We start from the raw sequence: 72,089 nt of genomic DNA, 5'->3' as shown, positions 1-72,089 counted from the left end.
CGGAGACTCTGGCAGCTCTGAGCAGGTGGGAGCACCTGCAGGGAGGAGACGGAGAGACAGCCTGGTGCGGGAAGCTGCCATCGGAGAGCTGGTGCGTGGAAGAGGCATCGGATAGACCGGACCATGGAGGCGAACTGGAGGTCTCGAGCACCGAGCCTGCACAACCCTACATGGCTGGATACTCTGCGTAGCCAGGCCAGTGCGGCGAGGTGGAATAGACCGCATTGGGCTGTGCTGGCGAACCGGGGACACCATGCGTAGGGCTGGTGCCATGTACCCCGGCCCGAGGAGACGCCCTGGAGACCAGATGTGTGGAGCCGGCTTCATGGCATCTGGCTCGATGCCCACTCTAGCCCAGCCGATATGAGGCGCTGCGATGTAAGGCACCGGGCTGTGCCTGCGCACCGGAGACACCATGCGCCTCACGACATAACGCGATGCCTGCCCGGTCCACCTCTCTCCACAGTAAGCACGGGGAGTTGGCGCAGGTCTCCTACTCCCCGTGTGCCGCCCCCAATACATTTTTGGGGCTGCCTCTCGTCCCAGTCGTGCTGCCGTGCTGCCTCCTCATACCAATGCCGCTCAGCTTTCGTTGCCTCCAGCTCTGCCTTGGGGCGGCGATATTCCCCACCCTGTGCCCAGGGACCTTCTCCGTTCAAAATCTCCTCCCATGTCCAGGAGTCTTGAGAATTCTGCCGCTGCCCGTTACCACGCTGCTTGGTCCTTGGTTGGTGGGTGATTTTGTAACGGCTGTTGGAAGGAGAGGACCAAAATGCAGCGTGGTATGTGATCATGATGATATTTATTTAAACACTAAACAAAATAACAAAAAGAAAGAAACGAAACCGAAACAGTTCTGTAAGGTGACGAAACACACTAGACAGAAAATAACCATCCACAAAACAACTAACGACACCTGCCTCTGATTGAGAACCATACCAGGCCAAACACAAAAACACAACATAGAAAAACGAACATAGACTACCCACCCAACTCACGCCCTGACCATACTAAAACAAAGACATAACAAAAGAACTAAGGTCAGAATGTGACACCTGTTTTGACGTTTTGCCTATTTATTAGTTCATCGGAGGGTGTATAAAGATTTTTTTTATAAGCGTCAGGATATGTGTCCTGCTCCTTGAAAGGGACATTTCTAGCCTTTCGCTCAGTGCAGATTTTGCCTGTAACCCATGGCTTCTGGTTAGTATTTGTACGTACGGTCACTGTGGGGACTATGTGTTATGCAGGTGAATGAGGACCCAAAAGCGACTTGGCGAAAACAGAGTCTTTAATCCAGTAAAGTAAAAATACAATCATAAAGCACAATTTCCACTCGTAATGACGAGAACAGACTGGAGACTCGATCTTGAACTGCAGGTTGCCTCGGGAAGGCACTTGAACGTAGCAGACTCAACACCTGCTCACCACGCAGCATCTGAGGGAAACACGACACGACAGGGCGATACACAGACACAGCACGGTGAACAATAGACAAGGATCCGACAGGGCAGAAACGGAAAACAAGGGGAGAAATAGGGACTCTAATCAGGGGGAAAGATAGGGAACAGGTGTGGGAAGACTAAATGATTGATTAGGGGAATAGGAACAGCTGGGAGCAGGAACGGAGCGATAGAGAGAAGAGAGAGAGGGAGGAAGAGAGAAAGAGGGGAACGAACCTAAAAAGACCAGCAGGGGGAAAACGAACAGAGGGAAAAGCAAAATGACAAGACAAAATAAGACAAAATGTCGTTGATGCACTTATTAATGAAGCCAGTGACTGACGTGGTAAACTCCTCAATGCCATCGGATGAATCTCGGTATATATTCCAATCTGTGCTAGCGAAACAATTCCGTAGCTTAGCATCCGCTTCATCGGACAACATATTGAGCGCATCACTGGCACTTCCTGTTTAAGATTTTGCTTGGGGATGGAGTTATGGTCAGAGGGCGACGGAGAGTACAGAAGATCTGTTCACAAAATGAGTCGTTTCTCTTTGAGAAATTGTGTGTGTGTGTGTGAGTTATAAATGTGCTTTCACAGTAGGGGGTATGATGACATGTGGGCTCCAACACACCCACAGGCACACCTCCAAAGGCAATACTGTCCTTTCATTTACGATTTATACAAAGGAGTGTCTACTGTATTCTACTGTATAAGCCACCTGTCTGCACTATACTATTGGAATAGTTGGTGTTGGAGAGATGATGACTAGGGTGGAGTGTGTACCCTGTCACCTCGCCTGTGCTCTTCCTACCAGATTCACACAGCCCAGTGTGTCTGATGATGTTATTACTGAAATGTTTCTTCTGGGGAGAAGCTGTGAGACGGACAGCTGTGGTCTAATCCAGTATGTCCTGCTGGACAGACCCTCTCAGTCCTCTGGTTCATAGCCAACTGAGCTCACAAAACCAAAGGAATTCAGTAAGACTTGCTGACACAGATGAAAGTATATCCCTAACAGGCCTTGTTTCTGGAGCAGTTTGACCTAACAGGCCTTGTTTTCAGAGCAGTTTGACCTAACAGGCCTTGTTTCCGGAGCAGTTTGACCTAACAGGCCTTGTTTTCAGAGCAGTTTGACCTAACAGGCCTTGTTTCCGGAGCAGTTTGACCTAACAGGCCTTGTTTTCAGAGCAGTTTGACCTAACAGGCCTTGTTTCTAGAGCAGTTTGACCTAACAGGCCTTGTTTCCGAAGCAGTTTGACCTAATAGCAACATGTGTATAATGTAGTATGCCTATGTTGTAGCTAGTACATGTTATTCAGTTTGTTTTGCATGCTGTTAAAGATGATCAAATATTAATCTCAACAGCATAAATAAATGCTATAGTATTGTTTGTCTATTACTCTAAAATCCCTTTACATTTTCTAACTAACACTTTACTGTTTTAACATTGGAGCTGGTGTTGTAATGGTTAACCCAGAAGTTTCTGGAATGCAACCGATGAGTATCCCAGGGTTTCCTGTTTTTCCAATGGAAGTCTCCTAAAGATGAGGTCAAGGCTTTGCTAATGTAGAGATCTATTAATCTAAAGCAAAAGCTGATAGCTAGGGGAGTCAGCTCTCTCCTGGCTTCGTGATATATGCCCTCTCGGGGGAGATATAGCAAACACAGAACGCCACTAGGACCCTCGCTCCCTGTGTCACTGATAAAGATTTCAGATGCTCTATCCATTCAGGAGTTGGAGAGCACATACCTTCAAAGGGGCAGAGCTAATGGACTGAGGGATAGATCAATAACCTCAAGGTTAGAAAAGCAATGAGCTTGACATAACCTGTGTGGAGGGGAAAAACACATGTTTCTAAAGAGGAGGAACACAACTAAAGCACACAGATTAGTTAGGATTAGTCAAATAAACAACGTGTGTTGGTGTGTGCTGATGACAGTGTCTGACTCATCCAGGGCAGAGTATGTGCATTGTCAGGACTGCTTTTGTTCCGGTCTCCACTGGAATTAGGCCCTCTTCTGAAGTCAGTGAGGCTACCTAATCTGATCCAGGGCTGCATCCACATTCATTCCTGACACTGGAGCTGCTTTGGCTTTGTGCTCACTGGACTTCTTAATGGGCAGGCCTACGGGTTCAGGGGCATGTTGTCTCTGCCCAACTCTTATTTTCCACCGCTGTACAGCGGGAGGGCTGTGTGAATGCATTCATTCAGGAGAAATAACGTGACCCAGAGAAGGTTTTGTGAGGGGATGCAAATGCACGGTCTCGTTCTGAGGGCATGGAGACTATGAGCGGAAGGGTCACATGCTGAAAGCCAATACACATGAATAACCAAACCACTGTCCGTGCCACAATAGCCTTTGTGGTCGGCCCTCATGCATTAAATGCAAGTCACTCACCTGGATCTAATGTCAATCATGGTGTTTCATTGACAACACATTGCATCATGTATGGGCCAAGGAAAGAACCCTATACCACATTTCAAAGAGGTTCTCTCTAACCGTGAAACATTTCATAGTATTAATAACTCAGAATGGACAAGCCATGTAGAGAACAATTGCAGTTATCACCCATTCTCTCTGGATTGTTGTTGCGATGCAACTTCTTTTTGAATTATGTAACAAGAGCGTTGGATAAAAAATACTGTAGCGTTTGTATGTGCTTCTTACCAAGACCCTACCATCAGTTGTTTTAGTAACTATTTTTTACGAACTAAAGCATGAAACAGATTGTCTTTTTAACACAGAACATGCTTTGTTCTGAATCCGTTCTGTCCTTCTTTTACAATGTGCAGGTCAATGTCAACGGTATATATATAGCACATTACAAGTGGATTGGATTATACAGTATGCTGTCTGTGCAGAAGTGAAACAGACAGTGACACAGACACAGCTGGCCTCGATCACCAAATGTAGGTGCCATGCTTTAAAGACAGTTTGAATTATGGGAGTGTGGCCCTGGCGGACCTGTAAATTAAACAACTTTAGTTTATTCTAGCCTTCTTTCCGGCCTCCCGCAAATCAAGAGACATGCGCCTCCACACAGCCGTGGTCCCTGGCAGGAAGTAGACCAGCCGGGGGAGCTGAGCCGACCTGCCCTTGCCCTGCTCTGGGCCAAACACACTGGGCCTCTCCTCTGGTGCCTGGAGGTGTGGGCGTGTGGGAGGGTTCCACAGCTCACAAGGCACCACTCACTTACCCTTGAGCAAAATAACAGACATACTGTACACACCAACTGTACACTTAATGCAAAAATAAAAAACACACACACAGACACACAACTCAGCAGAGATTCCTCGCTGAAATCTTTTGAAAAAATACCAAGGTACATTTTGCCAGAGGTGGGACCTCAAGTCTTGGCACTCAAGTCTTAGCACTCAAGTCCCAATCACCCAAGTCAAGTCCCAAGTCAAGACAGGTAAGTCTGAGTCAAGTCCGAGTCAAGTCTCAAGTCAAGACCGTCAAGTATCAAGTCAAGTCTCAAGTCCTACATTTTGAGTTTCGAGTCCTAAACAAGTCATAAGGTGCTCTTCACCAAATGTAATACCATTTCATATTTTTAACAAGAGTAATAGTATATTACATTTACACAAATCATGAATGCTTTTAAAAATATCTATATATTTATTATTTATTACTTTCCAAATAAACATTATATTTCTATGGAATTACATGGGTAGCTATGAGAAAGAGACCCCCCCATAGTGATCGACTATCGAGGATCGCTATGGGATGCAATTAGGCGATGTAGGCTTGTACACAATCGCACAACCTTAACATACACACACACACGCATGCACCCACGCACGCATGCACCCACGCACCCACGCACGCACGCACGCACGCACGCACACACACACACACACACACACACACACACACACACACACACACACACACACACACACACACACACACACACACACACACACACACACACACACACACACACACACACAAACTCTCTCACTCTCTGTTTGGTTACAGTAGCAACAGCAGTTTTAGGAACAGCAGTAACATCAGGCAGGATTTAGGCTGCCAGCTGCCTAGCCAGTTGTAGCTCAATCTTGGATGCAATGATCACGTTCCTGACTGTGTGGAGGCTCATTGATTTAACGTTACGTTAGCCTACATCATACACCAGTAAAGTACGACTTACCGTTCTTGTGCAGCTTCAAATGTCGAACAAAGTTGGAAATTGTTGCCCCTCCGTCTGTCATTTTCTTCCTGCATGTTTTGAAAATTGCAATATGTATTATGTTGATACAGCGTTGTCTTTATATCCCAAAATAATCATTTTGGGTATCATCTTTCCAAGGGCTCCATCTGAATTCACCCGCCGACGTTCCTCTGCACTGGCACTCACAACTTTTTCTCAGCTGGCACAATTTGATTGGCTGCTGTCCTATTCAAACTGTAATCCATTAAATGAAGAGTTGATGCGCTGCACACGATAGCATTATAGCATCATTTTTTAAATGAAATCCTCGAGTCATAAGTCCAAGTTAAGTCACGAGTCATTGGTGTTATAGTCAAGGTCGAGTTGCAAGTCATCAAATTTGTGACTTCAGTCTGACTCGAGTCCAAGTCATGTCATCCAAGACACCTCTGCATTTTGCAGAACTTGTGGTGGATGGACAATACATGCTCTTTCAGTTCTGCCCACACATTTTCTGTAGGATTGAGGTCAGGGCTTTGTGATGGACAGTCCAATACTTTGACTTCATTGTCATTAAGGCATTTTGCCACAACTTTGGAAGTATGCTTGGGGTCATTGTCCATTTGGAAGACCCATTTGCGATGAAGCTTTAACTTCCTATCTGATGTCTTGAGATGTTGATTCAATATATCCACATAATTTTACTTCCTCATGATGCCATCTATTTTGTGAAGTGCACCAGTCCCTCCTGCATCAAAGCACCCCCACAATATGATGCTGCCACCCACACGCTTCACGGTTGGGATGGTGTTCTTCTGCTTGCAAGCATCCCCCTTTTCCTTCCAAACATAACGATGGTCATTATGGCCAAACAGTTCTAATTTTGTTTCATCAGACCAGAGGACATTTCAACAAAAATTACGATCTTTGTCCACATGTGCAGTTGCAAACCGTAGTCTAGCCCTTTTTATGGCGGTTTTGGAGCAGTGGCTTCTTTGTTGCTGAGCGGCCTTTCAGGTTATGTCGATATAGGACTCGTTTTACTCTGGTTATAGATGCTTTTGTACCTCCAGCATCTTCACAAGGTCCTTCGTTGTTGTTCTGGGATTGATTTGCACTTTCGCTCCAAAGTACGTTAATCTCTATCTCTATTGCTGAGTGGTATGACGGCTGCGTGGTCCCATGGTGTTTATACTTGCGTACTATTGTTTGTACAGATGAACGTGGTACCTTCAGGCGTTTGGAAATTGCTCCCAAGGATGATCCAGACCTGTGGAGGTCTACAATTTTTTTCTGAGGCCTGGTCTGATTTCTTTTGATTTGCCTATGATGTCAACCAAAGAGGCACTGAGTTTGAAGGTAGGCCTTGAAATACATGCACACGTACACCTCCAATTGACTCAAATGATGTAAATTAGCCTATCATAAGCATTTAAAGCCATGACATCATTTTCTGGAATTTTAAAAGCTGTTTAAAGGCACAGTCAACTTAGTGTATGTAAACTTCTGACCCACTGGAATTGTGATACAGTGTCTGTCTGTAAACAATTGTTGGAAACATTACTTGTGTCATGCACAAAGTAGATGTCCTAACCGACTTGCCAAAACTATCGTTTGTTTACAAGAAATGTGTGGAGTGGTTGAAAAATGAGGTTTAATGACTCCAACCTAAGTGTATGTAATCTTCAAACTTCAACTGTGCATAGAGCAAAATGTTGCATCCTTTTAAAAATCTTTAATTTGTCCCAAATACAGTGTGCCCTCCTTTACACTCTTGAAGAGAGTATTCCCATGACTTCAGAGAAAGTAGTGAGAACAGCCTTTGTTCTGAGTTGGGTTATTTGAGGTTTTCAGGGAGATCAAACACAACAGACTTCCAACAAAGTGCTGGCAGCCTCTCTTTGTGTTTCTGAAGTCTGCTCCCAAATGACTCCTACATCCTCATTATTTCTACCCTCTAATTAAGCAGCAGTGCTACCATCTAACTACTGTACAAAATTACAATGATGTGTATGGAGACAGGCTTAATTTAGACCAAAAGCTAAAAGGTTTCAGACATGACTGTGTGTGCGTGTGTGTGTGCTTGTGTGTGGTATGCTGATCATTCCCTCAAGCTCCACACTGTTGGTAAAACATATGTTTTATTCAACATAGACCAAGTTCACAGAAACAGAAGGTGTGATACTTCACCTCTGGATTACTGAGGAAAGACGATGGAATCATTTTGATTGACACATTCTATTGTTTAGAGCATTAAATGACATTGGTTGTAATGCAAAGAAAACGGTTTACTATTCCTTTTTAGCTTTTTATTGTAGGTCAGGTACTAGAACCTGTTTCAATATACATCTTTATTTTGCATTCAAGCCTCAGTTTTGGATGTATTATTTGTGCGGGTCTCCAACTGTTCCAGGTAATATAACTTTACATGTTTCAGGTGAGTGTTTTGTAAATGAAACAGTCCAGTGAACAGTCCAACAGGAAAACCACAACTGTCGTGACAAGATAAACCCATCCCTTCCTAAGTTCACTTCATGATACCACGTCCAGCTATCATCCACACACAATGCTGCCCAGGGAACCAGGGCCAGGGAACCACGACTAGGGAGCCAGGGCAAGGGAGCCAGGGCAAGGGAGCCAGGGCCAGGGAACCACGACTAGGGAGCCAGGGCCAGGGAACCACGACTAGGGAGCCAGGGCAAGGGAGCCAGGGCCAGGGAACCACGACTAGGGAGCCAGGGCCAGGGAACCACGACTAGGGAGCCAGGGCCAGGGAACCACGACTAGGGAGCCAGGGCCAGGGAACCACGACTAGGGAGCCAGGGCCAGGGAACCACGACTAGGGAGCCAGGGCCAGGGAGCCAGGTCCAGGGAGCCAGGGCCAGGGAACCACGACTAGGGAGCCAGGGCCAGGGAACCACGACTAGGGAGCCAGGGAGCCAGGGCCAGGGAACCACGACTAGGGAGCCAGGGAGCCAGGGAACCACGACTAGGGAGCCAGGGAGCCAGGGCCAGGGAACCACGACTAGGGAGCCAGGGCCAGGGAACCACGACTAGGGAGCCAGGGAGCCAGGTCCAGGGAACCACGACTAGGGAGCCAGGGCCAGGGAACCACGACTAGGGAGCCAGGGAGCCAGGGCCAGGGAACCACGACTAGGGAGCCAGGGCCAGGGAGCCAGGTCCAGGGAGCCAGGGCCAGGGAGCCAGGTCCAGGGAACCACGACTAGGGAGCCAGGGCCAGGGAGCCAGGTCCAGGGAGCCAGGTCCAGGGAACCACGACTAGGGAGCCAGGGAGCCAGGGCCAGGGAACCACGACTAGGGAGCCAGGGCCAGGGAGCCAGGACCAGGGAGCCAGGGCCAGGGAGCCAGGTCCAGGGAACCACGACTAGGGAGCCAGGTCCAGGGAGCCAGGTCCAGGGAACCAGGGCCAGGGAACCACGACTAGGGAGCCAGGGCCAGGGAGCCAGGTCCAGGGAGCCAGGTCCAGGGAACCACGACTAGGGAGCCAGGGCCAGGGAGCCAGGTCCAGGGAACCACGACTAGGGAGCCAGGGCCAGGGAGCCAGGTCCAGGGAGCCAGGTCCAGGGAGCCAGGGCCAGGGAGCCAGGGCCAGGTCCAGGGAACCACGACTACGGAGCCAGGGAGCGAGGGGAGGAGAAACAAACAAACAGACAGACACTTGTCCCACTTGTTGTTGATTCTTCACAAAAAAATACAGTTTTATATCTTTATGTTTGAAGCCTGAAATGTGGCAAAAGGTCGCAAAGTTCAAGGGGACCGAATACTTTCACAAGGCACTGTACATACATTTAATTTTTTCTTTATTTTACTAGGCAAGTCAGTTAAGAACAAATTCTTATTTTCAATGACGGCCTAGGAACAGTGGGTCAACTGCCTGTTCAGGGGCAGAACGACAGATTTGTACCTTGTCAGCTTGGGGGTGTGAACTTGCAACCTTCCGGTTACTAGTCCAACGCTCTAACCACTAGGCTACCCTGCTGCTGCCGCCACACACACACACACACACACACACACACACACACACACACACACACACACACACACACACACACACACACACACACACACACACACACACACACACACACACACACACACACACACACACACACACACACACACACACACACACACACACACACACACACACACACACACACACACACACACACACATGCAGGCCACCTCCAAATGTTTTCTTAGATTGTTTGTATAAGAGACAGGTAACCATCTGGAATAATGGTACTGTGCTGTCTGCATATGCCATAATGTTGTGTTTCATTGAAGAGAATATAACGATGTCAAGGATTATTTCACGGCTGTCTGATCGTGACGGTGGAAGGGAGAGACAAAGATAGACTGTGGCTGGGCTAGAGTTGACTGGTCCTATCGAAATTACATAGAGTACTTACATAAAACATAGTGGTTAGTGCAAAGAGAATGTTAAAAAATATTTCTGATAAAACAGACATGGTGCATAAAACACAAACATACTGTTCAGTATACTGTAAAACCAGTTTTTCCGCAGTTACTGTAATTTGCCTCCTTTTGAAATCTATATGCAAAATGTTCCCACCAGCGGGATATCATCAAGGTCATACTAATTACAGTTCTCATCCGAACTCATTGAAAATGCAGTTGGAACACAGTGAAAACCAACCAACAACATCGGTTGTCTATTTTCAGATTTAGAGGCAGAATACAAAGCTGTGTGTGGTTGGAAAGGTTGACAGGTTGACTTTACTCAATAGTGTCCTATTTCCCGCTTTATTCTAAATCTATTCTCATTAGCCACATTACTAGAGGTGGGTAGGGAAGCCAAGAGGCACCAATCCCCTCTCCCAAATTCTGCTGTGTTGTAGTGGATTCATACCACACTCCACTCAGATAAGATTGAAGTCATTGAAAGCACCCAGCGATTCCTCCCTATTCCAAAAGTTCCTTTCACGGCCATCTCTTCCTCCTCTGTCCCTCTATCAGGACAGGAAGAGCACTGCCCGGAGCGCCCAGCACTGATAGGGGACAACAGCTCCACTTCCCTCTGCTTTTCCTTTCCCCAGCTCTGGGGCTGTGTCAACAGGAAGGAGACACAGCATCCTGCTACGTCTCAAGAGAGTAGTGTGTAAGAGGCAGAGGGATTCTACTGTACAAACAACGACAGCACAGGATGGGCAAAACCCCCGAGAGAGACAGAGCACTTTGTGGGAGAGTGTCAGCATATTGTTAACAATATCTATGTGAGAGAAAACAGGCCTTCAAAGAGACATGTCACTAGTGTAGTCATGTTTTCCTAGTCCAGAGCTCGTCCTGTCACCCTAAGAAACCAAGTATCACCGTGTTTCCCAACAGAGGGAGGTCAGGAGATTCAGTAGAGGTAGATAGGGATGAGACAGGATTCTCAGAGACGTGCTAACCAGAGCCTAACACCTCACAAACACACAGTCCAATAAATGGGGCACTCCCTCCCTGCTGCACGCTGGCTTTTGTGTTCTGGAATGTGGGCACAGGCACATGTCCTCACTCCTGTGTCATAGTTCTTATAAGACATGGGCAAACAGTTCTACGTCATCCTCGTTCAGTGGTGTAGTATTGTACGGTAATATTAGCAAATAATGAATCAAAGCACATTCAGTGTGTGGGGGCAGTTATATTATGTGCCAAGCAGGCGTTGACTTCTTCCCTGGTGATTCAGAGGGAAAAGAGAGAGAAAGAGGAAGAAGGAAAGAGAGAGAGAGAGCGAGAGGGAAGGAAGAAAGGGGGGAGAGGAGACTAGTCACTGGGGTGACACAAGAAGAGTAGCCTCCCACACTGACCACAGAGTTCTGACTCATAGTTTGGCTGCCTGGCACACAAGACGGGTAGGGGAAGTGGCCAGCCCAGAGACAAAGTTCTGCCAGAGGCCCTCCATTTAAATAATCTCAACACAAACCCCAGCTCCCACTCTGAAACCCGCCATACTGTAATGCCAATCTCAAGATCAACATGGAGGAGACAGACAATTATCCTCATAATTCAACGTGACCGTGGAGAAAACAGTCATGTCACCCCCTATTCCATTCAGTTATGGGTGTGTAAGCTCCCAGGCACCAATGAGTGGTTGTTAAGTCCTGTGCTCGGCCATATATTTATTTTATAATTATACTGCACTTATGATTTGTTTTGGTAGGATTGGACTATGCTGTACTGTTGTTAATGATCTTCTCTATGCTTTAGACACTAAAATGAAATGTGCTGTTTTATTTGTAGACCTGTCAAAAGTATTTGATACGGTTGATCATGCTACTTTATTGAATAAGTTGACCTCGATAGGCCTGAGCTCTGATGCCTCGATAGGCCAAATCTCAAATCAAATCAAATTTTATTTCCACATACACGTGTTTAGGAGATGATATTGAGGGTGTAGCGAAATGCTTGTGTTTCTAGCTCTGACAGTGCAGTAATATCTAAACATATAATATAATAATATCACAACACATATCTAATACACACACATCTAAGTAAAGGAATGGAATTAAGAATATATAAATATATGGATCAGCAATGTCAGAACGGCATAGACTAAGATAAGTAGAATAGTATAGAACACAGTATATACATATGAGATGAGTAATGCAAGATATCTAAACATTATTAAAGTGACTAGAGTTCCATTTCTTAAATGGAAGTCCTGGACCCAGTTGCATAGGGCGGGATTCAGACCCAGGGCCTCAAGCTTATTAATGAGCTTGGAGGGTATTATGGTGTTGAATGCTGAGCTATAGTCCTCTTGTCCAGATGGGATAGGGCAGTGTGCAGTGTGATGGTAATTGCATCGTGTGGATCTATTGTGGGTGGTAAGCAAATTGAAGTGGGTCTAGGGTGACAGGTAAGGTAAAGGTGATATGATCCTTGACTAGTCTCTAGTTGAATAGTCTTTAGCACGGGTACTTTCTGTTTGAGTTTCTGCCTATAGGAAGGGAGGATCAAAATGGAGTCGTGGTCAGATTTGCCGAAAGGAGGGCGGAGAGGGGGGCTTTTAGGCATCTCGGAAGTTGGAGTAGTAGTGATCGAGTGTTTTAGCAGTGCGAGTACTACAGTCGATGTGTTGATAGAACTTCGGCAGCCTTTTCCTAAAATGAGCTCTGTTAATAAATGCCAGTGAGGTTCTTTGAGGGCCGTCATGGTATCGGCTTGAGGGGGGATATACACGGCCATGACTATAACCCCCCAAAATGATCTTGGTAGATAATACAGTCTGCATGTGATTGTGAGGTATTCTAGGTTAGGTGAACAAAAGGACTTGAGTTCCTGTACATTATCACAATTACACCATGAGTCTTTAATCATGTAACATACACCCCTGCCCTTATTCTTCCCGGAGAGATATTCATTTCTGACTGCACGATGAACTGAGAACCCAACTGGCCGTACCAACTCAGACAGTATATCCCGAGAGAGTCATGTTTCCTTGGAACAGAGTATGCTGCAATTTATTTATTTATTTATTTATTTATTTATTTATTTATTTATGTCTCTCTGGAAAGAAACCCTCGCCCTGAACTCGTCAATTTTATTATCCAGAGATTGAACATTAGCGAGTAATATACTCGGAAGAGGTGGGTGTTGTGCCCAAAGTCAGACTAGAAGACCACCCCTAGTACCTCTCCTCCTCCGGCTTTGTTTTGGGTCGGCCTCTGGAATCAGTTCAATTGCCCTGGGGGGTGCGAACAAAGGAGGCCCTCTCTGATATCCAGTAGTTCTTTCCGGCAGTATGTAATAACACAAAACATTTTCTGGGCTAATAATGTAAAAAAATGAAATACTGCAAAGTTTCCTAAGAGCTAGAAGCAAGGCTGCCCTCTCTGTCGGAGCCATTTTTTCGAATTACTCCCTTTTTGTTTACAAGGCCCTACTTCATAAACTTCCGTCTTATCTAACTTTGCTGTTAATAAATCCTCTTAGGGATGATGCGAATTTTCGCAGCTTTTTGTAAAAAATCGCGCAACATTTCAAAGTCCTGCTACTCATGCCAGGAATATAGTACATGCATATGATAAGTATGTGTGTATAGAAAACACTCTGAAGTCTCTAAAACTGGTTAAATCGTGTCTGTGGCTATAACAGAACGTGTTTCGGAGTAAAAATCCCTCGAAACCACCCCCCCCCCCAAATATTAATCCGCCAGTCAATGTATTGTCTAAGGCGACAGACAAAAAAACGAGGCATTCAGTACAATTCCTACAGCTTCCACACGATGTCGCCAGTACTGGCATTTTTTGTGAAATTGAAAACATGGACGATGATTTCAAGACTTGTTGCTATCGAATACAGATCGCCCCGTGATCAATTTGATTATTAACGTTTATTAATACCTAAAGTTGGTTTAGAAAAGTAGTTTGAAGTGAATTTTAAAAGTTTATAGGCAACTTTTGTAATTTTAAAAAGTGACGTTGCGTCTTGTAAAAGGGAGTATTCCTGGCTCAGACCGGTCTTCAGAAAACAAAATTTTGGCTATACAATGACGGATTTAATCGGGAAAAATACCCAATTGTGATGTTTATGGGATATAGAGGAGTGCCAAGAAAGAAGCTCGTCAAAGGTAATGAATGTTTTATATTTTATTTCTGCGTTTTGGGTAGCGCCGGCTACCGCAAAATCTGTTGTTTAGGTGAAGGTCTGGTATTCTGGGGGGTGCATGCTATCAGATAATAGCTTCTCATGCTTTCGCCGAAAAGCATTTTACAAATCTGACTTGGTGGCTAGATTCACAACGAGTGTAGCTTTAATTCAATACCTTGCATGTGTGTTTTAATGACATTTTTGATTTTTATTGAAAACTATAGGTGGTGCTCTGAAATTTCCGCTGATTTGGTCCCGCCAGCGGAACCTAATCCCTAACAAGTTTTTAAAGTATAGACACCGGAGTTGCCTAACCCATTCACAGGATTGGTTAACCCTTAAGGTTCCTAGGTTCTTCACCGAGCAAGGTAAATCTGCTTTTAGTTTTAATGCACCGTATTGCTGGCACAAAATTCTAAATGTTTCATCTTCTTCTGGTGCCGTTTGGGCAGTTTAAAGTATTGATTGGGGACTTATTTGTTGAAGAATGTAACTGTTTTCTGGGTGATTTGTGATGTTTTATTTGTGCTTCCCATGACTGCGAAGACATCAAAACTATGAAATAACACATATGGAATCATGTAGTCACCAAAAAAAGTGTTAAACAAATGTAATTTATCTTTGCTTATTTGAGCTGTCCCTGCCATAATATGGACTTAGTCTTTTACCAAATAGGGCTATCTTCTGTATACCACCCCTACCTTGTCACAACACAACTGATTGGCTCAAACGCATTAAGGAGGAAAGAAATTCTATTAATTATTTTTTAACAAAGCACACCTGTTAATTGAAATGCATTCCAGGTGATTCCAAGAGTGTGCAAAGCTGTCATCAAGGCAAAGGGAAAGCTACTTTGGAGAATCTCGACTATAAAAGATATTTTGATTTGTCTAACACTTTTTTGGTTACTACATGATTCCATATGTGTTATTTCATAGTTTAATAAATACATAAAAACCCTTGAATGAGTAGGTGTGTCCAAATTTTTGACTGGTACTATCAGGAATCAAGGTAAGACGCAAGTGCAGACTGTGTTTATTGCAACCACAGGGGCAGGCAAACGACAGGTCAAGGCATGCAGAGGTTGATAATCCAGAGCAGGGGCAAAGGTACAGGGTCAGGACAGGCAGGCTCAGGGTCAGAGACAGACAGTGGTCAGGCGGGCGGGAACAGGGTCAGGACAGGCAGGCTCAGGGTCAGAGACAGACAGTGGTCAGGCGGGCGGGTACAGGGTCAGGACAGGCAGGCTCAGGGTCAGAGACAGACAGTGGTCAGGCGGGCGGGTACAGGGTCAGGACAGGCAGGCTCAGGGTCAGAGACAGACAGTGGTCAGGCGGGCGGGTACAGGGTCAGGACAGGCAGGCTCAGGGTCAGAGACAGACAGTGGTCAGGCAGGTGGGTACAGGGTCAGGACAGGCAGGCTCAGGGTCAGAGACAGACAGTGGTCAGGCGGGCGGGTACAGGGTCAGGACAGGCAGGCTCAGGGTCAGAGACAGACAGTGGTCAGGCGGGCGGGTACAGGGTCAGGACAGGCAGGCTCAGGGTCAGAGACAGACAGTGGTCAGGCGGGCGGGTACAGGGTCAGGACAGGCAGGCTCAGGGTCAGAGACAGACAGTGGTCAGGCGGGCGGGTACAGGGTCAGGACAGGCAGGCTCAGGGTCAGAGACAGACAGTGGTCAGGCGGGCGGGTACAGGGTCAGGACACGCAAGCTCAGGGTCCGAGACAGACAGTGGTCAGGCGGGCGGGTACAGGGTCAGGACAGGCAGGCTCAGGGTCAGAGACAGACAGTGGTCAGGCGGGCGGGTACAGGGTCAGGACACGCAGGCTCAGGGTCAGAGACAGACAGTGGTCAGGCGGGCGGGTACAGGGTCAGGACAGGCAGGCTCAGGGTCAGAGACAGACAGTGGTCAGGCGGGCGGGTACAGGGTCAGGACAGGCAGGCTCGGGGTCAGAGACAGACAGTGGTCAGGCAGGTGGGTACAGGGTCAGGACAGGCAGGCTCAGGGTAAGAGACAGACAGTGGTCAGGCGGGCGGGTACAGGGTCAGGACAGGCAGGCTCAGGGTCAGAGACAGACAGTGGTCAGGCGGGCGGGTACAGGGTCAGGACAGGCAGGCTCAGGGTCAGAGACAGACAGTGGTCAGGCGGGCGGGTACAGGGTCAGGACAGGCAGGCTCAGGGTAAGAGACAGACAGTGGTCAGGCGGGCGGGTACAGGGTCAGGACAGGCAGGCTCAGGGTCAGAGACAGACAGTGGTCAGGCGGGCGGGTACAGGGTCAGGACAGGCAGGCTCAGGGTCAGAGACAGACAGTGGTCAGGCGGGCGGGTACAGGGTCAGGACAGGCAGGCTCAGGGTCAGAGACAGACAGTGGTCAGGCGGGCGGGTACAGGGTCAGGACAGGCAGGCTCAGGGTCAGAGACAGACAGTGGTCAGGCGGGCGGGTACAGGGTCAGGACAGGCAGGCTCAGGGTCAGAGACAGACAGTGGTCAGGCGGGCGGGTACAGGGTCAGGACAGGCAGGCTCAGGGTCAGAGACAGACAGTGGTCAGGCGGGCGGGTACAGGGTCAGGACAGGCAGGCTCAGGGTCAGAGACAGACAGTGGTCAGGCGGGCGGGTACAGGGTCAGGACAGGCAAGCTCAGGGTAAGACAGTGGTCAGGCGGGCGGGTACAGGGTCAGGACAGGCAGGGTCAGAGACAGACAGTGGTCAGGCGGGCGGGTACAGGGTCAGGACAGGCAGGCTCAGGGTCAGAGACAGACAGTGGTCAGGCGGGCGGGTACAGGGTCAGAGACAGACAGTGGTCAGGCGGGCGGGTACAGGGTCAGGACAGGAAAAGGTTACAAAAAAACACAAAAAAACAGGAGGATGAGAAAAAGAGAGACTAGGGACAAACAGGAGCCGAGACAAAACGCTGGTAGGCTTGAACAAACAAGATGAACTGGCGACCGATAGACAGACAGAAAACACAGGTATAAATACACAGGGGATAATGGGCAAGATGGGCGACACATGGAGGGGGGTGGAGACAAGCTCAAGGACAGGTGAAACAGATCAGGGTGTGACAGGTATGGTATATACAAGGCACATTTTTCACAGAGAGCTACTAGGTCTGAATGTCTTGCCTGTTAAAATAAAGGTTCAATTCATTCAAACGAATCATATAAATGCCTACGTCAGAAGTGGTTGTTTGCATGGCCTCAGCATCTGGCACATTGTGTGCTAGTTTGTTATTGAAGTTCCCTCTGTTTCCACAGTCTGTCATGTTCACATTACATAACAGGGCCATTCCCTGCTGAACAATGTCCAACACTGTCCAGTGTGCCATCGTCTCTCTTCGAAGAGAACGCCATGTAAACTGCTGTACTTTTTTTTGACTTTGAGAATACTTATAAATGTAGGTGTGGATTCTCTGTCACCCACCAGAGAACAATAGTGCTAATTTTCCTTCTATTTCCTATAAAATCACACTAACCTACAGTGAAACCAGATACTTAGACCTGCACTGTCTCTCAAACACACTTTCCTCAAAACACTAATGTTGTACTGTATGTATCTCCTCAATATCCATTCACACTCACACAGAACAAAAGCTATGTCCCTGGAGTGTACTATTCACGTTGTCCTAATTGTGCTTCTCCCTTTGCACTGTCCCCTGAGTATCTAGTTCTTATGTTGTTTCTCATCTGTTTTGGCCCATCTCTGTCCCCAGTAAATTTAATTCCCTCATTGTTGTTTCCTTTGTCTCCAACGACCGTATGCTAATAACTCCTATTCTTCTGTGTTTGTTTCCGCCTTTAACTTCCGCTTTCTAGTTGTTTACCTCTCACTGTGTCCCCAGTGTATTTACAATCCCTCAGTGTCTTAGTACATCCTGTTACCTACCACACAGCAGGCCTGATAACCACTCAGTTCTCATATGGACAACCAGGCAATGGCCAATGTCCAGTCTGTAGTCTCATCAAGACTAAATACACATGTGGCACCAATAGGTTCCCTTCCCAGCACTGGGGAAGACTCCAGGCTATTTACTGATGGGACAAGATGAAATCCCCTCTGGCTATGGAAGGAACAGAGTGACAGACGGACTAAGAACTCTGTTCATTGAATGCACATGCTAACTCTTACTCAGTTGCCCAGAGGGTAAGTTATGTTTGTCATTGGGTACCCCCTCATTTGACTAATTGCAGCTCTCGCTATGTGACTATGAGTCAACTACTGGCAGAAAAAAATGAATGTTTCTGATCCTATATTTTTGTTTGTGATAGGTGAGGAGTGGGAGGTGGCATGTGTGCAGTGTGCCTCCCTGAGGTTTTCTCTTGCTGAATCTTTGTGCAGAAAAAAAACTGTAGACCTTTTACAATCAATGTACCTGTCATGTTTTGTCTTAGATTGTCTTGTCATTTTGCTTTTCCCTCTGTTCATTTTCCCCCTGCTGGTCTTTTTAGGTTCGTTCCCCTTTTTCTCTCTCCCTTCCTCTCTCTCTTCTCTCTATCGTTCCGTTCCTGCTCCCAGCTGTTCCTATTCCCCTAATCAATCATTTAGTCTTCCCACACCTGTTCCTTATCTTTTCCCCTGATTAGAGTCCCTATTTCTTCCCTTGTTTTCCGTTCCTGCCCTGTCGGATCCTTGTCTATTGTTCACCGTGCTGTGTCTGTGTATCGCCCTGTCGTGTCGTGTTTCCCTCAGATGCTGCGTGGAGAGCAGGTGTCTGAGTCTGCTAGGTTCAAGTGCCTTCCCGAGGCAACCTGCAGTTCTTGATCGAGTCTCCAGTCTGTTCTCGTCATTACGAGTGGAATTATGTCTTATGTTTGTAGAATTACTTTACTGGATTAAAGACTCTGTTTTCGCCAAGTCGCTTTTGGGTCCTCATTCACCTGCATGACAGTACCTGCGTAGGCATAACCCAACACCTAAACCAGCTGGGTACTCAAGCACTATTTGAGAAGGTCCGGTCACACACATTTTCTAGGTGGCAAAGGTTCGGATGGATAATGTAATTTATCAGTCTAGTAACAAACCCCCACCTTCCAACCCATGTGACCCCAAACTGTTTACACCCCTTTTTTAGAGTGACTAAAAGGCTGAACATTACAGAATTGTGATGTATTTCAATGGTTTACAGGGATTCAGAGAAACAATGGAGATGATCATTATGCCATCATGCTCCCAAAGGCCTGGGAATAGATCATCAGTATGCAGCCAACTCAACCAAACCTCTCCACAGCTCACCCCCTCCTCCTCACTGGGCTGTGTGGGCCAGTCAATGAGCCATGGATGAGAACACAACGCCTTGGGAGAATAATAACCCTGTGGCACATCCTGTGTTTACAGAGTTCACAATTCTGGTAAACATAGAGATAACCCAAACAGTCATTATCCCAGAAACCCATTCCACCCACATGCTTGGTTGGTTCTAAGAAACAGGACTTGTGTTAGAGTCTACTAATTACTCTGGTCTTCTGTGATGACTTCAGATCTCAATATATTTTGTGTGGCGGAAGGCAGTTGTGGTGGGTCTAGGGTTTCATCCACATACAAGCCCACACATCGTTTGTTTGACGTGTTGCCCTAGTGATAGAGTCACCCCTCAGTAGTGGAACTGAATAGATGAATCTGGGGAAGAGTTGTCGTTAGTTTGTTATGAGCATTATCTTTAGATGTACATACCTCCGCTGATAACAACACTGAATAGGGCCTATCCAAAGCCATACATGTCTTAGGGTGTTTGCGCTAGTTAGCATTATTTGTGTGCACTTGTGGACCCTTTAGACATTCACACATTTGTCCCTTTGCAAGCATCCAATCGCAGGCACACTTTCCTGGCTTTCCAAATATCTAGGTGGATGTGTAGCTAGGCTACTAATCAGATTGAGAGCCAGAGTCCTGTTTGCATCAACAGATTTGCAGCAACAGAGAACAGGAGCTGCAGCTCTTTGGGCCTGTCTAGCTCATTCCCTTTCATCACTACCATTTCCCCCTGCTGTGTATTGGGCAAACCATTTCTAATAGATTAGATCAGTACATCATGTTCACTCAGTCTGAGAGCTGTGAGTATGGGATTGGTAACCTTACACTGTAAGGAGGAAGACTGGGTGTCTGTGTGCCATAGAGGCTCTCTTGTGGCAGCGGCTGAGGGGCCGGGGAGGGGCAGTGGCCCTGTTGTTTGTTCCTACGTGACCTGACTGAATGGGCCCATCTCTGCTCTGTTAGCTATTTGATAGGCAGGATATATATATATGGCCATCTCCTGATTGTTTTATGTCCCCTTGGCACCAGCCTGTCTGACTCTCGCCAGGTTGGATCTGCACCTGTGGATTTAACAGGAGAGCTATGACACAGACAACCATACAGACTGAGCTCTGGAGACAGCTACCAGCTTCACGCAGGTTGAGTCTCTCCTGATTTCTACAGATTCTTCATGAGTAAGATCAAATACAGGTGCTGTGTAGAATGGCACTGGTTATTATCAGTTGTGGATCTGATATCGAAGTCACATTAGTGACAAAGTGGACATATGTAAGATTTATTACTGGGAAAAAGTCTGGAATCAGAGGGACTCCAACCGGTACACAACCTAGAGGTCACAAAAAAAATACATATTTTTTAAAATGTATAACCCTTCGCCACAGTACTGGATTCCAGTCAGCGCATGCCTATCAAAATAGGTCATTAATCAAATCATGGTAACAAGGTCTTGTCTTTAATATGTGGCACAAATGCAAATGAGTTTAATAAGTGTGATTTCATACTCAGAGAATGCACACGCTTGAGTCAGATCGACTTGGAGCAATTCCAAAGGCTTGTCATCTGTGACCGGTTGAACCAGACCTGTCAGATCTATTAGTGTCCTTTCTCCCTGCACAGAGGGTGGGGTTTACCCATGCCCTGTCTGTTTGAGACAACATAGGAGAGTCCCCTCTTCCATATACTGTACAACAGAAGACGAGTTCCTCACCTCAGGGGCATTCAGATCTCTAAACCCATAAGATCATTCAATATATGTAGAGCATCCTTACAGCTGAAATCCAATGTACACAGCATGCCAAGTTCCATGTTGTGGTGCAGTTAGTTTTAGGCAGCGGAACTGTGTGACTGCTTGGACAGGCATTCAACATCATGCTTCCTAACTCATTGTGCAATAGATTGCCTTCATATTTACCTCAGAGTGTGCTTGGGTCTGTGTGTCTGTGGGTATGCATGCATGTGTACATGTGTACTAAAATTAGACAGTCTGTCCATGCATGTGTGGATGTATTGTGTAATATTTACCTGGACACTTTCACCACCAGTTTGAGTTTTGTGGTTTTGTATGTAAAGTTATTTCTAAGGTTGAATAAATCAAGCACAGCCTCTCACTGAACTGAGCACGTGTTTGAAAAAAACGTCAAACAGGTAAGTCAGGATTTATGAAGGCAGTAAAATGTGTGGCTGCGAGGTTCACCAAGTGCTGTAGAACACAAGACATACCCGCTGATAATAACCTTGGTCAACCCCTCCCCTCCATGCTCCCTATCTTTCCCTCTCCTTTATTTTGAACATACATACATATGATTGTGTGCGCTGGGTTCGCCTGTGTGTGTGTGTGTGTGTGTGTTTATTTGAGTGCATGTGTTTGTGAGTGTGCAGTGCTTGCCTAAGTGTTATCCGTCTCTGCATGTGTCATATGGTCAGAGTTTACAAACAGAGAGTCTTCCATTAGCGAAGACCGGGTCTATTCAGGCCTCCCCTCCTGAGGGTTGCATGTGGAAGTCTACAGGCAAAGGTCATCAGGTCACATTCTACCAGCCCGCTGGCATTCTGCCCCAGTTACTGTGTATGTGTGTGTCTGTGCGTGCGTGCGTCTGTGTGTTTGCATATGCATGCATATCTGCATTAAGGACCCCTTCCTGCAATGCTTCTTTACACTAACAGAATGCAGTTTGTGACATGCTCAACACATAGGGAGACACACAGGCACACACACACATTTTGTTTTTCTATCCTCATGGGGACCTACAGTTTATTTCCATTCAAAATCCTATTTTCCTTAACCTTAACCCTAACCCAACTTCTAACCCTAATCTTAAACCTATCCACTACCTCCGTACCCTAACCCTAATTGTAACCCTAACCCTAACCCATAAGCCTAAAATAGCCTTTGTCCTCATGGAGACTTAGGAAGTGTCCCCACAAGGGAGAAATGTCCTTGATTTACTATCCTTGTGGGGACTTTTGGGAATTTTAGGTCCCCACAAGGATAGAAGAACCAAACACCCCCCCCCCCCCCTCATAAGCAGGCACCAGCAGTACTATTATACAGGACAGTGTGTAGGGAAATTCTAGAAAGCTGTTTCACGGTCCCTGGCAAGTTGAAACAAAAGTGCTGAGGGAAATAACCATGTGCTTGATCCTTCAGAGTCGATTTCAGGAAAGTGCTCTATAGTTGAATTGGGGTCTTTTTAAAGGTTTAACATTTAATTTGCATTGCTATAAGTAAATGCAGTTTTCTAAGTGAGTCATAACTCTAGGTCAGTGTCTGTCAAATGATTGGGATGTCAGAAGCTCCTCTTGGTGTATTATAAGCTAGCCTCTGCTGTGTGATAGCATGTTTTGTTGTGACAGTCCAGTGAGAGGTGTAGCTAATCCCTGGCTGAAAGACGATCCGCTCAGTCTGGACAGCAGCAGCTAGGCAGGGTGGGCAGGTGGCCAGTGGCCCCGTAGAGGGAGACACAGCAGGTCTCTCTGTCTGTCCATGGTGGGTGGTGGGACAGGCGTGGGACTGAGAGAAGACAGAGCGTTTTTCTTCTTGAAAGAACAAAGCAAGTTATATCATAGCACTACCAACCACCTGCACTGAGAATAAATTACGTAAAGGGCAACTCCACCACTTATCAACTTAATTTTCATCATCTCCAGCACAATACCAGTGTCAAAAAATGTCAAATTCCTACGTTTTGTGGAAAAAAAATTAAAAGTTAAAAAGTTCTACCCAATGACATCATCAAAAGTTTTTAAAAAACAACAAAAATGTGATTTTCAAACACTATGAGATTTGTGGTGATGTGGGGAGCAACAAAATACCCTCCCTTGGACTAGAAACTCATTGTAGATGTAAAAAAATGACAGTTTTTTAAATCCTACACTGTGATGTTACAGTGAAGCATTTTTTAGGACCTTTCTTCTAATCTTTTGAATCATAGATCATATAATGTGCTGTTTTTACACATGTAGACACTGGTTTGGTGCTGGAGATGATGGATAAGAGGTTGAAAAGTGTCACAATTTCCCTTTAAGACTGACTGAGGCTCATAGCCACGGCAAGTAGGGGTGCTGAGGGTGCTGCAGCACCCCCTGAAAGACAAGAATAAAAACAATCGGGCAAAACATGTATATTTGCCCACCCGGAGAAATACAATCGCAGCACCACCACCTCCAAACATCTTCCCGTGGCTATGCTGACGCTTTGAGACACACAGTGGGGAGTGAGTGTGTGTTGTTATTATACTGTATACAGCAGTAACCAAGGGATTGGTTTGTTTACGGCAGAGAACTGAGGCCAGACGACTTGACTAGAACCCAAACAAGGCAGTGTCCCTGGGCTTCCTGGAGCTCCGTTCCCTGAAATTCCAAGACACTTGCCGGAAATCCGACATGAGGCAACAGGCAACCCCCCCCACCCCAAAAGGGGGGTGTAGAGCGTGAATGAGTCCACAGAGTGAGCAAGACTATGGCTGCCAGACGAACTGAGTCAGCGCCGCATTCCAGTGGAGTCAACCATCCACTTTACCCCCACCACACACACACACACACACACACACACACACACACACACACACACACACACACACACACACACACACACACACACACACACACACACACACACACACACACACACACACACACACACTCTCTTGCACACCCCTCTCCAACACACAGTCCCACATACACCCACATGTTAACCATATAAACATACACTCCACACCTACACATACAGACTCAAGTACTAGCCTACCCACTAGTGACGGGAAAAAGTTAAATCGATACAGTTACATATTTGGATATTATTTTGGACGAAGTATCGTATAGTTTTTACAGTATCGCAATATTATTTTTGCGCTAGTTAGCTAGTTAGCTGGTTAGCTAGTTAGTTAGTTAGTTACCTGCACCAAAACTCCAGTATTTTTCCTTCATAACTTATTTCCCATCTTCTTTTTTAAATAGGGAGCCAATGTATTTGATTTCCATGACTGATTAAAACTTGCAGACAATATGGTGAGCAATGTTTGGAACATCGAGTCACAATAAAATCACAGTATTGATTTTGTAGAATAGTGAGAATCGTGAAAATCGCAATAATATCGTATCGGCACAAAAGTACTGTGATAATATAGTATTGTGAAGTCAACAATCAATTTTATGCCTGCCACACACTCCCACACGTCAATAATCAACTTTATTCTCACCGTACACTACACATTTACATCTATAAAACACACAAACTAAAACCTGCTTGTAAATCAAATACAATATTGCACATTTTCTCCCTTTACAAGCACCAGTCACCAACAACCTCATGAAGTAAAAGCAAGCTCTTTCACACAAGCATAACATCTCACACACACACAGACACAGGTCATTCTTCATATTTGTCTCATTGCTCATCATTGAAGGACCACAGTAATGTAGCACTCACATAGGGCTGTGGCTATTTAGCATCTCCTGGCTTCCACGCATAGCCTACAAGCAGACCTTTGGAACATCTACATTTTAAAAAGTCTAATAAATCCATGTAATATACCCTAAACCATCACAATCAATCCATTCTTTATTTTAGACAGGTCTAAAGAAACACGATATGACGAAAATGTAGTCTATTTCAAAAGAACAGAATAGCATAGGCTATAGGCTTATAAACAATGCAATTTTTGGGAAATTTGGCAAAGGGTAAGGTCTATAAAACTTTGTCCACTCTGTTCGCAACAGATTTTAGTTTTGGGAACTGTATTGAGGTCAAATGTTTCATCGATGAGAACAGTTTCAGAATGTCGGTCAAAATCTATCTTGTTCCATCTTCTCCCACTGCCAACCACTGAGCTTCCTTTCACTACCATATTTGGCAGGGAGTGGAAACGCCAAGCGGATGCTTCACATTTATACATCCGGTGAAATATCGGTCTCATTGTTCTATCAGTGGATATTCTGTGATGAGAGGTTAACAAAGAAACAGGTACTCCTATATGCTTCATTTAGAGTTATTTATGTAACTTCACTCATAATACAAACATATTATTATTGATTTAATGTTGTCTTTAAATATACTAAATCATGTATGTGTGAAATTTGTGTTGATTTAGAATGGACCATTATCATGCACTTGTCTCAAAACAGGGGCAGTGGAAGAAAACATGTCATCTATGCACTTAAATAGCAAATGGACCAGGCTTTTCTGTGGTTCATTTTCATGCCAGCAAGGTAGGCTATACTCCTGTTGTAAAGTAAAGCAATGTGCTTAATATTAGGAAAGTTGAGAAATAAATATAGTAGGCCTAGTCTATAGAATACTGATGGGATCCTCCTCTTTTTAGTAGAGGCCATGACTCTGTTTTCTCATGTAATTGCATAGCCTATAGAAATGTTGCGCAACATGAGCTCATGGGCTCTCATTAAGTGTTTGATTACATTTTCAATTACATTTGCATTGATGTCAGAGTGGTTAGAGGGACAAAAGAGTGCGGAGTACCAGGCAGTTAGCACGTTTGGTTGGCTACTAATGAACATCAGCAGCGTCAGAGATTAGAGAAGCCTAATTACCTGACTAAACAGTCACGTGAAATGTGACTGCTGTCATGAGTCGTGACCGCTGGTGTGGCGGTAAGATGGTCCCGTAACAGCCCTACCCTCACATGCAGTACAGTATATCCAACCCAGTTGCCTACTGGTCAGGTCTGGATGCTGCTGGCAGACCAACCACCACTCCCTGAGTCAGCCACCTTATGTCTAATCCACTACAGACTTTTACCAGGAGTCCTGTATGGGGGTAAGCACATAGAGACAGGTAGTAATTAGGAAATATTGACTTTATCTGAACAACGTGACTTGCCTGTATTCCAGGATGTGTGGATGGAATGACTCATTCAATATGGTGGTCCACACATTGCATACATCTTGAGAGGAGGTTAGCAAAGCCCTGCACCTGGCTACATGAAATAGATGTTTCGTTTTATGCTGTCACGAAATGAATTAATGTCCGGTTATACTGTATGTGGTCTAGCAACTGTATGAGTCAGACGGTACAGTCATGGATTTTGGAATGACACAATTTGCCAGTAATGGCCTGTAGCCATCTACTGTATATCTAAATATATTGAATCAATATTGAATCACTAAGCTTGTAAGAAGTGACTCAAGCTGAGACAGGCTCCTGAACTCTTTCTCCCTTTGTCGATCATTATTTCCTTACCTTTCTTTTTTTATCCTTTCATTTCCTTCTCTCACTATCTTTCTGTCTCTCCTCTCTCTCTCTTTGGGGCAGGCGGTGGTCTGCTGTGCTGTGTGGAGGTGTATGATTAGTATATGCTTTGTCAGATACAGCTGTTTTGCAAACTAAGGGAGGCCTTTGAACACCTTCCATCTTATTTTAAGCTTTATTCATGGTTGCATGTTTCGTCACAATATTGTTTTGAACATTTGTTTTGGACTGATGCACAACTGATCATTCTACTCAAAGCATCGTCAATGAGCACTGATGACAATTTCCTCAAAAGTTAATTACATTGGCTTGGAAATACAACGCCAATAATTAGTAGGAAAACCTTTCGTCATCATTTTGATGTCGCCAGATTGACTTTAGATGAAGTATAATGTTACCTAGTTAGCTAAGATTGAGGGGAGGATTTTAGCTAATTACCGTTATCATTGCTAACTATTTTTGACAAACTTTGCTAGCTAATGACAACATTGCTATCTAAAGTAAATTTGACGACATGATAATGTTGGCAAATATGGTGTCCTACTAAATATTTCACTACTTCAGCAATGTCAAGGTATTTCCAGGCACTATCTTGTAACTTAGACTAAACAGTCATTAGCCTCCGTCCAGAATGACTGCGATCGTCATCACTTTAGGCAACCATTATTACGCTATCGGCAGAGGGCAGATTGAGAACGTTCACAACAACGGCATGACGCGACCAAGTGACAGAGGTGCAACCTATGAATAGCCATGGACAGCAGCCTGTCTCATCACAGATGAACCTTTGTCAAGAGGAACAAGTGCACATAGGCATCATTCATCAACCTGTGGAAACAGCTGGCTGTAGGGTCTGCAGCTGTGCTTTGCCTCTGGCAGGTTTTATACTAGGTATTAGAAAACACACACTGATGGACTGGCAGATTACCAATAATTTACACTGGGGTTAGGGATAACATACACTGATAGTGTATTTTAGGGTTAAGGATAACATACACTGATACTAAACTCAGCAAAAAAAGAAACGTCCCTTTTTCAGGACCCTGTCTTTCAAAGATAAGTCGTAAAAATCCAAATAACTTCACAGATCTTCATTATAAAGGGTTTAAACACTGTTTCCCATGCTTGTTCAATGAACCATGAACAATTAATGAACATGCACTGGACGGACAGCTGATATCCTCGCAGTGGCAGACCACTTGTAACAACACCTGCACAGGAGCGGTACATCCGAACATCACACCTGCGGGACAGGTACAGGATGGCAACAACAACTGCCCGAGTTACACCAGGATCGCACAATCCCTCCATCAGTGCTCAGACTGTCCGCTATAACCTGAGAGAAGCTGGACTGAGCTTACAGGCCTGTTGTAAGGTTGGTCCTCACCAGACATCACCTGCAACAATGTCGCCTATGTGCACAAACCAACCGTTGCTGGACCAGACAGGAATGGCAAAAAGTGCTCTCCACTGACGAGTTGCGGTTTTGTGTCACCAGGGGTGATGGTCGGATGTGCGTTTATCGTCAAAGGAATGAGCGTTACACCAAGGCCTGTACTCTGGAGCGGGATCGATTTGGAGGTGGAGGGTCCGTCATGGTCTGGGGTGCTGTGTCACAGCATCATCGGACTGAGCTTGTTGTCATTGCAGGCAATCTCAACGCTGTGCGTTACAGGGAATACATCCTCCTCCCTCATGTGGTACCCTTCCTGTAGGCTCATCCTAACATGACCCTCCAGCATGACAATGCCACCAGCCATACTGCTCGTTCTGTGCGTGATTTTCTGCAAGACAGGAATGTCAATGTTCTGCCATGGCCAGCGAAGAGCCCGGATCTCAATCCCATTGAGCACGTCTGGGACCTGTTGGATCAAAAGGTGAGGGCTAGGGCCATTCCCCCCAGAAGTGTCTGGGAACTTGCAGGTGCCTTGGTGGAAGAGTGGGGTAACAGGCGAAAACCTGAGGAAAATCCATCCAGGAAGTGAGATTTTTTTTGATGTGGGTAGATTTCAATTGAATGCTTTTAGAGTATCTAATGGGTTCGGACCCAGATTGCAGTTCCTATAGCTTCCACTAGATGCCAACAGTCTTTAGACATTGTTTCATGCTTGTTTTCTGAAAAATGAAGAAGAATTGGACCTTTCTGTCAGTGGGCTGTAGAATCATATAGTGCTGGTTTGCGTGCGTGAACGAGTGCGCACCCTTCGTTGTTTTTCCTTTCTATTGAATACGCTATTGTCTGATTCAAATATTATCCATTATGTAGACAATTGACAACCTGAGGATTAATTATAAACATCGTTTGACATGTTTCAACGAACTTTACTGTTACTATTATGATGTATTCGTCTGTATGTTTTGACCACCTTTGAGCCAGTGGATTACTGAACAAAATGCGCCAACAAAACTGAATTTTTATTTATTTTATTTCACCTTCAATTAACCAGGTAGGCAAGTTGAGAACAAGTTCTCATTTACAATTGCGACCTGGCCAAGATAAAGCAAAGCAGTTCGACACATACAACAACACAGAGTTACACATGGAGTAAAACAAACATACAGTCCATGGTGGTGAAGTAAATACAATATAGCAAGTAAAACACTGGAATGGTAGATTTGCAGTCGAAGAATGTGCAAAGTAGAAATAAAAATAATGGGGTGCAAAGGAGCAAAATAAATAAATACAGTACGGGAAGAGGTAGTTGTTTGGGCTAAATTATAGATGGGCTATATACAGGTGCAGTAATCTGTGAGCTGCTCTGACAGCTGGTGCTTAAAGCTAGTGAGGGAGATAAGTTTTTTCCAGTTTCAGAGATTTTTGTAGTTCGTTCCAGTAATTGGCAGCAGAGAACTGGAAGGAGAGGCAGCCAAAGGAAGAATTGGTTTTGGGGGTGACCAGAGAGGTTATACCTGCTGGAGCGAGTGCTACAGGTGGGTGCTGCTATGGTGACCAGCGAGCTGAGATAAGGGGGGACTTTACCTAGCAGGGTCTTGTAGATGACCTGGACCCAGTGGGTTTGGCGACGAGTATGAAGCGAAGGCCAGCCAACGAGAGTGTACAGGTCGCAGTGGTGGGTAGTATATGGGGCTTTGGTGACAAAACGGATGGCACTGTGATAGGCTGCATCCAATTTATTGAGTAGGGTACTGGAGGCTATTTTGTAAATGACATCGCCGAAGTCAAGGATCGGTAGGATGGTCAGTTTTACAAGGGTATGTTTGGCAGCATGAGTGAAGGATGCTTTGTTGCGAAATAGGAAGCCAATTCTACATTTAACTTTAGTTTGGAGATGTTTGATGTGAGATGGAAGGATAGTTTACAGTCTAACTAGACACTTAGGTATTTGTAGTTTTCCACATATTCTAAGTCAGAACCGTCGAGAGAAGTAATGCTAGACAGGCGGGCAGGTGCAGGCAGCGATCTGTTGATTTTTTTTATTTTTTTATTTTAAAATTTTTTATTTCACCTTTATTTAACCAGGTAGGCTAGTTGAGAACAAGTTCTCATTTGCAACTGCGACCTGGCCAAGATAAAGCATAGCAGTGTGAACAGACAACACAGAGTTACACATGGAATAAACAATTAACAAGTCAATAACACAGTAGAAAAAAATGGGCAGTCTATATACAATGTGTGCAAAAGGCATGAGGAGGTAGTTGAATAATACAATTTTGCAGATTAACACTGGAGTGATAAATGATCAGATGGTCATGTACAGGTAGAGATATTGGTGTGCAAAAGAGCAGAAAAATAAATAAATAAAAACAGTATAAAAACAGTATGGGAATGAGGTAGGTGAAAATGGGTGGGCTATTTTCCTATAGACTATGTACAGCTGCAGCGATCGGTTAGCTGCTCGGATAGCTGATGTTTGAAGTTGGTGAGGGAGATAAAAGTCTCCAACTTCAGCGATTTTTGCAATTCGTTCCAGTCACAGGCAGCAGAGTACTGGAACGAAAGGCGGCCAAATGATGTGTTGGCTTTAGGGATGATCAGTGAGATACACCTGCTGGAGCGCGTGCTACGGATGGGTGTTGCCATCGTGACCAGTGAACTGAGATAAGGCGGAGCTTTACCTAGCATGGACTTGTAGATGACCTGGAGCCAGTGGGTCTGGCGATGAATATGTAGTGAGGGCCAGCCGACTAGAGGATACAAGTCGCAGTGGTGGGTGGTATAAGGTGCTTTAGTGACAAAACGGATGGCACTGTGATAGACTGCATCCAGTTTGCTGAGTAGAGTGTTGGAAGCCATTTTGTAGATGACATCGCCGAAGTCGAGGATCGGTAGGATAGTCAGTTTTACTAGGGTAAGCTTGGCAGCGTGAGTGAAGGAGGCTTTGTTGCGGAATAGAAAGCCGACTCTTGATTTGATTTTCGATTGGAGATGTTTGATGTGGGTCTGGAAGGAGAGTTTGCAGTCTAGCCAGACACCTAGGTACTTATAGATGTCCACATATTCAAGGTCGGAACCATCCAGGGTGGTGATGCTAGTCGGGCATGCGGGTGCAGGCAGCGATCGGTTGAAAAGCATGCATTTGGTTTTACTCGCGTTTAAGAGCAGTTGGAGGCCACGGAAGGAGTGTTGTATGGCATTGAAGCTCGTTTGGAGGTTAGATAGCACAGTGTCCAATGACGGGCCGAAAGTATATAGAATGGTGTCGTCTGCGTAGAGGTGGATCAGGGAATCGCCCGCAGCAAGAGCAACATCATTGATATACACAGAGAAAAGAGTCGGCCCGAGAATTGAACCCTGTGGCACCCCCATAGAGACTGCCAGAGGACCGGACAGCATGCCCTCCGATTTGACACACTGAACTCTGTCTGCAAAGTAATTGGTGAACCAGGCAAGGCAGTCATCCGAAAAACCGAGGCTGTTGAGTCTGCCGATAAGAATATGGTGATTGACAGAGTCGAAAGCCTTGGCGAGGTCGATGAAGACGGCTGCACAGTACTGTCTTTCATCGATGGCGGTTATGATATCGTTTAGTACCTTGAGTGTGGCTGAGGTGCACCCGTGACCGGCTCGGAAACCAGATTGCACAGCGGAGAAGGTACGGTGGGATTCGAGATGGTCAGTGACCTGTTTGTTGACTTGGCTTTCGAAGACCTTAGATAGGCAGGGCAGGATGGATATAGGTCTGTAACACTTTGGGTCCAGGGTGTCTCCCCCTTTGAAGAGGGGGATGACTGCGGCAGCTTTCCAATCCTTGGGGATCTCAGACGATATGAAAGAGAGGTTGACCAGGCTGGTAATAGGGGTTGCGACAATGGCGGCAGATAGTTTCAGAAATAGCGGGTCCAGATTGTCAAGCCCAGCTGATTTGTACGGGTCCAGGTTTTGCAGCTCTTTCAGAACCTCTGCTATCTGGATTTGGGTAAAGGAGAACCTGGAGAGGCTTGGGTGAGGAGCTACGGGGGGGGGGGAGCTGTTGGCCGAGGTTGGAGTAGCCAGGCGGAAGGCATTGCCAGCCGTTGAGAAGTGCTTATTGAAGTTTTCGATAATCATGGATTTATCGGTGGAGACCGTGTTTCCTAGCCTCAGTGCAGTGGGCAAATGGGAGGAGGTGCTCTTGTTCTCCATGGACTTCACAGTGTCCCAGAACTTTTTGGAGTTGGAGCTACAGGATGCAAACGTCTGCCTGAAGAAGCTGGCCTTAGCTTTCCTGACTGACTGCGTGTATTGGTTCCTGACTTCCCTGAACAGTTGCATATCACGGGGGCTATTCGATGCTATTGCAGTCCGCCACAGGATGTTTTTGTGCTGGTCGAGGGCAGTCAGGTCTGGAGTGAACCAAGGGCTGTATCTGTTCTTGGTTCTGCATTTTTTGAACGGAGCATGCTTATCTAAAATGGTGAGGAAGTTACTTTTAAAGAATGACCATGCATCCTCAACTGACGGGATGAGGTCAATGTCCTTCCAGGATACCCGGGCCAGGTCGATTAGAAAGGCCTGCTCACAGAAGTGTTTTAGGGAGCGTTTGACAGTGATGAGGGGTGGTCGTTTGACTGCGGCTCCGTGGCGGATACAGGCGATGAGGCAGTGATCGCTGAGATCCTGGTTGAAGACAGCAGAGGTATATTTGGAGGGATATAAAGAGGGACTTTATCGAACAAAACAAACATTTGTTGTGTAGCTGGGACTCTTGTAACTGCAACCAGATGAAGATCTTCAAAGGTAAGTGATTAATTGTATCGCTATTTCTGACTTTCGTTACTCCTCTACTTGGTTGGAAAATGTTTGTATGCTTTTGTAAGCGGGGCACTGTCCCCACATAATCAAATGGTATGCTTTCACCATAAAGCCTTTTTGAAATCTTACAAAGCGGCTGGATTAACAAGAAGTTAGTCTTTAAGCTGATGTAGAACACTTGCATTTTTATGAATGTTTATTACGACTATTTCTGTATTTTGAATTTGGCGCTCTGCAATTTCACTGGATGTTGTCGAGGTTGGTTGCTAGGGGAACACCTGCGTCAAAAAGGTTAAGTTTGCTGAAAATAAATGCATTTGACAGTGAGAGGACGTTTCTTTTTTTGCTGAGTTAATATTTTAGGGTTAAGGATAACAGACACAGCTGGTGAGAAACCAACTGAAAGTGGGTTTGACTTACAGCTGTTAGCTGTTATTCCCTACAGTGACCTCCCCTGTGTCCCAATGCCACATGTTGTCAACACCTGAGACATTTTTTATGCACGACAATGGTGATGACTACTCATGTCACCTACTGTAAGTACTGCAATGTGGATTTTCCTGTAAGGTCACCAAAGTGACGTAAAAGCTCAGTGTCTAAAGAGCCCAACTGAGTCATATTTCTCTGTAAAACGGGACATACTTTAGTAAATACAGTCCTACAACATCTGTTGTTATTAATGCTGATGCCTTTGTTCACAAACAATGTATATACTTTATCAAGGCCCACGCAAGTGTGTCAATATTATACAAACAGTCTGAGCAATCTCAAAGAACAATAACATTACTCTGTCAAATGTATTCATGGGTTGCAAGTTTCCTCACAATATTGTTTTGAATATTCATTGTAGGACTGATGCCCAGCTGAGCATTCTACTCAATGGAGTCTCAGACTAAAGTGTATTACTGTGGCTTGGAAACATGAAGACATTCCAAAAGGAGGCAAATAATTAGTAGGACAAGCTTTTGTCATTATTGTGATGTCGCCAGATTGACAGTAGATGCAGTTTAACTTTAGCTAGCTAAGATTGAGGGGAGCACTGACGTTTTTAGCTAGCTAACGTTAGAATTGCTAGCTATTTCTGACAAACTTTACTAGCTCATGGCAACATTGCCATCTCTCTAGTAAACTTTGTAAAAATAGTTTTCTACTAATTATGTATTTGTCTTCTTTAGCAATGTCATCATATTTCCAGACCCTTACCGTGTAATTTTGATTAAACATTCATTAGCCCCCATTCAGAAAGACTGAGCATCAAGCATCAGTCGGACATCAATATGCTGCGGCACCTGTACGTTGATAACAATGGCAACGACGAGACCGAGTGAAGGACATGCAACCCATGAACATGCCTAATAAAATCTATTGTGTCCTAAAGTATATTTCCACATTTTTTCCCAAGCTTATTCTCAAATTAATTTATGGCCTGCAATATTTGCACAAACTATGATCATAAACAAAGTTGAAAAACTAGCATGTACTGTACAGTAGGAGGTATAGGTGAAATACCACAGCATTCACTGCAATATCTACCATATCAGTCATTTTGTCAGCTGGAAGCTACATAATATACTAGGTTGTCCCACACCACCAATACAGTAAATCATGGGTTTTAATCCCTCTGAAAGTTGATACTTTAAATCAAATGAGAAGAGCAGATCTCTCCATCTCATCCTTTTCATCTTATCATCTTCCTGTTCCGCCAGATTATTTCCCTCCCATCCCTAATTTTTTTTTCTCTCTCTCTCTCTCTCTCTCTCTCTCTCTCTCTCTCTCTCTCTCTCTCTCTCTCTCTCTCTCTCTCTCTCTCTCTCTCTCTCTCTCTCTCTCTCTCTCTCTCTCTCTCTCTCTCTCTCTCTCTCTCTCTCTCTCTCTCTCTCTCTCTCTCTCTCTCTCTCTCTCTCTCTCTCTCCTCTCCCTCCCTCCCCCTCCCTCCCTCCCTCCCTCCCTCCCTCCCTCCCTCCCTCCCTCCCTCTGCTGCCCTTGGGCCGACAGCACTAAAAATAATTGAAATAGTGATACACTCTCAAGTGTTCCTAATGAGAGAGGCTGAAGCTGCGTACATATGCCTTTGTCTCCATTTCATCAGTGGGCCCTGGAAAACCTTGTCTGTTTGAATGGACAGGGGAATAAGAGGGCTATAATGATAGAGTAACAATGGTAATGATAGGAGTCAATGCAGAGAATGGCACTGCTTCTCTGTCCTGCAGCAAGGGATACTGTGACCTGTGACTGGATTCCGGAATGATGGTGTTCCATGTCAAAACGAACATCAAAATTGATGAGAGGCTGTTGTGTCAAAGGGGGCATCGCACATACATTATACAATCTACCTTATATTCTACCCCATTTAGAAGACTACAGTAGTTTTATGGCCAAATAGAGCCTTGACATTTAACTAATCAGCAAGAGCTTAATAAAGCGTGTCTGTGTTGTTTCTAAATGCTCACCTGGTGATTAAGAAATAATTGCAATGAACTATCTACCTTATAACGAGTGGGAGGTGGGAAGTATGAAGGAGGAAATGACTGTGTTTTGCGGTGCATTACGGGGCGGGCAGCATTAGGTGAACTACCCAGGAATAACTGGAAGTGTGGTTATGGTTCTGGCAGATCCCAACCTGCACTGGAGATGACAGAGACAGACACCCTGAGGGTCAGACTGTGTCAGTTGGGCTGTTTCTAAAAACAGACACCCCTCCTCCTTTTTTCTCCACAGCAGATGCTAAGTCCTGTCTGTCTTCAGAGGAAGGCAATTACTTGAGTCAGAGAGAAAGGCACTCCTCGCTCTAATAAACCAGCATAAAATCACCCACTGAGTGACAGACTGTCACTGACTCACGTGTGGATCGAGAACAGGAAAGGAGGATGCGAGAGAGGACAGAAGGAAGGAGGATGCGATAGAGGACAGAAGGAAGGAGGATGCGAGAGAGGACAGAAGGAAGGAGAAGGATCCCTATCAACATACATCAGTTCTTGCCTCTTCCTTTACCTCTCTCCCTGCCTGTCAACCTGTATCCCTCTGCTCTGCCTCTCTCTCGCTGCCTGACTGTTAGTGTACCTCCCTGCCTCTTCACCATGGCTTCTCAGCCTCTTACGTAAGGCTGACGTGGTAAAATTCCACAGCTCACTCACTGACTCGCTCGCTCCCCGCTCCCCCATTTCCCTGTGGCGACAACAATTTGGTACAGTTCAGAACCAGCCGCCCACTTGTGGGATGTTTTTCCAGCTGCTCACAACAGGGCTACCTCAGTTTGGGGCTACTGGACTATGCAAAGTCACTTCACCCCTACCTACATGTACAAATTACCTCAACTAACTAACCTGTACCCCCGCACACTGACTCGGTGCCGGTACCCCCTGTATATAGCCTCCACACTGACTCGGTACCGGTACCCCCTGTATATAGCCTCCACACTGACTCGGTACCGGTACCCCCTGCATATAGCCTCATTATTGTTATTTTATTGTGTTACTTTTTATGATTTTTTACTTTAAATGATTTGGTAAATATTTTCTTAACTCTTCTTGAACTGCACTGTTGGTTAAGGGCTTGTAAGTAAGCATTTCACACTAAGGTCTACACTTGTTGTATTCGGCGCATGTGACAAATACAATTTGATTTGATTTATATGAGGTCTGGATGGATGAGGAAGTTTCTAGGAGGGAAGAGGGAAGAGACAAAGACACATGCCAATAATGATCACTGAGAATGACATCCATTTGACCATAGAGTAACTTCTGCTGTACTGTAGATTTGACTATCTGACCTTCTCCACTTACGAGAAAGATCATTTTCATGTCAAAACAAAGTCGACAGAAAATGTAAATGTCCTCTCGAAAAACACATGTTCTATTTGATGTAATGAAGAACAGGTGCAAACAGGTCTACTGTCCTGGGTGTTATTGTGCAAGTAGTCTGTTAGGGAGTGTGTTGCATCATGCAGGTCACAGGAATTAGCTAGCTACAGTAAAAGGAACACTAGTTTTGCTAATGTCCCCAAAGTTTGCACAGCTGCTGATAACATCAGCCAACATGCAGTATCAACAGTCAGGCATGCAACTCAATCAATCATTGCTCCCTCTGCGACCTCTCAACCCACTCACTCTTTCACTCTCCTTTCCACCATCTTATACACTCTCTCCTTTCTTTCATCCTCACATACACTGTCATACATTCAATACCCACTCATCCAGCGTCACACTTTGTCACATGCCTCTTCCCCAGGCATTCACTCTGTCACTGATATCTCTTTAGACACTCACACTTCCTTTCTTACCATTGCAGAGTGCATACCTCCTCTCATGCTACAGTATCCCAGCCTCTCATACCCACAAGGGTCAATAAACTCACTCACCCTCTTCTCCAGTGTGCTAGACTACAAGGTGAAGAAGCCACTGGCAGAGATGGAGTCACACACACATATCCCATATCCCTTGTACTGCAAACCCTGTTGTGAAGTAAGTGCCAAGGGCAACCTCTCCCTGACCTGCAACCTGCTGGTTAGACACTCTAGGACAGGATTGGTCCTAAGTCATAGACATGATGCAACAACATCAGATAAAGTGGATTCTAAGGATTTGGTTAATTGGCACTGTTGTTTACTCTTACTTTTCTCATTTGCTGGTTTGGTCAACTCTGATATGGAGGTTACAGCTCAGCATCAGGTTAAAACATCAACCTGTTGCGGTATATTTCTAACTCTATGCAATAGTCCGTGCAAGGGTATGCATTCATGTGGAACTAACTTACAACTGTAGTTAGCTTCATTCATTTACATATAACATATTCGTATACTGCAGCTGTATGATATATGATAAATATGCAAACTCCAACACACACACACACACACACACACACACACACACACACACACACACACACACACACACACACACACACACACACACACACACACACACACACACACACACACACACACACACACACACACACACACACACACACACACACATACTTTGAAGTCCGGAAGATCAGGTTGGACCACTGAAAAGGAGGCGGGCAGGACGTTACGATGAAATGTGTGCTTAACCCTTGGAGGCAAGGTAAAATGCACAGTCGTAAGCCTTAGAGGCAAGGAAGTCATTTTAAGCTGTTTTGTCAAGGACAGACTGGTCTATACTGATGGGCTGGTTTGATTTACTGTTGTTGATGTAGTCATTAATATGAGCAGTGTGTTGTGAACTGCATGGTGTACTCTACAGCACAGCTGGGTTGGTGCTGCTTGGCCTCCCTGCTTTGGCACAGCAGGATCCCCACTTTCCCACACTTTCACTATGCAGTGTCAGGCACTGATCAAGACAGATGAACTCATGTTCAGCAGCACATTTTAGTATTCGCCTTCCTGGCTGGGCTGGGCTTGGCCGGCTGTCCTCTGCTCTGCCTGCTCTGCTATGGATGGTTAATAATTTGTCAGGTCCTGTGGGGTACGAGGCCAACATGTCGACAACAGGCCCACTGTTCCTCTGGCCAACGATGGAGATTAGAGAGAGGCTGATCCAGCCATTCTGCGGCCAGGGGGGAAGGTGGGGATGAGTGAAGGGGGTGGGCACTAAGCCTGTTTCTCTCTCAGCACAGAGGACTGAATGGAGCGGTCAGAGAGTTTTGCAACAGTCTCAGCCTTCGCAAAGCAGTAGTTCCATAGTTTCTGTAGGCCAGCTATGTAAACACTGCTTTGAACACACACACACACACACACACACACACACACACACACACACACACACACACACACACACACACACACACACACACACACACACACACACACACACACACACACACACACACACACACACACACACACACACACACACACACACACACACACACACTACTAGCACAATAATCTTAACTGGTGTCCGCATAAAAAAATACAAATAATCCTCTTAAAAATCGCCATTTTAAGCTAGAGATTTTTTTGTTGTTGCATGGGCTGCATCTCAATCCACCACATCCTCCGATGTCGGCCTTCCACATCAGCGGGGGAAAGTGGCAGAGCTACAGAGATGTTTGTCTGATCTGGAGATATCCCGAGAATCGGTCTCCTCGTGAAAACATGTGTAGCGTCTGAACAGTTTGTGCTTCACACTTTTATGACCCCACCATCGTAAGGTGATTCTCTCATGAACAAGTACATGTCGGTTGTTTCACCCACAAGCCTCACAAGACTCGTCTGAAGGTAGCCTGGTACCAGTTTAAAAAGTATATATGGAAGTACAGAAAAGTGACAAAAAAGGGTGTAGATATTTTATACGTGTATCTCTCAGATACAGGACAGACACTTTGATTTCTTTTTGGATGATCGGTTCGGACATGTATGAATATGTTATTCAATGATCTTTTATGGGCTAATAGCAGTATGGCCAAATTCAATATTTAATCAAATCATGTGTTTTTTTATACACTTACAGGAGTCCTAAAAATGGTAATAAAATAGCTAAATGATCCTAATTACCTTCTTAAAACAATTACATATGTTAGCTTATTAGAAACCCAGCCCTGGGCCCTTAGACCTTATTCATGTAAGTGAAAACACACAAAATCAATTACTGATTAGAGTGTACCCACTCCTCTATGTTTATGTTCAATGCAAATCTCATCTCTGCTGCATCTGTAAAACATGTCTACAATTAACCAATAGCTACAAATCTATTATGCAGGTCGTAACGTTGACCAATGGAAAACAACAGACTAATCAAAACATGTTGTTTTTGTTTGCAGGACCATTATGTTTGTTCAGAACAACCAGTCTTGTACAGTGAGGAAAGACAACCATTGGTTCCCAGTAGGCAGGTACACTCACCTCTGTTATCAACTGTCCAAACAGCCTGCATGTGTACACACTACCCACACAGACTGAAACCCTGGAATCCCCACAACCTCCACCTCCACCACACGAACTCAGATTCTCTCCCCACATCAGGGCTCTGACCACCACGAATAAGATAAATATCCTACCTTTGTGAAAAAGAATGTCCACATCAAAAGTTGTTCCAGGAAATTCTCCCCATGTAGAGTTCTTAAGTGTTTCTTGTGGTGTGTCAGTGTGTTATAAACCCACACCTGACACCTAGTGGTGAAAGGGTATGCTGTGTTCAAATATATAGATCTGTCTTTCTTCTGACGGGGGGTGCGTGCTTCCTTTCAAAAACAAGAGGTTTTTCTGAGTCTACTGCCCGCACAACATCTTTCTGCATCACAGGAAGAATGTGCACAGATGCACACACATAAAACTCACCTCAAATATATTGTATAGCATTTTCACTATAGTTCACTTTTATATCACAAACTGATGTTAAAAAGGAAATAGTAGTATGCTGTAAAAAATGTAAACTTGGGTGGAAAGTAGACACACTGTACTAAAGTGAAACATCAAGTGCCTCATCACAAACATTGGTGTGTGTTTATCTGCTCACATCAAGAACTCGGACAAGATAAAGGAAAGACCACAGTACCTGATTGAACAACAATGTATGTATTGTCTGTCAGACATCATCTGTCACCCAATTAAAGAGCTGTGAATAAGTACATTTAAGCATAGCCTGATTATATACAGTAAAGGGTGTAGTTATCACATTGATCAGTACAGTGAGTCAAATGTTTCAAAGAAGGGTGTTACAGGGGCAATCAGCAGTTGAAATAACAAAGTGTGTCCCTGCCACTGTTTCAGGACAAAACTGAGGGATGTGGATGGATAAATGTAACCACACGCAAATTCATAGACAGAGCTATGGATACAGGGACCGACCATCCATGATATCAACATCCTAGTTCTACCATGTGTTGAGGCTATACAGTGTTTGTTTACATCTACTTTGTTTACAAACATTGGAGTAAAACAAGCTTATAGTTTGGGTTCTGAAGGAGGACGACAGTTCAAATAAGATCACGAGGCATTTATAAGTTATATTCTTCAAGAATCAATGGGTACATACCATGAATTCATAATTCAAAAAAGTATTGTAGCAACTACAGATTGCCCCTATAAGTTTAAAAGGTGTTTATTGTTTCATGCAAAATACCTGGAGGAAGCTGGAAATGTGCTGTTCTGCCTCGATGAAAACAGACAAAATGACATGCAAAGGTGCATGCAAAACACTGGTAAAACTAGTATCTAGGGCTTAATAGAAACATGCAAAAGTCATAGAGAGAGAAAACAAATCCAACTATCACACTTCAACTTCAACTTAACTTTAAGATTATAATGGTAGAAGTAGATATAGTATGCTGATATTGACTTTGGCAAATGTTGAACAGCTTGTGCTAACAGAGTGGTATCGGCAGCAGAAAAGGACAGGAAAGAGACGAATAGGCTTCTGTTGATTTGCCACCTGACACCTGATTTTCCTAAAAATGATAGGTCTATGGATAACATTTTATACGGATAGTCCATCTGTAGATGCTCTACAGACTATCAGTAAAGTTTCAACTATCTATTTACTAACCCTTAACCTAACCCTGATCCTAAACTTAACCTTACCCTTATTCTAAACCTAACCCTAACCATAAACGTAAACTTAGCAAGCGGTTGCTTATCAACAGACAGTTTGTTGATAGTAACATATTTGTTGATAGTAAACAGATTTGTTGTTCAGTAGAGCATCTACATATGGAAAATCCAGACAACCCAAATGAAGTGTGACCAGTCTATGAAATGGAGATACCACAGGGACACATCAAACACACACAAAGCCATCGGTGAGGTTTTACTGTCTTATAAAAACAGTGCAAATCAGACATTCTTCCTGTTTCTTGTGGTGTATCATTGTGTTATAAACCCACACCTGACACCTAGTGGTGAAACGGCATGCTGTGCTGTGCTAAAATATATACAGTAGATCTGTCTTTAATCTGAAAATATGTGTGTGTGTGTGTGTGTGTGTCCTGGAACCTTATCACTGGAAAGTTTTAGGAAGGTTGTGGGTGGATTCATGGCTCAGGCTACCGAAAAAAACAAAAAATGCCATTCACAAACAAGATGTTTATCTGAGTCTACTGCCCGCGGATGGCTCACAATAATGGCTAAAACGGAGCAATTGGAATGGAATAAAATGCATGGAAACCATGTGTTTGATACCATTCCACTAATTCCGCTCCAGCCAATTCCATGAACTCGTCCTCCCAAATTAAGATGCCACCAACCTCCTGTTGTGCACAGATGCACACACAATAAAAGCCACCTTGCAGTAGTGTACACGTGCAAACAAGCAGAAATGTAAAACGCTGTGTCTCTGTGTTAGAGCACTTGATGTCATGAACTGAAGGTAAAAAGGGAGAACGTGGGTGGAAAGTAGACAACCCGACAACAACCTGACAACAAGTTTCATCACAATGTGCCGACCTGCTCACGTCAAGATCTCAGACAAGATAGAGGAAAGACTACAGTGCCTGTTTTAACTAGTGGCCAAACACAAACCTTCATACGGGCTTAATACAAATATGCAAAAATCATACAGAGAGAAAATAGAAACGCTCAGCTGTCACACTTCAACTGCAACTTCAACTCAACCTTAAAGTAAAAGGTTCACTCATTTTGAATGTTACATCATTTTGGTGCATCTCTGAGCGGTGTTCTATCGATTCCAGGGGTCATTTCATGTTTATCTGAGCTGTTTCATCATAAGCAAAACTCGTCATACCGGCTGTATTTCTGCCTGCCTGAACCGCAATAGTTCAGATACACATGAAAACATGAAATGACCCTGCAGCAGAAAAGAACAGGTTGATTTGCCACCTGACATCTGATTTTCCTAAATATTATAGATCTATGAAATGGAGATACGAGGGACTCATCAAACACACACATGGTCACCAGTGAGGTTTTACTGTCTTATAAAATTGGTGCAATCAGGTTTGTGGTTTTAAAGTGCTGATATCTTCTAACCCTCAACAATGCAGTACACTGACGAGGCCTGATCAGCCAACCACAAACAAATATCAATAAAATGCTCAGGAAGTGTGGGACAAGAACCTGTCACCTGGTGATTTTCATATGTTGGTGTCTCATTTCAAACATCTTCACATGCACCATCAATTTAAATGCAAATGCACCTCCGGAGTCATGCTGACAGCAACTGCACACCTGTGATGAGACCTGTAGTCACAGGAGACACAGGAGGTGCAGACAGACTGATAGAACAGTTCTCCCGATTGACTCGCTGGGCTGTGAAAGTACCCATACAGGTGAGCCTCTCCATCACTCTGTAACTGGTTGGCAAATTACCTTTCTCTCACAGCATCAGCTGCTGACTCTGTCTCTTCTTTCTCTCTCTCCCTTTCACCCTTTATTTCTCTATCAATGCATCTCTTTAAACTCTCATTTGTTGATGCCTTTTTTACTCTTTTTTACTCTCCCTCAGCAGCATGGCAGTGCCATTGAGACTGCTGGTTCTATGCTGGCTGTTTGGAGCAGGGTGTAGTCAGAGCTCTCCACCATGGTTCCAGAACATCACTACAACTCTGTTCAACTCCTCGGGAGACATCCTCCTCGGGGGGCTCTTCCCCATCAATGATCTCACCAGCAACTTGAGCCAGAGAGTAGAGCCGGACAGCATTAGCTGTGACAGGTACAGTAACACAATGAATGATTAATGTACTTTTGTCTGAATATGACGTTTGTTCTATGTCTAGTGCCTTTATACTGTAATCGTATTCGCAGATTCCACATGTTTCATTCTAATTATTGCTAGGTTCTAATATGTTTGAATCATCTGATCATGGAGAGCACATTAACAGCCCGTCCCTGTCCTGTGTTTGGCATGGCAGTATTAATACGTTTGGTTTGGGTATGGCCCTGGTGATGAAGTACACAGTGGATGAGATCAACGCCAACTCCACCCTACTCCCTGGCATCAGGCTGGGCTATGAGATTTTCGACACCTGCAAGCAGTCTGCCGTCATCGTGAAGCCCACCCTCTTCTTCCTCACAGAGGGCTCCAGCCGGGAGCTGGCCATCATGTGTAACTACACGGACTACGTGACCCGTGTGGTGGCTGTCATCGGCCCTTCCACCTCAGAGATGGTCTCAGTCATAGGAAAACTACTGGGATTCTTCCTCATGCCACAGGTTTGGTCACATGTTGGAAAGTTGTCTATCAATGCAAACAATAACATCCTCAAAAAACAAGGCGATAAAAAATGAAGAATACAGCTTTTCCCCTCTACAACAATCCCTTAAATGTCATTTCGATTGAACCGTGTGCTGTGGTGAAACTAAGATGAACATATGAGATAAAACTGCAATGAGTATGGACACAACAACAAGTTTCATCTGTTTCATTACCATGTGCCCCCTGTAGATCAGCTACAGTGCCACCAGTGACAAGTTCAGTGACAAGAGTCTGTACCCATCGTTCCTGCGCACCGTGCCCAGTGACAAGAGGCAGGTGGAGGCCATGGTGCGTTTGATGAACAGGTTCCAGTGGAACTGGGTGGCTGTCGTGGGCAGTGAGGATGAGTATGGACGTCAGGGCCAGCGGCAGTTTTCTACCCTGGCAGCAGAGAACTCCATCTGTGTGGCGTACGAGGGGTTAATCCCCATCTATAGAGACCCACAGCCTGTGGTCAGAGAGATGCTGGACCGCATCATAGAGAGCAAAGTGGGTGTGGTGGTGGTGTTCTCTCTCTCCCAGCCCGCCAGAGCCTTCTTTACTGAGGTCAGTAAGACAGCAAGTCACACAAGAGGTCTAGAGAATTTTTACCAAGTTGTAAAAGGTTTCTCAGAAGCTTTTCAAAAAGCTTTATGCAGCCGTTGGTTTGACTGCTTTTAAGTACAGTAATGCTATTCATTTATAGTATCTAAATTCAGATTAGAGGTATACACTAATACCAGTGGAGGCTGGTGGGAGGAGCTATAGGAGGACAGGTTCACTACAATGGCTGGAATGGAATAAATGGAACAGAGTCAAATGTGGTTTCCAGATGTTTGTTGTGTTTGATACCGTTCCATTCATTGCAATGAGCCGTCCTCCTATAGCTTCTCCCACCAGCCTCCTCTGAATAATACATTTGTCTGTAAGAACTGGGGCAACGTAAGATCCCAACATGCTGTTTGTGATCAGGTGATCAGGAGGAATCTGACAGGGGTCTGGGTGGCCAGCGATGCGTGGGCCCTGAACAGTGACTTGTCAACTCTCCCTAACATCCACACTGTGGGCACTATCATTGCCTTCACAGTCCACAGCCAGATCCTGGGCCTGCTCACACCCTACACCAGGGAACTCTTCTCCAGGATCAGAGAGGAGAGGGCCAGGCAGCCCTCACCAGGTCCAGATACAGAGCCAACCCATAGTATGAACCCATGCCCAGACTGCTGGAACCTGTCCCTAGACAACATAAGTCTAGTGACAAAGCCCATACTGCAGAGGTCAGCTTTCAGCATCTATGCTGCCATCTACAGTGTTGCACACGCACTGCACACCGTGCTCAGGTGCAATGCTAAGAGCTGCCTGAGGGACACTAAAAGCAAACTCTACCCCTGGCAGGTACATTCTCTCTCAGTTTTTTTCTCTCCAAACATTGATTAAGTGAAGCTGTGAAAGGTACTTTATACATGCAATTAACAAAGATAAATAACACATTGATTGACACCCGCAGCTGTTGGAGGTGCTCAAGGAGGTTAACTTCAGTCTAAATGGAAGTCATTTTGAGTTTGACAGTAATGGAAACCCAAACATTGGCTACAACGTACTACAGTGGATCTGGGAAAACAACAGTCTGAGTTTCAAAGATGTCGGCACCTTCTATGAGAACCTGTCAATCAATAACACCCTCATCCAATGGCATACAGTATGCCCTAAGGTAATTTCCGCCCACATCTCCTCATCAAACGTTATGTTACACTTTATCAGCTTTTCACATTTTCCCCTCTGGGACTAAACATTTCAATGTGCCAGCTACGCTCTGCAAAGTGGTTCTCTCTGACACCACCTCTGCTGCAGGCCCCTGAGTCTACCTGTTCTTCTGAGTGTGGCCCTGGACAGGTGCGCAGAGTGAAAGGCTTCCATTCCTGCTGCTTTGACTGTATTGACTGTTTACCGGGCACCTTCCAGAATGGCAGAAGTGGGTGACTTCCATCAATCTATGCATTAAAACTCGATAACTCTTGAGATTATGTCGTGTAGATTTATTTGATATTTTTCTCTAGCGACATGGACATCAGCTTTACAATTTTCTCACATGCTGACAAACATTGCATAAAAAAATGCTACATAAAAATAATGCATCTACAAAACTGAAAGGTGTGAGTGGTGGCGTTATAAAACTGGCCTTAAGACTTTCTACTTTTATCAGGTTCTATAATTCTAACTACATGTCTCTGCTCCCTCTCTGACTCCAGTGGACATCCAGTGTACCCAGTGTCTAGAGGGCCAGTGGTCCCTGGTACGTAGCACCAACTGCACCGAGCCTACCTTTGACTTCCTAACCTGGGGCCAGCCTGAGTCCTTGGGGCTGCTGCTGGCCATGCTGGTGCTGCTGGCCTGTCAGGGGGCTGTGGGGGTCCTGTTCCTGCAGCACCGGGGTTCTCCGGTAGTGAGGGCCTCTGGGGGGCTCCTGGGTGGTGTGTCCCTACTCAGCATGATGGGGGGCTGTGCCTGCCTGCTGCTGTTCCTGGTCCGGCCAGGGGACATGGTGTGTCGTCTGCAGCTTCCCCTCAGCTCCATCTTCCACACGGTCACCTTGTCTACCATCTTAGCCTTCTCACTGCAGGTAAAGCATAGACCTGTAGAACACCAGACAAACATGAATCATTGAGATATTATACATCTACACTATATGACCAAAAGTATGTGGACATCTGCACCGTCGAACATCTCCTTCCAAAATCATGGGCATTAATACGGAATTGGTCCCCCCTTTGCTTCTATAACAGCCTCCACTCTTCTGGTAAGGCTTTCTACTAGATGTTGGAACATTGCTGCGGGGACTTGCTTCCATTCAGCCAAAGAGCATTAATGAGGTTGGGCACTGACATTGGGCGATTAGGCCTGGCTCGCTGTCGGGGTTCCAATTCATCCCAAAGGTGTTTGATGGGGTTGAGGTCAGGGCTTTGTGCAGGACAGTCAATTTCTCCCACACCGATCTCAACAAACCATTTCTGTATGGACCTTGCTTCGTGCACGGGGGCCCGTCCAGCTACTCATTGGACCCTGTAATCACTTGGCTACGCATGCCTCTCCCTAATGTCAATATGCCTGGTCCATTGCTGTTCTGGTTAGTAATTATTGTCTTATTTCACTGTAGAGCCTCCAGCTCTGCATAATATGCCTCAGCTAACCCTCTTGTCCTACCTCCCACACATGCGGTGACCTCACCTGGTTTAATTGATGTCTCTAGAGACAATACCTCTCTCATCATCACTCAATGCCTAGGTTTACCTCCACTGTATTCACATCCTACCATACCTTTGTCTGTATATTATGCACTATTCTACCGTGCCCAGAAACCTGCTCCTTTATACTCTCTGTTCCGAACGTACTAGACGACCAGTTCTTATAGCCCTTAGCCGTACCCTTATCATACTCCTCCTCTGCTCCTCTGGTGATGTAGAGGTTAATCCAGGCCCTGCAGTGCCTAGCTCCACTCCCATTCCCCAGGCGCACTCATTTGTTGACTTCTGTAACCGTAAAAGCCTTGGTTTCATGCATGTTAACATTAGAAGCATCCTCCATAAGTTTGTTTTATTCACTGCTTTAGCGCACTCTGCCAACCCAGATTTCCAAGCCGTGTCTGAATCCTGGTTTAGGAAGGCCACAAAAAAATGAAATTTCCATCCCTAACTATAACATTTTCCGACAAGATAGAACTGCCAAAGGGGGCGGAGTTGCAATCTACCTCAGATATAGCCTACAGAGTTTGTCATACTATCCAGGTCTGTGCCCAAACAATTTGAGTTTCTACTTTAAAAATCCACCTTTCCAGAAACAAATCTCTCACAGTTGCTGCTTGCTATCGACCACCTTCTGCCCCCAGCTGTCCCTGGACAGCATATGTTAGATGGGGGGCAATCAATTATCTTCAGAGCTTGTGCTGTTAGGTGACCTAAACTGGGACATGTATAACACCCCGGCCATCCTACAATCTAAGCTTGATGCCCTCAATCTCACACAAATGATCAATGAACCTACCAGGTACAACCCCAAATCTGTAAACACTGGCACCCTCATAGATATCATCCTAACCAACCTGCCCTCCAAATACACCTCTGCTGTCTTCAACCAGGATCTCAGCGATCACTGCCTCATTGCTTGCGTTCGTAATGGGTTTGCGGTCAAACGACCACCCCTCATCACTGTCAAACGCTCCCTAAAACACTTCAGCAAGCAGGCCTTTCTAATCGACCTGGCCCGGGTATCCTGGAAGGATATTGACCTAATTTCTTTAGTAGAAGATGCCTGGTTACTCTTTAAAAGTGCTTTCCTCACAATCTTAAATATGCATGCCCAATTCAAAAAATTTAGATCCAGGAACAGATATAGCCCGTGAACCACTCCAGACCTGACTGCCCTTGACCAGCACAAAAACATCCTGTGGTGTACGGCATTAGCATTGAATAGCCCCAAGGGTACTGAAAAGTCAGAAACCAATATACTCAGTCAGTTAGGAAGGCTAAGGCTAGCATTTTCAAACAGAAATTTGTATCCTGTAGCACCGACTCCAAAATGTTTTTGGGCACTGTAAAGTCCATGGAGAATAAGAGCACTTCCTCCTAGCTGCCCACTGCACTGAGGCTAGGAAACACTGTCACCACCGATAAATCTACGATAATCTATAATTTCAATAAGCATTTTTCTACGTCTGGCCATGCTTTCCACCTGGATACCCGTTCCCCGACCAACATCTCAGCACCCCCTGCAGCAACTTGCCCAATTTCCCCCTCCGCTTCTCCTTCACCCAAATACAGTCATCCCCCTCTTCAAAGGGGGAGACACTCTACACCCAAACTGCTACAGACCTATATCTATCCTACCCTGCCTCTCTAAGGTCTTCAAAAGCCAAGTTAACGAACAGATCACAGACCATTTCGAATCCCACCATACCTTCTACGCAATGCAATCTGGTTTCCGAACTGGTCATGGGTGCACCTTAGCCAAGCTCAAGGTCCTAAACAATATTATAACCGCCAGCGATAAGAGACAATACTGTGCAGCTGTATTCATCAACCTGGCCAAGGCTTTCGACTCTGTTAATCATCATATTCTTATCGGCAGACTCATCAGCTTTGGTTTCTCAAATGACTGCCTCGTATGGTTCACCAATTACTTCGCAGACAGAGTTCAGTGTGTCAAATCGGAGGGCATGTTGTCCCGACCTGGCATTCTCTATGGGGATGCCACAGGGTTCAATTCTTGAGCCAACTCTTTTCTCTGTATAGATCAATGATGTCGCTCTTGCTGCTGGTGTCTCTGATCCACCCCTACGCAGACAACACCATTTAGTATACTTCTGGACCTTCTTTGGACACTGTTAACTAACCTCCAGACGAGCTTCAATGCCATACAACTTCTTCTGTGGACTCCAACTGCTCTTAAATGCAAGTAAAACGAATACATGTTCATCAACCAATCGCTGCCCGCACCAGCCCGTCTGTCTAGCATCACTACTCTGGACGGTTCTGACTTAGAATATGTGGACAACTACATATACTTAGGTGTCTGGTTAGACTGTAAACTCTCCTTCCAGACTCACATTAAGCATCTCCAATCCAAAATTAAATCTAGAATCGGCTTTCTATTTCGCAAAAAATTATCCTTCACTCATGCTGCCAAACATACCTTCGTCAAACTGACTATCCTGCCGATCCTTGACTTCGGCAATGTCATTTACAAAATACCCTCCAACACTCTACTCAGCAAATTGGATGCAGTCTATCACAGTGCAATCCGTTTTGCCACCAAAGCCCCATATACTACCCACCACTGCGACCTGTATGCTCTCGTTAGCTGGCCCTCGCTTCATATTTGTTGCCAAATCCACTGGCTCCAGGTCATCTATAAGTCTTTGCCAGGTACAGCCCCGCCTTATCTCAGCTCACTGGTCACCATAGCAGCACCCACCCATAGCACGTGCTCCAGCAGGTATATTTCACTGGTCACCCCTAAAGCAAATTCCTCCTTTGGCCGCTTTTCCTTCGAGTTCTCTGCTGCCAATGACTGGAACAAATTGCAAAAATCATTGAAGCTGGAAGCTCATATCTCCCTCACTAACTTTTGTCGTGGAAATTTCCTGTATTACCAAATCATGAGAGAGCAAACCACACACAAGTCAGAGTTATCATAAAGTCCATCTTTAATTATATGAGCTTCACCATAGCCCTGTGACTCTCAGATCAATTAAGTGTCCATAAATTAATTATTTGAGAGTGCTTACAAAACAGTCCTTAGTATAATTTATAGCCAAGACACACCCATCAAAACTCACACGACAAATAACAGATCTTAGGAACATTACACAAATAACCTTTTACCAGAAAATAGGAGTATCCTATAGCCAGACAGCATTAGTTATAAATTATCATTCAGTTTGCTGAACTTTTCCCACATAAGCATACTTATGAAAATTGATAAAACATCTTATTTATCAATGTTACCTAAATAATTCTGATTCTGCCACAACACTTTAAGCACCAGCTGTCAGAGCAGCTCACAGATCACTGCACCTGTAAGTAGCCCATCCATCTACCTCATCCCCATACTGTTCTTTTGTTTTCTCTCCTTTGCACCCCAGTATCTCGATTTGCACATTCATCTTCTGCACATCTATCACTCCAGTGTTTAATTGGTTCATTTAAATTATTTCGCCACTATGGCCTATTTATTGCCTTACCTCCCTTATCTTACCTCATTTGCACACACTGTACATATACTTTTTTTCTATTGTGTTATTGACTGTATGTTTGTTTATTCCATGTGTAACTCTGTGTTGTTGTTTGTGTAGCACTAATTTGCTTTATCTTGGCCAGGTCGCAGTTGTAAATTAAAACTTGTTCTCAACTAGCCTACCTGGTTAAATAAAAATTGTATGCTGTAGCATTAAGATGTCCCTTCACCAGAACTAAGGGGCCTAGACCAAACCATGAAAAACAGCCCGGGATCATTATTCTTCCTCCACCAAACTGTACAGTTGGCACTATGCATTCAGGCAGGTAGCGTTCTCCTGGCATCCGCGAAACCCAGATCCGTCTGTCAGACTGCCAGATGGTGAAGTGTGATTCATCACTCCAGACAATGTGTTTCCACTGCTCCAGAGTCCAATGGTTGAGAGGTTTACACCACTCCACCCGACGTTTGGCAATGTGCATGGTGATTTTAGGCTTGTGTGCGGCTGTTTGGCCATGGAAACATTTAATGAAACTCCCGACTAACAGTTCTTGTGCTGATGTTGCTTCCAGAGGCAGTTTGGAACTCCAGAGGCAGTTCCAGAGGCAGTTTGGTAATGAGTCCAGAGGCAGTCCAGAGGCAGTTTGGTAATGAGTCCAGAGGCAGTCCAGAGGCAGTTTGGTAATGAGTCCAGAGGCAGTCCAGAGGCAGTTTGGTAATGAGTCCAGAGGCAGTCCAGAGGTAATTCCAGAGGCAGTTTGGTAGTGAGTCCAGAAGCAATTCCAGAGACAGTTTGGTAGTGTGTTTTGCAACCGAGAACAGACTATTTTTACGTGCTTCAGCACTCGGCGGGCCTGCTCGATGAACTTGTGTGGCCTACAACTTCATGGCTGTGCCTTTGTTGCTCCTAGAAGTTTCCACTTCACAATAACAGCACTTACAGTTGACCGGGGCAGCTCTAGTATGGCAGACATTTGAGGAACTGACTTGTTGGAAAGGTGGCATCCTATAACGGTGCCACGTTGAAAGTCACTGAGCTATGCAGTAAGATCATTCTACTGCCAATGTTTGTCTATGGAGGTTGCATGGCTGTGTGCTTGATTTTATACACCTGTCAGCAATGGGTGTGACTGAAATAGCCAAATCCACTAAAACATACTTTTCAATATACAGTAAAGTGTAAACAGGTTTTTATTTGATGTAAAAGAAAGCCAACAGTCCAGGAGACATTTGAATGAATATGAGTGAGGAAGACCCAGAGTATCTTGAATCAAAGATTAGCTAATTGTCCATCCTCCTCCCTCTTTTGACAGATTGTGTATGTGACCGAGTTCCCTGAGAAGGCTCCGTCTCATCTGGATACACTGAGAGGCTCTGGAGGCTGGCTGCTGGTACTGGCCTGCTGTGGTGTGCAGGCAGGGATCTGTGGCTATTATGTCCAGGAAGGGCCCTCTTTATCCCAGTACCTGGCCAAGATAAAGGTGACCTTTGTGAGAAAGTTCCTACGATGCCCTGTGGAGCCCATCTTATGTCTTGGCCTGATGCAGGGCTTCAATGGCCTCCTCGCCCTCATATCCTTCATGTGCACCTTCATGGCTGTGAAGCCCATTCGACAATACAACCTGGCCAGAGATATCACCTTCTCCACCCTGACCTACTGTGTGGTTTGGGTGGTCTTCATCCCCATCTACACTGGTCTGAATGACAAGGAACGCTCCATTGTCCATGTATCTGTCAGTTTGCTCAGTAACATGGGGCTGATGGCAGCCTACTATCTGCCAAAATGTCACCTGCTGCTGAAGAAACCTGAGCTCAACACAGCAGAGCATTTCCGTACCTTCCTCGAGGGAGCTCCAGGAACTCAAGAGGAACAGGACCAGGGACCTGCAGGGGAGGAACAAGTATCAGGGAAGGGACAGGTATCAGGGGAGGCACAGGGACAGTGAAATGTATTATGTTTAATGTTTAAATAATATATACAATTTAATTTAGCATGTTATACATTTCATGTGCATGTATACTAGTTTGATTGAATGATTTTGGTTATTTATCTTTGCAGAAATTGTGAGTAAATGCACTGTAAACGAGCAGGGCCATGCACAGACCTTTCAGGGGGTGCTCAAAATGAAAAATAAATAACATACCAAATATCTCTAACAATTTTTTTTTCTTGCATAGGCCTATTTATTTCTGCAACAACACACTCATCATCACAAACTGTAAGGAAGCTAGTAACAGTGCCTCCTAAAGATATGATTGACATCGGGAAAAGAGGATGGGTGTAACGGCGTTCTTCGTTTGAAAGAGAGTCGGACCGAAATGCAGCGTGGTGGTTACTCATGTCTTTAATAAATGAATCGCGATACATGAAATAACTTATACAAAACAACAAACGGAACGTGAGATCTAATTACAGCCTATCTGGTGAACACTACACAGAGACAGGAACAATCACCCACGAAATACAAAGCGAAACTCAGGCTACCTAAATACGGTTCCCAATCAGAGACAACGAGAATCACCTTCAAACAACACACGTTACACTGCTTGTATTTTCCCTATAAACAATGGCTTTACTTACTTTTGATATCACCCTGATAAAATTAAGAAACATTTGTGAAAGTTTGGTATGGTGTGGCTATTATTAGGCTTTAGCTAATGCTGGCTGGCCTATGATATGAAGGCAGTGCACCCCAGTGTAGTACTAATGTTGCTAGATTTGGCTGATTTTTGCTGATTTTTGGGGGCTGATTTTTTTATGGAATATCTACATAGGCGTACAGAGGCCCATTATCAGCAACCATCACTCCTGTGTTCCAACGGCACGTTGTGTTAGCTAATCCAAATGTATAATTTTAAACGGCTAATTGATCATTAGAAAACCCTTATAGGGCTATCTTCTGTATACCACCCCTACCTTGTCACAACACAACTGATTGGCTCAAACGCAGTAAGAAGGAAAGAAATTCCACAAATGAACTTTTAACAAAGCACACCTGTTAATTGAAATGCATTCCAGGTGACTACCTCATGAAGCTGGATGAGAGAATGCCAAGAGTGTAATCTAGGCAATGGGTGGCTACTTTGAAGAATCTCAAATATAAAATATATTTTGATTTGTTTAACACTTTATTGGAAACTACATGATTCGATATGTGTTATTTCATAGTTTTGATGTCTAAATAAAGAACAAACCCTGAATAAGTAGGTGTCCACATTTTTGACAGGTACTGTATATTATATAAAAAATATATATATATCATACAGTGGACACCTAAGCCTATAGGCCTATGCTTGCAGTGCCCTGATACATTTAGTGCTCAAATCTCTGACAGCTGAACCATGAGGAGGACAATTATTATTTTAGGAAAATAGCCTAAAAAACAATAAAACAGTTTTGCATATGCTACACATCGAAACACAAGGAATAGTGTTTTTGTAATTTGTTCTAGGCTGTTTTTAAGGACACGGAAATTTGGCGTTGGCAGGTCGGATCTGAATGCATATGGATGTCCTTAACATTTTCTCGAATAAAAATGTTCCCTTTCATGTTGTCGGGGGCCACAAGGAAACTCTGAAATGGCATATTCACATTGAAAGCCTGTCACCAATTGGATGGAAACCTAGCTATAGACACCCTAAAGACTCTGGCAAGTGTGCTAGTCCAGCGTCACTTTGATTATGCCTGCACACCATGGTTTACCAGCATGTAAATAAGCTACCAGTCAAACAAGCTTGTAAGAATTGTACTTAAACACCCCCCCCCCCTCATACTCATATTGGAGGTTGAGAATTGTGCAATCCCCAGTCACTTTTAACTTCTTGCATCGAGCCATCCCGGATCCGGTATCGTGACTACAGCCTCAAGCTCATTACCATAACGCAACGTTAACTATTCATGAAAATCGCAAATGAAATGAAATTAATCTATTTGCTCTCAAGCTTAGCCTTTTGTTAACAACACTGTCATCTCAGATTTTCAAAATATGCTTCTCAACCATTGCAAAACAAGCATTTGTGTAACAGTATTGATGGCTAACGTAGCATTTAGCGTATCATTTAGCGTTAGCATTCAGCATGCAACATTTTCCACAAAAACCATAAAAGCATTCAAATAAAATAATTTACCTTTGAAGAACTTCAGATGTTTTCAATGAGGAGACTAGCTAGATAGCAAATGTTCTGTTTTGACAAAAAAGATTATTTGTGTCGACTAATCGCTCCGTTTTGTTCATTGCGTTTGGGAAAGTCAAAGAAAGTCATTAAAATGCAAACTTTTTTTCCAAATTAACTCCATAATATCGACAGAAACATGGCAAACGATGTTTAGAATCAATCCTCAAGGTGTTTTTCACATATCTATCGACGATAATATCCATCGTGGCAGTTTACTTTCAATTCTGAAGAAATGGAACTCGCTTGGACTTACATATTACGCACACAGGACACTGGGCGGGACACCAGGTATATGTAGTCTCTTATGGTCAATCTTCCAATGATATGCCTACAAACACATCACAATGCTGCAGACACCTCTGGGAATATACAGAAAGCGCAGGCTCATTCCTGGCGCATTCACAGCCATATAAGGAGATATTGGAACATACAAAAAACAAGAAATACCTTATTTACATAAGTATTCAGACCCTTTGCTATGACACTTAAAATGGAGCTCAGGTGCATCCTGTTTCCATTGATCATCCTTGAGATGTTTCTACAACATGATTGGATACCACCTGTGGTAAATTCAATCAATTGGACAGGATTTGGAAAGGCACACACCTGTCTATTTAAGGTCCCACAGTTGACAGTGCATGTCAGAGCAAAAACCAAGCCATGAGGTCGAAGGAATTGTCCGTAGAACTCTGAGACAGGATTGTGTCGAGACACGGATCTGGGGAAGGTGACCAAGAACCCTATGGTCACTCTGACAGAGCTCCAGATTTCTTCTGTGGAGATGGGATAACCTTCCAGAAGGACAACCATCTCTGCAGCACTCCACCAATCAGGGCTTTATGGTAGAGCGGCCAGACGGAAACGTCTGGAGAAAACCTGGTACCATCTCTACGGTGAAGCATGGTGGTGACAGCATTATGCTGTGGGGATGATTTTCAGGGGCACGGACCGGGAGACTAGTCACAATCGAGGGAAAGTACAGAGTGATCCTTGATGAAAACCTGCTCCAGAGCGCTCAGGACCTCAGACTGGGATAATGTTTCCGGCGCCGACAGAGATCTGCGTGCCATCCACTGTGCCACAAAGAGCTCTGATCGTAATGTAATGAAACAGGCAGGGAGAGGTAGCTCATATGTGGTGGTCAGTGAAAACTCCTTCTGGCCCATAGCTCTGCGTGCCATCCACTGTGCCACAAAGAGCTCTGACCGTAATGTAATGAAACAGGCAGGGAGAGGTAGCTCATATGTGGTGGTCAGTGAAAACTCCTTCTGGCCCATAGCTCTGCGTGCCATCCACTGTGCCACAAAGAGCTCTGATCGTAATGTAATGAAACAGGCAGGGAGAGGTAGCTCATATGTGGTGGTCAGTGAAAACTCCTTCTGGCCCATAGCTCTGCGTGCCATCCACTGTGCCACAAAGAGCTCTGATCGTAATGTAATGAAACAGGCAGGGAGAGGTAGCTCATATGTGGTGGTCAGTGAAAACTCCTTCTGGCCCATAGCTCTGCGTGCCATCCACTGTGCCACAAAGAGCTCTGATCGTAATGTAATGAAACAGGCAGGGAGAGGTAGCTCATATGTGGTGGTCAGTGAAAACTCCTTCTGGCCCATAGCTCTGCGTGCCATCCACTGTGCCACAAAGAGCTCTGATCGTAATGTAATGAAACAGGCAGGGAGAGGTAACTCATATGTGGTGGTCAGTGAAAACTCCTTCTGGCCCATAGCTCTGCGTGCCATCCACTGTGCCACAAAGAGCTCTGATCGTAATGTAATGAAACAGGCAGGGAGAGGTAACTCATATGTGGTGGTCAGTGAAAACTCCTTCTGGCCCATAGCTCTGCGTGCCATCCACTGTGCCACAAAGAGCTCTGATCGTAATGTAATGAAACAGGCAGGGAGAGGTAGCTCATATGTGGTGGTCAGTGAAAACTCCTTCTGGCCCATAGCTCTGCGTGCCATCCACTGTGCCACAAAGAGCTCTGATCGTAATGTAATGAAACAGGCAGGGAGAGGTAGCTCATATGTGGTGGTCAGTGAAAACTCCTTCTGGCCCATAGCTCTGCGTGCCATCCACTGTGCCACAAAGAGCTCTGATCGTAATGTAATGAAACAGGCAGGAGAGGTAACTCATATGTGGTGGTCAGTGAAAACTCCTTCTGGCCCATAGCTCTGCGTGCCATCCACTGTGCCACAAAGAGCTCTGATCGTAATGTAATGAAACAGGCAGGGAGAGGTAACTCATATGTGGTGGTCAGTGAAAACTCCTTCTGGCCCATAGCTCTGCGTGCCATCCACTGTGCCACAAAGAGCTCTGATCGTAATGTAATGAAACAGGCAGGGAGAGGTAGCTCATATGTGGTGGTCAGTGAAAACTCCTTCTGGCCCATAGCTCTGCGTGCCATTCCCTGTGCCACAAAAAGCTCTGACCGTAATGTAATGAAACAGGCAGGGAGAGGTAGCTCATATGTGGTGGTCAGTGAAAACTCCTTCTGGCCCATAGCTCTGCGTGCCATCCACTGTGCCACAAAGAGCTCTGATCGTAATGTAATGAAACAGGCAGGGAGAGGTAACTCATATGTGGTGGTCAGTGAAAATCCTTCTGGCCCATAGCTCTGCGTGCCATCCACTGTGCCACAAAAGCTCTGACCGTAATGTAATGAAACAGGCAGGGAGAGGTAGCTCATATGTGGTGGTCAGTGAAAACTCCTTCTGGCCCATAGCTCTGCGTGCCATCCACTGTGCCACAAAGAGCTCTGACCGTAATGTAATGAAACAGGCAGGGAGAGGTAGCTCATATGTGGTGGTCAGTGAAAACTCCTTCTGGCCCATAGCTCTGCGTGCCATCCACTGTGCCACAAAAAGCTCTGACCGTAATGTAATGAAACAGGCAGGGAGAGGTAGCTCATATGTGGTGGTCAGTGAAAACTCCTTCTGGCCCATAGCTCTGCGTGCCATCCACTGTGCCACAAAGAGCTCTGACCGTAATGTAATGAAACAGGCAGGGAGAGGTAGCTCATATGTGGTGGTCAGTGAAAACTCCTTCTGGCCCATAGCTCTGCGTGCCATCCACTGTGCCACTGTGCCACTCAAAGTGAAAACTCCTTCTGCTCTGACCGTAATGTAATGAAACAGGCAGGGAGAGGTAGCTCATATGTGGTGGTCAGTGAAAACTCCTTCTGGCCCATAGCTCTGCGTGCCATCCACTGTGCCACAAAGAGCTCTGACCGTAATGTAATGAAACAGGCAGGGAGAGGTAGCTCATATGTGGTGGTCAGTGAAAACTCCTTCTGGCCCATAGCTCTGCGTGCCATCCACTGTGCCACAAAAGCTCTGACCGTAATGTAATGAAACAGGCAGGGAGAGGTAGCTCATATGTGGTGGTCAGTGAAAACTCCTTCTGGCCCATAGCTCTGCGTGCCATCCACTGTGCCACAAAGAGCTCTGACCGTAATGTAATGAAACAGGCAGGGAGAGGTAGCTCATATGTGGTGGTCAGTGAAAACTCCTTCTGGCCCATAGCTCTGCGTGCCATCCACTGTGCCACAAAAGCTCTGACCGTAATGTAATGAAACAGGCAGGGAGAGGTAGCTCATATGTGGTGGTCAGTGAAAACTCCTTCTGGCCCATAGCTCTGCGTGCCATCCACTGTGCCACAAAAGCTCTGACCGTAATGTAATGAAACAGGCAGGGAGAGGTAGCTCATATGTGGTGGTCAGTGAAAACTCCTTCTGGCCCATAGCTCTGCGTGCCATCCACTGTGCCACAAAGAGCTCTGACCGTAATGTAATGAAACAGGCAGGGAGAGGTAGCTCATATGTGGTGGTCAGTGAAAACTCCTTCTGGCCCATAGCTCTGCGTGCCATCCACTGTGCCACAAAAAGCTCTGACCGTAATGTAATGAAACAGGCAGGGAGAGGTAGCTCATATGTGGTGGTCAGTGAAAACTCCTTCTGGCCCATAGCTCTGCGTGCCATCCACTGTGCCACAAAGAGCTCTGATCGTAATGTAATGAAACAGGCAGGGAGAGGTAGCTCATATGTGGTGGTCAGTGAAAACTCCTTCTGGCCCATAGCTCTGCGTGCCATCCACTGTGCCACAAAGAGCTCTGATCGTAATGTAATGAAACAGGCAGGGAGAGGTAGCTCATATGTGGTGGTCAGTGAAAACTCCTTCTGGCCCATAGCTCTGCGTGCCATCCACTGTGCCACAAAGAGCTCTGATCGTAATGTAATGAAACAGGCAGGGAGAGGTAGCTCATATGTGGTGGTCAGTGAAAACTCCTTCTGGCCCATAGCTCTGCGTGCCATCCACTGTGCCACAAAGAGCTCTGATCGTAATGTAATGAAACAGGCAGGGAGAGGTAGCTCATATGTGGTGGTCAGTGAAAACTCCTTCTGGCCCATAGCTCTGCGTGCCATCCACTGTGCCACAAAGAGCTCTGACCGTAATGTAATGAAACAGGCAGGGAGAGGTAGCTCATATGTGGTGGTCAGTGAAAACTCCTTCTGGCCCATAGCTCTGCGTGCCATCCACTGTGCCACAAAGAGCTCTGATCGTAATGTAATGAAACAGGCAGGGAGAGGTAGCTCATATGTGGTGGTCAGTGAAAACTCCTTCTGGCCCATAGCTCTGCGTGCCATCCACTGTGCCACAAAGAGCTCTGATCGTAATGTAATGAAACAGGCAGGGAGAGGTAGCTCATATGTGGTGGTCAGTGAAAACTCCTTCTGGCCCATAGCTCTGCGTGCCATCCACTGTGCCACAAAGAGCTCTGACCGTAATGTAATGAAACAGGCAGGGAGAGGTAGCTCATATGTGGTGGTCAGTGAAAACTCCTTCTGGCCCATAGCTCTGCGTGCCATCCACTGTGCCACAAAGAGCTCTGATCGTAATGTAATGAAACAGGCAGGGAGAGGTAGCTCATATGTGGTGGTCAGTGAAAACTCCTTCTGGCCCATAGCTCTGCGTGCCATCCACTGTGCCACAAAGAGCTCTGATCGTAATGTAATGAAACAGGCAGGGAGAGGTAGCTCATATGTGGTGGTCAGTGAAAACTCCTTCTGGCCCATAGCTCTGCGTGCCATCCACTGTGCCACAAAGAGCTCTGACTGTGCCACAAAGAGCTCTGACATGAAACAGGCAGGGAGAGGTAAGTGAAAACTGATAGCTCTCCGTGCCAACTGTGCCAGGCAGGCAGGGAGAGGTAATGAAACAGGCAGGGAGAGGTAGCTCATATGTGGTGGTCAGTGAAAACTCCTTCTGGCCCATAGCTCTGCGTGCCATCCACTGTGCCACAAAGAGCTCTGATCGTAATGTAATGAAACAGGCAGGGAGAGGTAGCTCATATGTGGTGGTCAGTGAAAACTCCTTCTGGCCCATAGCTCTGCGTGCCATCCACTGTGCCACAAAGAGCTCTGATCGTAATGTAATGAAACAGGCAGGGAGAGGTAGCTCATATGTGGTGGTCAGTGAAAACTCCTTCTGGCCCATAGCTCTGCGTGCCATCCACTGTGCCACAAAGAGCTCTGATCGTAATGTAATGAAACAGGCAGGGAGAGGTAGCTCATATGTGGTGGTCAGTGAAAACTCCTTCTGGCCCATAGCTCTGCGTGCCATCCACTGTGCCACAAAGAGCTCTGATCGTAATGTAATGAAACAGGCAGGGAGAGGTAGCTCATATGTGGTGGTCAGTGAAAACTCCTTCTGGCCCATAGCTCTGCGTGCCATCCACTGTGCCACAAAGAGCTCTGATCGTAATGTAATGAAACAGGCAGGGAGAGGTAGCTCATATGTGGTGGTCAGTGAAAACTCCTTCTGGCCCATAGCTCTGCGTGCCATCCACTGTGCCACAAAGAGCTCTGATCGTAATGTAATGAAACAGGCAGGGAGAGGTAGCTCATATGTGGTGGTCAGTGAAAACTCCTTCTGGCCCATAGCTCTGCGTGCCATCCACTGTGCCACAAAGAGCTCTGACCGTAATGTAATGAAACAGGCAGGGAGAGGTAGCTCATATGTGGTGGTCAGTGAAAACTCCTTCTGGCCCATAGCTCTGCGTGCCATCCACTGTGCCACAAAAAGCTCTGATCGTAATGTAATGAAACAGGCAGGGAGAGGTAGCTCATATGTGGTGGTCAGTGAAAACTCCTTCTGGCCCATAGCTCTGCGTGCCATCCACTGTGCCACAAAGAGCTCTGATCGTAATGTAATGAAACAGGCAGGGAGAGGTAACTCATATGTGGTGGTCAGTGAAAACTCCTTCTGGCCCATAGCTCTGCGTGCCATCCACTGTGCCACAAAGAGCTCTGATCGTAATGTAATGAAACAGGCAGGGAGAGGTAGCTCATATGTGGTCAGTGAAAACTCCTTCTGGCCCATAGCTCTGCGTGCCATCCACTGTGCCACAAAGAGCTCTGACCGTAATGTAATGAAACAGGCAGGGAGAGGTAGCTCATATGTGGTGGTCAGTGAAAACTCCTTCTGGCCCATAGCTCTGCGTGCCATCCACTGTGCCACAAAGAGCTCTGATCGTAATGTAATGAAACAGGCAGGGAGAGGTAGCTCATATGTGGTGGTCAGTGAAAACTCCTTCTGGCCCATAGCTCTGCGTGCCATCCACTGTGCCACAAAGAGCTCTGACCGTAATGTAATGAAACAGGCAGGGAGAGGTAGCTCATATGTGGTGGTCAGTGAAAACTCCTTCTGGCCCATAGCTCTGCGTGCCATCCACTGTGCCACAAAGAGCTCTGATCGTAATGTAATGAAACAGGCAGGGAGAGGTAACTCATATGTGGTGGTCAGTGAAAACTCCTTCTGGCCCATAGCTCTGCGTGCCATCCACTGTGCCACAAAGAGCTCTGATCGTAATGTAATGAAACAGGCAGGGAGAGGTAACTCATATGTGGTGGTCAGTGAAAACTCCTTCTGGCCCATAGCTCTGCGTGCCATCCACTGTGCCACAAAGAGCTCTGATCGTAATGTAATGAAACAGGCAGGGAGAGGTAGCTCATATGTGGTGGTCAGTGAAAACTCCTTCTGGCCCATAGCTCTGCGTGCCATTCCCTGTGCCACAAAAAGCTCTGACCGTAATGTAATGAAACAGGCAGGGAGAGGTAGCTCATATGTGGTGGTCAGTGAAAACTCCTTCTGGCCCATAGCTCTGCGTGCCATCCACTGTGCCACAAAGAGCATGCTGAAGTGGCAAAGTTGACATCCACATTTCTAACACAGAATCACTATAGTTATTGTTATGTGTGGTCGTAAACATTATTTTGAGTTAATTCTATGATGAGTGAGGGTCTAAAATGTATTTTACAATACAAGGGGAGGGTAATGCAAAAAAAAAAATGTTGGTACATTTATTTTTATGACACCTTGAGTTGGACCAGCCCCTCCCCCCAGTAAATTTCGATCTGTCCCTAATTGGCATCAAAGTAAACATCATGCAAGACTACAAATCCCTGCAATCTCATGCACGTAGCTTACATCTTTGCTAACAGCATCGTGTCAATTTAAAACTTGCACAAGACAGTTCACAGAATTGTCTATTTAAAGAAATGTAGCCAATTCATGAATTACTAAATGTACCTTTGCCTTGTTTCGGCAGTCTCGTCCAGATCATCATGGCATTTGTAGTTCTTTATGATAGCCACATTAGCAGCTAATTAGCGTTTCATTTTGGGGAGGTTAATACAGGCGAATATATTGATAAAATTCACCTAGTCCTAGAGAGACTTACACGGTTATCAAAATGTCACGCCAGGGTAAGCCTACACGAAACACAGCCCCTCTGTAAGGTGTCACGGGTATTATGACTCGTACCCGTACTGTGGTACTCTATACAGGGCAGAGTCATGGGTAACTGCATACCTGGAGTGTGTCTGAACGTGGGGGTGTCAACAGTAGAGGGAAAATCAACAGAAGTGGGTGTATGGAACGCGAATCAGCTAATTGGCCAGATTTGTGCCACTCAAGACCGTTTTGCGAGGCTGATTGAGCTGCACAACCAGCCATTGTTGACAACTGTAGCATTTTAGCTAAGACTAACACTAACCTTTTTCTTAACCTTAGCCTCTTTCTCCTAACCTACCGCAGTAATTATCCTAACCTGCTATGTTAATTCCGTTAACCTGGTACATAAATTCTCTTAACCTGCCATGAACACATTAAACTGACCAGAGGTGCACCTGTCTATGGCTGGTTTAACCAATAATGGAGTGTTGATGTTACACCCATCGCTGTTGAGCCTCCCACTTCTTTTGAAATGCCCACTTTCAGACAGACTCTAACTATGCAGTCAACCACACTTGGACCCTATATTTGAGGAAGAGGCGTAACTGGGCGCCAGCGTAATCCGTACAGGGTAGATCAACGGATGGGTGGGTGGTCGCAAACTTGAGGACAATTTGGGGGTAGTGGGTCCAGCACAACAATGACAAAACATTTATACCAAAAAAATGGAGGGAGGGGGGGATTGTACCACAACCCAAAAGGGCACGAGAGAGACAGAAATGGCAAAGGGGCATGTGCTCTGCACAGGTGGAGCTCTATCTGTGCACGTGCCTGTAAAGGAGGAAGTGGTGTTCAACCAGATGATGCGCTATAAAGGTGTAAAACAGGCTTACTGCATTTCCTGCGATGATCAGTGATGTAGTTTGCTAGATCACCCACCAGAGGACGCAATCAGACAATTTATCAGCCATAAACACACAAAAAGACATTAGGGAAAATCTTAGGCTCGGTGTGGATTTAGCTGAATAGTATATGTCTAATGACTTTTAAAATAAAACATCTGATTCCATTATAATGGGTTGGGGTGTTCATCCTATTCGTGAAAATACACAATATTTCACTAAATACGATAACGATGTGATGCAACTATGAATAAGCCTATTGCACTTTTGATGAATCATTTGTGTTATGAATCAATTTAGTGATGTGGTAGGCCTCGGCCATATGTACATCTGAGTGAATTAGGCAACAGATAATTGAATACGGAAGACAGCCCTCTAAATTGTTGTGATTAATCTGCTGTTAGCCTCTGGCTTGTTTGACCTTTTCTATGTCTATTTCAACCTATGAGTTTGAAGATTTAAAAGGTAAAATACTGAACCAAAATGAAAAACCAAATCCGTCAACTATAAATCACAACACTATAAGCATTTGATTATTTTTTCTCTAAATTCTGCAATGTCGTGCTCAACTTGACGTGTTCTGTTGTTGAAAGGCAGGCCGGTGTAATGAACCTATGCGCTATAGTCCGGTAGACCTGTCCTACATGGTTAGCTGAAACTAAATACGGATATATCCTCTGGTTATTAACATCGATAAGTCACCTCTATGACCAACTCCACACATTACATGGATGTGGAAGCTGCGTTAACCTGAAATGCGGTGCCCTCGAACATGACCCGCTCTTAATAATTGTCCATTAATATATTTAGGCTACAGTGTCCGTCTGTCATATGCTGCCTAATGTGCATAGTAGGCTAATATCTAACAGCGTTAATGCATGATAAAGATTCACTCAATGAATCCAATTTCTTGAGCAATTTGGAATAATAAGCACTTTTTTTTACTGCGTTTGAAAAAAATGAAACTTTCATTAAGGTCGGTGCTTGAGTTCTCTTCAGAATAATTTAACATTTTAATAGGGATAATATGATCACTTAAACATGAAGCACAACATGTAGTGGTTTGTACAAAAACATTCACCTTTAGGCATTGGATAACTGTATTCCCTTATATTAAGAATGATAAAAACAACATGTTGGTCTTCACCCCGCTTCATAAAAGCATCAACTAATTTCAGAATGGAGTTTTGGATTGAAGATTAAGACTAGGCTATTTACCAAATGGCTACAGGAATGACTGTGTGATGAAGTCTGGTATTGAAGTGAGCTGTCTATTGTTACCCAACGAGACATAACACAAAAGGAAAAACCTCCCTACATAGTCCGTGAGTTCTATTCTTCTGGGCAGGCTGATTACTGCGCGGGATAAAAGTTGTTTCGACAATAATGTGGGGAATCAGAGAGCACTAATGAAGCCATTAGGGATAGAGCAGCGCAGCTCTAATGCGGTCCCTTAACGCCCTGATTACTAAAGGCTTGGTTTTATTGGGAAACAACCGGCATCAAATGTGTTTATCATGAGTAGGGAAGTCCGGTGGAGGCATGAACCACCAGCCACCGGGGAACGGGTGCAGCAGCGGGAGAACCGCGCGACCAAAGATCCCGTGCCCTCTCTCCCTCTCTTTACACTCATTGCCTCTGGCGTGTTTAAAGCTTGTTTTACTGTTTCGAGTTTTAATAATAATCCTCCAAACTAAATGCGATTTTTGTCTGGGAAGAATGTATGGCCATTTTCATCGCAATTATTTAATCATGAGCCGCAGCTTAATTTTCGTTATCAACTTCTGAGACAGGCAAGAATGAAACGCTAAGTGTGGACACTTGCCAAAATGGAGGATTTAATTTATGGCCATTGTAGCCCAGACGGCTATTGTTAATGTGAGCGCAGTGACGGAGTAAGGATGGTACACGGCTTTTGTTAACAAGTTTTTAACGGGAAATACTCAAAGTAGACGTTTCGGATATTTCAGCAGAGTCGACAATAATGGTTAATTGTTTGAATAGTTAACCATTTCTTGAACCCCACAAGATGGCACAGACTATTTGCCAATAAAGAGAAACTCAAAAATGGAGGATATCAGCTCAATTATTTCCTCAGGGTTTTAAACATTTCATCGGGTATTTTAAACGAGAATTTATTGAAAAAAGTATATTTATATTCGATTTAGTGGATTATTAGATTAGTCCTACAAATAGCCTATCATTAATTGGTCTAGATTAAAAGTAGTTTAGTCAGTTATTGAAACAAGAATGACATGTTATCTATAATCAATTCCTCTATCAGTTCAGGTAGCCTAAATGTTACAGGAATTAAATCGTGCCAGTCTCATATAACACAACTACAAAAATTATGAATCATGAAAATATAGCCCCTAAATGTTCACAAAACGGAGAATTTAGAAGTAGGCTATTCATTTGTTTTACATTTGTGAAAACAAAAAAATGTCTTTATGCAATAAGAAATATCTCTTCAGTCTCCCGGTAACATCTGGCTGCTGCGGAGGGGTTAAGGTTAGTAAGAGCCCTGAAGAGAAACAAATCAATTCCATCACGTACATATTGGGTGGAGCTGTCTGGACTCTTGTTATAGTGATAGTCATCACACTGGAGGTTCCACGGAGTAGACAGAGGTTAGGGATAGTCTCTCTCACTCTCTCACTCTCTCTCTAGCAATAACCTCCCTCAGACTCAAAATCATTTGGCTACATTATTGATAACAGTCATACAATACTACAAGCTATTAAGTTTGGAAGCATAACCTGATGCTTCCTCTAAATAATTCCTCACAGTTTGGGACATGATCTCGCCAAGTTGGCATATCAAATCGAGACACAAATGAAATATGTGGTTAATTTGTTTTTTTTTGTTGTTGTTAGAAGCATCTATGTTAATTAGGCTACATTTAAGTAGGCCTAGATCATTATCTGAACAAAAATGAGTGATAAAGTAGCCTAATGTGTGTCAGGCCCGGGGGAGATGGCAGGAAAGTGCTTGGACAACCATCTTTCAGGTGTGTTATGTTCAGCAGTAGATTTGCAATTCACAAAAGGTCTGAAACAGACTGGAATAAACACCTTTTGGTAACCCTCCTACCTGGACTTGGTCTAGAGGAGGCTGGTGGGAGGAGCTATAGGAGGACAGGTTCACTACAATGGCTGGAATGGAATCAATGGAACAGAGTCAAATGTGGTTTCCATATGTTTGATAAGTGCCATTTATTCTAGTCCAGTCTTTACAGTGAGTAATTAATGACTTTTAATGACTGCAAAATGCATAATATTTAGCAGACCATGTAGACTAAGTGCCAAATAAAGTTCCATAAACCAAATAATTGTGTGATTATGGCATTATGGTGAAACCAACCAAACACTGTAGCCTAACATGAATACCAGAAAATGGCTGAAAATGAATTCCCTTAATTGTACAGCACAGCACTGATAGCTAACATGTAGACATACATTTGATAACAGGAAAATAATACAATCCATGCAATAAGGGGGAACATGAATTCATGAAATGACCAAACTGTGTGCAAGGCCGGAACTAAGAACAATATGGCTGTTGAGAGAGTGAAGTGGACTGACGAAACACATCGGATTGGTGGAGGCATGGGCTAGAGTGCATTTTCACCATATTTCTTATACCAGTAATTGGAGGGGAACAAGTGCACACTTTGGGAGGGAGGAGAGATAATTGGGATGTAGCCTGTGTCTGCCTAGTAAAACCTATGGACTGAGGCACAGTCAAGGTTAAAGGGATCATAAGTGCTGCAGGCAGGAGAGCTTAACAATAGACAGAGGTCTCTCTCTCTTTCTCATCCAGTCAAAGCCCTGCTGCTTCTCAACACCATAGAAATTATACACATAATGTGTATGCATTTGTGCATGTCTATTCAACCTGAGTCCTCAATGGCACCACAGTTCCATCCCTTCTCTACCTGTTCTTCTGCTCTCTCATTAGCATACTCCAAGCTCCAGCACTACGTTGACCCAAGGCCTAGTTTAAATTTGTACCGATTGAGTGGCTGTGTGTGTGAGTGAGAGACAGATGGATGGAGAGAGAGAAAGAGCAAACGAGAGGTGTGTGTGACCTACAGGGGTCATGCCTGTGCATTTGAATATGTGTCTCATGAATATGCGAGATTTAAGGTGGAGCTGTGTTGTTAATGGATGGTCAGTGTGACACACACACACACACACACACACCCACACACACACACACACACACACACACACACATACAAATACAGTGAAGCCTTTGGTTTTCCCTTTCGGGTGGTTCTACCTCAAAAAGCACAAGAGGGAGGATTTCAACACCCACCATGTCAGATTGTCCTGAAATCCTTTCTGTAGTTAGAAACAGATAAGATAAGCATTCCCTCAACATTATTTAGTTGAAATGTAATTTGATATTTGATAAATTATTAAGCTAATCAAATGTCTTTTTCCCTTTTTCAGAGAAATGAGTCGCTTTCACATTTACCATAAAATGTATTGTGAAAAAGGACCAGGTTTTCTTGCTGGTTTCACATGGTGGGTGCAATTAAGGGGAACAATTGCAGTGGGACTGGCTTTGAGGTCCAGAGTTGAGTTTGAGGATTTTCCCCCATGTGACCTCCTTGATGTGTGTATGTACTGACATGTACAATATGTGTAACTGAAAGAGGCACACGCACACACTACATGTTAAATGTTTTTAAATGTATGCACATTTATAAAAAGTATTTTCTCTGTAATGTCTTAGTCATTACTTGTCGAACCCCAGTAAAACTAGCTGTTACCCTTCGTGTCAGCTAATGGGATACTAATAATTACAAAAATATACCACAACACTTCTCGAAGCTAATGCCTACTCAGTACTCAAAGTTCGTAATTGTGAAGAATATTGTAAAGAATATAACTTAAGTACTTATAACTTAGAATAAATACCTTACTTTGATTAGTACAACTTTCTCACCTTTTCATTAACAAAGCAACTAAGGGTTAACTTTATTGTTTATGCTTTCATTGTCAGTGGAGAATTTATAAACAAATTATATGGGGAAAAAATGAATTGTTATGGAAGTCCTTCATTGAGAAATAATATTGTGTGAGTTTAGTTGTTGTTGTATAGAGTGCTGAATTTATTCTGAGTGTGTGTTGTTTAGTTGTTGTTGTATAGAGTGCTGAATTTATTCTGAGTGTGTGTTGTTTAGTTGTTGTTGTATAGAGTGCTGAATTTATTCTGAGTGTGTGTTGTTTAGTTGTTGTTGTATAGAGTGCTGAATTTATTCTGAGTGTGTGTTGTTTAGTTGTTGTTGTATAGAGTGCTGAATTTATTCTGAGTGTGTGTTGTTTAGTTGTTGTTGTATAGAGTGCTGAATTTATTCTGAGTGTGTGTTGTTTAGTTGTTGTTGTATAGAGTGCTGAATTTATTCTGAGTGTGTGTTGTTTAGTTGTTGTTGTATAGAGTGCTGAATTTATTCTGAGTGTGTGTTGTTTAGTTGTTGTTGTATAGAGTGCTGAATTTATTCTGAGTGTGTGTTGTTTAGTTGTTGTTGTATAGAGTGCTGAATTTATTCTGAGTGTGTGTTGTTTAGTTGTTGTTGTATAGAGTGCTGAATTTATTCTGAGTGTGTGTTGTTTAGTGATTGCATTTTCGTCTTTAAGACGAGGCCCTTAGTGGCTAAGGAATGCCCTCTCCTTTGTGTGTGTGTGTGCACGCCTGTGTGTGTGTGCACGCCTGTGTGCACGTCCATTTGTGTGTGTGTGTACGGCCTCAGAATGCCCTTCCCTGTAGTGTCAGTGGGGGGGGGGCTGGGGGCGAGGGGCCCGGGTCGGGGGCTTAGTGAGGGGCCCTGTGTTTTGTTCTGTTACACATCAATGGGACGTCAAGCCGGGTTTGGGTCTGACAGCCCCGGGATTAAAGGCTTTCTACTAGAGGCTGTACGGCCCTCCCCCTGACACACACACACACACACACACACACACACACACACACACACACACACACACACACACACACACACACACACACACACACACACACACACACACACACACACACACACACACACACACACACACACACACACACACACACACACACACACACAATGGGCTGAAAGAACGCAGTCTTAACTCTTCGAGTACGAAGTTGTAATTTGCAGGTGGCTACAGCCTGCAGGGCTAGCCCCACACGATAAAGGGAAAGAGAGGGCAGGGTGGTGTGTGTCTCTCTCTCCTCCCCTCTCCAATTCCAGCCCGTCAGAACTATAAATCCCAACTAGTCTATAAATCTAGCATGGGGAAATGATGATAATGATTAGAGCTCAGGTTTCCATCTCCTGATAAGAGGACACATCTGGCCTGGCTGGGGCAGAGGAGAGAGAGAAGAGGGAAGGAGACTGATCAGGGATCTCTGTGTATGTGTGTGTGTGTGTGTGTGTGTTTGTGTGGCCTTAATCCTTGCTATCCATCTGTGAGATGGTGAGAGATATAGAAAGAAAGAAACACACACAGAGACACACACATGTTGAGTACACGGCAGTCAGGGGTAAGGGAGATGGAGGCTACGGCAAACAATAGCCAGATGCTCCTAGGGAAGCTCAGGGATGGAAGTGTGTATCCGTGGTGACAACAAGCAGTTGTTATTGTCCTGCTGTTTGGAAGATTCGCAGCAGTGAACTGAAGACAGAAGGAGAGGGGGAGGGAGAGAGAGGGAAAGAGATAAGAAGAATAGAAAAGAGGGAGGAGAGAGAGAAGAGGGTAAGGAACAGTAGAGTTTGAAAGAGGTAAAAGGAGAGATGGGAGGAAGAGGAAGGAGGCCAGCAACTGTGCCTACATGTTTTCTTGCATGCATGTCTGGACAGATAAGGAAAAATGACATACTGTATTGGGGGGAAAAGTGCTAAGTTCAACTTTTGAACTGGAACAGACTGGGGGCTATGGTTGCACAAATACCTGTTTTTGTATAACCCTCTGTTATGCTTATGATGGCCAGAAGGTGGTGCTGTGGGTAAGTGGTAGTGAAGAGTCAGTGGAGGAAAAGTGGAAGGAGGGCCTAACTCTAACCCAACTTTAGTTTGACTGTATGCAGGTGGAGGGGTGAGTGTGAGAGAGGGACTAATGTTAACATACCAGTGATTATGAAGGATTCTTTGTGTCAGAGTTGCAGTTTGAGTTCAGTAAAATACAATCTCGCTGTTTGTAATGGACTAGTGCTCTTCATGAAGACAATCCCATAGGTAATGGTTTAAAATATAACTGTTTATTAAGACACACAGACCAGACCAGAACAGACCAAGACAAGGAGACACTCATTGTCTCACCAACACACACAGTACCATTGGTCTCTTACAGTTTGGACTAGAGCCCTAGCTGTACGGAGCTAGGCTTACTCTGACTGAGATACATAATTGTCATGGAAACCATGTTGGCTCAAAAAACTTGAAGACTATTCAGTACTACTACCAATGTCAATTTGAATATTGTTGCCATGGAACACTTGGCTGTTGTGGACTGCACAGTCTGACCATAGACAGGTGGAGGGTTAGGTGTCAGGGGTTTGGGGTCAGAGGTTATGGGCTAAATCACGTGCTCCACCCTACTGCCCCAGATCTACATAATTGGTACTCAGGCACAGATCTAGGAACAGCTTACCATTCCCAAATCCTAACCTTTACCATCAGGGGAAAAAGAGGACAGTTTGTCTAGCATCCGGAAGCAGTGTTCCTTTCAACACACACACACACACACACACACACACACACACACACACACACACACACACACACACACACACACACACACACACACACACACACACACACACACACACACACACACACACACACACACACACACACACACACACACACACACACACACACACACACACACACACACACACACTTGACTTGCTCTTACAGTGGCTATATCTTAAGCAAGCCGCTCCTGGATTTCCTATGTTAAATCAGAGGGCTCTTTATTCCCCAGCTCTGGAATGCTGCATGCTTCCGATCTGGAATGTTAGAACTCTGGACTAGCAGCTCTCTGGCTCCGGCTCCGCTCCGCACAGTTCCGAGCCGTCCCAACCAAAATGTTTTTATTGACAGGAGAAAGTGGTCCCGCCGACAGCACCGATTGGCAGTAATTGCCCCTGCCTGGTCAATGGCGTGTTTCAAAACCCCCCTCTGCAAAGTGGCTGTTTAAAAGCAGCCGTCGGAATCTACCTCTTCCACCCCCTCATTCACCACCCCCCTCCATCCTCCAGCTCTCTCCTGTCACCACTAACGGAACCCAGATGGAACATGGGGAAGCAATCAGGCCTCTATTTGTCTTGGTGCTGATCAGGTTATGTAGTGTCTGCAGTAGGAGTAGTGTTTGGAGGGTGTAGTGCGTGCTAGCGCCAGGGCTTTGCTTGGTAAGAACGCTCCAGGTACAGATCATCACCTTAACCATTCAAGTTATTACATGCAAAACTGATCTAAAGTCAGCATCTAAGGCAAATTCATAAAACTTTGCTGACCGATATTGATAGAGCCAGTACAGGGCCAGGTGTGTACACTACGTAGGGACTGGGGACTAGGTAA

At 44.9% G+C, this 72,089-nt stretch overlaps 1 protein-coding gene across 2 annotated transcripts; it reads left to right on the top strand.

Annotated features, from left to right (window-relative positions):
• The first annotated feature begins 39,538 nt into the window (after nt 1-39,538).
• On the top strand, nt 39,539-52,854 carry LOC124002542 (taste receptor type 1 member 3-like). Of its 2 annotated transcripts, none has more exons than XM_046310010.1 (9): nt 39,539-39,688; nt 43,255-43,461; nt 43,661-43,961; nt 44,194-44,550; nt 44,956-45,378; nt 45,491-45,694; nt 45,835-45,955; nt 46,233-46,603; nt 52,026-52,854. In XM_046310010.1, exons 1-9 carry the CDS (start codon nt 39,624-39,626, stop codon nt 52,656-52,658), a joined length of 2,682 nt encoding a protein of 893 aa, XP_046165966.1. In that variant the 5' UTR covers nt 39,539-39,623; the 3' UTR covers nt 52,659-52,854. The 2 variants fall into 2 exon arrangements, with proteins under 2 accessions (XP_046165966.1, XP_046165967.1); XM_046310011.1 differs by lacking the exon at nt 39,539-39,688 and adding an exon at nt 41,858-43,078.
• The last annotated feature ends 19,235 nt before the right edge of the window (nt 52,855-72,089 follow it).

Source organism: Oncorhynchus gorbuscha, linkage group LG18 (assembly GCF_021184085.1).
Source record: "Oncorhynchus gorbuscha isolate QuinsamMale2020 ecotype Even-year linkage group LG18, OgorEven_v1.0, whole genome shotgun sequence".
Classification (NCBI taxonomy): domain Eukaryota; kingdom Metazoa; phylum Chordata; class Actinopteri; order Salmoniformes; family Salmonidae; genus Oncorhynchus; species Oncorhynchus gorbuscha.
This window is presented reverse-complemented; position numbering and strand designations above follow the sequence as displayed.

Bases quoted from the DNA above. Each gene is read 5' to 3' on its own strand.
- LOC124002542 (XM_046310010.1), top strand. From the start codon at position 39,624: ATGTTTGTTCAGAACAACCAGTCTTGTACAGTGAGGAAAGACAACCAT. The intron at 43,462-43,660 runs GTACAGTAACAC...TTGGCATGGCAG, and splicing joins GACAGCATTAGCTGTGACAG to TATTAATACGTTTGGTTTGG. The intron at 43,962-44,193 runs GTTTGGTCACAT...TGCCCCCTGTAG, and splicing joins GATTCTTCCTCATGCCACAG to ATCAGCTACAGTGCCACCAG.